Raw genomic sequence first — 72,089 nt, 5'->3', positions numbered from 1 at the left:
CCTCATGAGCATCATGACTACAATGAATGAATAACTGACACTAAAACCCCTCAGTACGCACTTGCTATACCCAAGTGCCACTGAATAGAGTCCTTTCGAGTTTTGCATTTTTTTTCCTTGTAGCATATATTAGGATCTTCCTGTTGTGGTTTCCTGGCAGAAAACAGGTTTGATACATCTATTCACATTAGTCTATTCTCTGAAGTTCTCTTCATATCTACATGACTGCTGCAACTTACATATGTTTCCAAACTGAGAAATCCTCAGTGCTTTGGAATGTGTCCTATTTATTATTATTATTATTTTTTTTTTTACATGAAGTTGTACCACAAATATCTTTTTTCCCCCCATATTGATTCAATTGCTTCCCAGTGTTTATTCAATCCAGCCATCAAATTTTTAGCATTCTATTCTTGTCTGAACTGCTTATCATCCAATTTCACTTCTACACGGCATTACCCCAATTACCTTCAGCAACTATTTCCTAACACTTAAATTTATATTAGATATTAATGAAATCCTTTTTCCAGAAATGCTTTTTGTGCTATAACAGTCCTGCATTTTATGAGGGGCACTCAAATAACGACCTAACACTTACCACAAGTGGACCATGGAACAGTTCCATTCAGAAGTAATCACTGCACATGTTAAGGCATTTACCTCACTGGGTGATAAGATGATCAACTCTTGTTTCGAGGAAGGCAAATGGCTGCTGATGATTCCACAACTGCTATCACTTTAGCACTCCCTCTTCCAACAGAAACTGACATTCATGCATAGCTTTCTTTCTTCAGATAACCAAAGATATGAAAATCACACGGAGAAAGATTTGGGCTGTATGGAGGATGATGCAGCATTTCCCAGCAAAATCAGAGAAGCATACACTTCATCCAATTGGCAGCATGTGGGCAAGCATTATTATGCAACAGGACGATTCCACCTGACAGGATTCCAATAGCCTAAGGTAAAGTGGCAAAGCCAACAGTGGAAACATTGCACGTCTCCCCCACCAAAGCAACCCAAAACTGTTCACACAAGTTCTGTTAAGACCATGATGACCTTAATGCATGAGGATGCCCACCTGCCACATTGTGAATTGTAGAAAGGCTACACTTCAGCGACTTGTAATGTTTCCCAACCAACATCCTCCATAATGCCTCAATCTTTCACTGTGTGATTCTCACATCTTTGGCAGTCTGAAGAAAGACATGCATGGATGTAGGCTTCACCTGGACAAGGAGTGGGGTGCTGTTGTGGATCCATCAGTGGCTGACAGCATTCTACAGAACAGGGATTGACAGTATCATCTCCCAGTGGGATAAATATCTTAATTTGTGTGATGACTGCTTTTGAATGGAACCACTCCATGATTCTGTCATGTCAGGTGTTCAGTTCTCATTTGACTGCTCCTTATATAGTGTGTTACATAAAGAACACAATTTCTAATTGAATAACAAAGCACCTAATTTATTTGAAAATTACTAGTATTACTGTGTGTTTTGTATTAACAAAGATTACAGTTAAACACGAAACAAAATATTGGGCAAATGTCATCCATGGCTTTGTCCACACACATTCATTCTTTGGACAAAATTTTGGAAGACTCTAGAGCAAAGTTCCACATAAATTTGACCCATGACATATCTAATTTCTACTTTGAGGTGTGGTATGGTTCAACTAAATGCAAGATCTGACATGCCTCCACAAAACAGTCATATGGTGTCATATCACATAACACCAGTGGCCAGTTCAGATCGCCATTGCAAAGATGAGACAAGCAGGAAATCTTTCTGTTAGCAACCTAGTTGCTTCAACAAGCATTGTGGCAGGTTGCCCTCATCCTGTTGGATGTCTTTCACATTCAATTCTTGCCCTTGCAATTGCACCCGTAAAAACTGTGTCATCATCTGGCAATAACAATCACCAGTCACTATCACTGCATTTCCAATCTTGCCTTCAAAAAAGTATGGCCCATTGAGTCAGCCAGCCCACAACCTGCACAAAACAGTGACTTGTTCTGGATAAAGACGCTTCTCACTGACTTTGTGAGGATTCTCTGTGCCCCAAACCCGGCAATTTTGCTTATTCACATAACCTTTAAGCTAGAAAGGTGCCTTGTCACAGAAGATTATTTTTTTATGAAATTCTTGTTTTGTGAATACCCAATCAGCAAATACTTGTCCATTGACCTCAGCTCATGTGTTGTTTGGATCATAAAAGAATGCAAATGCAGATCTTTTGTTAAAACTCAATGCAAATTCCTTCTCAGAAGGACTCACCATTGTGGATGGTGGTGAATTCACTTCACTGCACTTGTAGCAGTGGGACACCGATGACCGAGACATTCCCTACCAGTTGACAAGAATGAGGACATCCATGTGATTTTATGTTTCCTGTCAATCCTGTATCTTCAAATTTCCTTACCAGTCTCTGCAATGTTGACACATTAGGCACATTTCAGGTACCATACATTACACGTCTTCAAATGGTCTCTGCATGGCATTCAATGTACTTGAAATGCCCTTTCAAAATCTGGATTGTTGATCCATCACGTATCATTCTATTTTAGCTGATAACAATACACACAAATGCCAGTTGACAATGACAGTCAGTAATCGCAATATCATCAGGTAACAGTAGCCTAAATTTCATGTCTGGCAACCTAACAAACTGAAAAAGGTGCTCAATTTAAAAACTGCATTCCTCATGGGACACCCCTTATATACTCTCTACTACAGCCATTGTCAGCTACTTTACTGCTCATTTACTACTTTTTGTGTCTCATTTCCTAACCTACTACATTTTAGAACAACATTAATTGATGCTTTTCTTATAAACTATTTCCAAGATATTACAAATCCCATTCAGCTGCCCTTCATCCCTAGTCTTCACTGTCATAATACATTTCTTTTATTTCTTCTTTCCTGACCTGTAAGTCCCTCTCCAAATTTGTCTTTGGTTTCCTTTACTGCCTGCTCAGTGTAGAGACTGAATAACATTTGGGATAGGCTGCAGCCCTGTCTCTCCTCCTTCTCAGTTACCACTTCCCTTTCATGTCCTTTGACTCTTGTAATGGCAACGCCCTTTGTGCACAACCTGTACACTGCCTTTTGCTCCCTGTATTTTATCCCCATAGCTTCAGAATTTTAAATCTGTGTTCTTGTCATCAGTGTGAAAAGCTTAGGTTCTTCGTATGACCATTAATTTTGAAGACTGCATAATTTTCATTGAGTGTACAACTGTTATAAATCTACAGAATCTTAAACTTTTCTGTTTTTCAGAAATTCCATGCCTAATTTATGCTACAGACAGCTTGTTAACAGAAAGAAAATTGAGAACTTTTCCACTTGTGTCCTGACAGGAACAGTACTTGAATAAAAAATAAGACATTCTTGCAACTTGATAACAAGTTATGTCAAATACCTCCTAATTCACATTTCTGCTACAAACATGCAGATTTGGCACATTAATATGAGAATGTGTGTGGCCTAATTACATGTGGGAGATTGAACAAAGAAATTCTTCAATAAACCATGACAATTGGCAATTATAAAGAAGTGATTTGCTCTAAGTAAGCAAGTATGCAAACTTTCTACTACCTAAAATTTTATTTCTTTTGAGTCAACCTTCACATGTTGTAATGCACACGTAGCAAAATGATTTTAAAAGTTCTGCTAATTGTACTTTACTTTCATATTCCTTGCTATGATCCTCCTTTCTCCCAAAGCTCTTCAATCTATAATTCCAACCGACTGCTGTAGCATTAAGAGTTAAATGTATCTCCTTATCTTGACCTCTTTTCTGTTTAATTTCATCATAAACATGCAGATCTCTAATACTGTGGTAAACATTCACACTGGCGTTACTTCCAACTGCTTCATTCTTCTTCGTCAACACTGTATAGTAATACAACAGTCTGCACATGAAGCATATTATTATCCACATTCATTGCTTCTTGTAAAAGTGTATCATACAATTTTTAATGCCCAATGAAGCATATTTACAGTCTATATGTTTAGCAACATGTCATAAATCCACACATCAAAATATTATATGCAATTTGCAGCTAACACAAGCCGATTACAATGCATGTTGTGTCATGATGATTTAGTTAGTGTAAGGTTGAGAAATACTAGGAATTAGGCCCAATCCAACAGATTCATGTGTAGTATCTTGCAAATAAATGATTTTAAAGAACAATTTAACACCCTAGTACTGGGTGATTATAATTAAAATGCAGCTGCTCACAGAGGTCCAGTGTGTGCTGTACTTATCATGTGGCAGCAAAACTTGGTAGATATTATAATGCGTAAATACAGAAGTGATTTACTCTGGAAAAAAATAAGTTCCGATTTTGGCTGCCAAGTGCAAATCTGGCACTGTGAATGCAAGATAGATGTATAGACATGTTTGCATATGAAGTGGATTAGGAACAAGACATGAGTAGAAAAGTTCAAACAAGACAGAAGGGAATAATTGTCATTTTATTACTAAGCACTTCTTACACAATTTGTTCAATACGAGCACTGGAGATGTCTACAAAATGCTGTATGGCATTAGATTTGCACCTGGTGGCCAAAATTGAAATTAATTTTTTCCCAATCTAAGTTCGTTCAGCATTATCCCATTAGTGTATCTACCAAGATTCACCACCATAAGGTAATTACAGCCCACACTGGATCTCCCTGACAGCTGCACTTCAGTTGTAACAACCCAGCATTTTACTCGAGTGCAGAATCAGACATCCCCAGCTACAATAATAAATAAGTTATAATGCAAAGTAAAAAATAATAATTCAGTACTTAACTACAGTATTTTGATGATGTGATGATTTGTAAGTAATTCTTTGAAAATCATGATAAAACACAGTTTCATGTTTCTATTCTTTATTGAAACCACACAATTTCAATTTTACAACAGACTGTTCGCAGGTGTCTACTGACAAAGTTAACAGAAACAATATAAATAAGGGAAATGGCCTTGTCATTGGATGTGACCGGAGTGTCACATTATAAATGAGGAACGTGTTGTAGAAGAGCACAAACTGAGTCATTCAGCAAACAGAATATGAGTATTAGATGATAACATTTTTCATTTATACTTTATTGGAGGGCTTTGTAGTTTAGTGATTAAGTGCATGCATGGAAATCTTTTTGTGACTGTACAAGGTAATATATTCATGAAATCTCAATAAAAAAAACAAAGATTAACTTCTCATAGTTGAGACCTACATTCATGAAAGGGTTTGTAAATGACAATATGTTCACCTTTTGACTGTAAAACTGTTGATTTGTTAATCCCAATATTACAATTTTGATCATGTGGCCATTATCATGTAAGAATAACTGCATGTTAGCACATGTCAAAATCCAACAAGCATCTGACATGACAAAGAGAGATGGTTTCATCACACTGTGTTCCTGATTACAACTTTTTGTATGTACTGCACTGTTCCATAACATTTTGTGGGGTAAATGATTCAATATTTGTTTTTGTTTCATATAAAATAGAAGCTGGTTTCACCACTTGCTTTTCTGTGGGCTCACATATATTTGTTCCTGCGTACAAATCTGCATGTGAAATACTTGATTTAAACGCGTTATAATATGTTGCGCATTTTCTACTTTATGTTCACACCATTCTTCTGTACTTTCTCACATTTAATGGAGAACTTCATGCTAGCAAGCTTTTGACAAAATTGGTATTTAACTTTTTTACATCTTGTCATTGAATGACTATGCAATTCTGCTTTGAATACTATTGCTTTTTGCCACAGACTATGTTTTGTAGTCTCAGTGACTAGAGAACTCTTCCTCGCAAATACTAAAAAATTCAACAGCAGCTACAAATATTTTTTCACACATTACTGACAAGTACTAAAAACAATACATTTTAGCAAAAGTTGGTGCACTAGAATCATGCTCCCACTCCAATGAGTTCTACATTAAATGCAAGAAAGTATGGAAATGAACACAAACAAAAATAAGGTAGAATATGAGTAATATACTTACAATTTAGCAGTTCATACATGGATTTGTAAGCAGAAACAAATATGTATGAGCCCGCAGAAAATCATGTGATTAAAGTAGCTTCTATTTTATCAAAACACAAACACAATATGAACAATATTATGAAAAAGATGGACTGCTATTCACCTCAGTGAGCTGCAGACAGGTATAATGAAAAGAGTATTAAACATTTAAGCTTTTGACTGAAAGGCCGTGTTCAGAGACAGAAAGCACTTATATATTCACACACTTGTGGCCACTGCCACCTAATGTGGAATCATTTACCCCTGCAATATTACTGGTATTAGCAAAAATCAGACAGAGTAGGAGTAACATATTTACAATACGATTTATGGGAACAGGATACGAGTAGCGGTGTATGGAATAAACTGTCCCCAGTAATATATGCACACAGTACAAGGTATAAGAACGGACTGAATTAAAATGGCGGCTCGGATGAGCGACCTGAGTCCCAGAGATTAATGTTGTCTATCATCGATATGACCTATCAACGCCACACAGCCCCACCCCACCCCCTGGCAGTAAGGAGTACTGCATATGAGTCTTGAGGGAAGACCATGTGGTCATCGATGTTGCAGGTAGCCACACAACCAGGACCTACACCCCTACCGGGGCGGAATGTGGAGGCAAAGCAATGGGAGGCAGGTCCACCTTGAAGTCGTTGAGCCAGCGTGGGTGGATGATGTGGCGGCCAGCCTGAGAGCAGGTGGGTTGAACGGCGGATGGTGGGGTGTGGCAGGCCCAGATGCTGATCAAGCTGTCCGGTGAGATGAAGGCGCGAATTGTCATCAGGTCACACTCACAAGGGAGGGTGAGGCTATGCACAACACTGATGTTTAACTGGTTGTTGGGTGGCGGGGCTGTGGTGTCTGTGAGTAGAATGAGAACTCGAACATCGAGAGTGATGACTGAAATGTCGTCCACGTGGTGTGGGGGTACATTGCAGAGCAGGATGACTATGGGAGAGGGTGTCTCCATAGTCGATGAGGTAGCAGCAAAACCTGCACACGAGGTGGAGGGTGACGTGTCTGAGAAACCCGCAAAAGGTCACAGGGAGGTGTCAGGTGAATAAAACAGTGTAGTGGCCCAAGGAGATACATTGTTGGACTGCACAGCAGGAGGGAGACTGGCAAGAGGGTCACTAGGAGGATCAGACTGAGCCAGCAGAGGGACATCGTGGTACATGAATGCTGGTTTGAGTTGGTGTAACAAAACAGTTTGAGGACTGGCTTTGACGTTGATGTCGAAAGTTGTATCGCCCTGCTGGAGGACTTTAAAGGGGCCGAGATGAGATGGTTGCAGAGGTTGTCAGACCGAATTGTCTCTCAGCATTACATGGGAGTAAGTGTCTGGTGGGAGTGGCTGGTAGGTGGGTGCAGACATGCATGTTTGAAGTGGGTGTGCATGCAACTTATAACATCAGGGGAGGGGATATGTCTTCAGGTACTTGAGGCTGAATGAATTCCCCTGGTAGGATGGGGTTCTCCACAGAAACGAATTCTGAGATAGTTCCCTGTAAGTTGGGCTTGAAAGTTGAATGGAGGCTGAGCAGTACTCATGGAAGTGCTTCAGACCAGAGGCAGTTGTGGCACCTGAGCGCTGTTTTTAGAGCGCGGTGCCACCATTCCACTAGCCCATTGCTTTGTGGGTGGTAGGCTGTGGTGTGAATTTTCTTTATGCCGCAGATGTTACATAAAATGGTGAACAGGGAAGACTCAAACTGCCGACCTTGGTCAGTGGTGGTGGTGGTGGTGGTGGTGGTTGGACAACCGAACCTAGCAATCCGTGAGGAGATAAAACCCTTGGCCACAGTCTCAGCAGTGATGTTAGGTAAAGGGACTGCCTCTACTCGGCGGGATGTGTGGTCAATTGTGGATAGAATGTATCTGTGGCCCTCCATGACGGTGGAAGAGGATCGATATGTACATGACGAAATCATCCTGGAGGGATGTTGAACTTGCCCAGTGGTGGGGCAGTATGGCGGCTGACTTTGTTTCATTGGCAGGGGATACAGCTGTGTGCCCAGGTCTGACAGTCCCATTTTATATTTTTCCAAATGAAACGCTCAGAGATGAGCCACGTACTGGAGCAGACACCAGGGTGAGCGAGGTTATGCAGAGTTCGAAGGCCTGCTGGCTCAGGGAGGGGAGTAACGGGCTTAAGGTACTGGTAGAAGAGCCGCACCACACTTTGGGGAATTTAGCTTTAGTAAACACAAGGGGTGTTTGAGGGTCCATGAGGAGAGTTTGAGATTCCTCGTCAGAGGCTTGTAGATTGGCCAGGTTGGATAAGTCAATGATGCGTGAAATAGTATAGATCTGCGGCAACATTTGATATAGTGAACGTCGGTTATCAATTGGGAGACTAGATCAAAGCGACAGGGTAGGTCCTCGGGGTGGGCGGGGGGCAGGGGGATTGCAGAAAGCATCTGTGAGTGGTTTGTGATCTGTGAGGATGAAGAACAGCCTTGTAGACCACAAGGAGATCTCTATCAAAAGTGGAGAATTTCTTCTGAGCTGTTACAGCTTTTTAGAGAAGAAATGAAGAGGGGAAATCATGTGTATCTCGTGTTGCTGTAGTACCGCTCCCACTCCAATGTCACTGGCGTCCGTAGTGATGAACAGATGAGCCAAGAGGTCAGGGTGGGCGAGTGTCACGGCATGAACTAAAGAAGTCTTTAATGCATTGAAAGCATCCAGCGTGGGTGCAGTCCAGTGAACGGGTTTGAGTCCTGAAGTCTGTTTACCCAACAGCGAGACTGTCAGCGGGGCCTCCATGGCAGCGGCAGAAGGCAGGTGACGACGGCAGTAACTTATTGTGCCCAGGAAACATCGTAGTTCTTTGTAAGTACCCGGGGGCGGCAGTGAAGTGACGGCTTGCACACGAGATTTGGGAGGCTGTATTATGTCAGTGGAGATGATGTGACCCAAGAAAGTAATGTTACTTAAAATCCGTCTTGATTGCAATTTTTTTTTTTTTTTTTTTATATTCATATGACCGGTTTCGGTTCATTCAGAACCATCTTCAGATCTGATATTTCAGCTACAGGAGTAACCCGTCCAAATCCAACAACTTTCACATGCTACGTCATATGAACAAAAAAAATTTTTGCAATCAAGACGGATTTTAAGTAACATTATAAAATCACTGATTGCTGTTATCCCATAAGACATTATGTCTGTTTTTGCAAAACCCAAGAAAGTGACGGAAGGCTGACACAGCTGTAATTTTTCTTTGTTGACCTCAATGCCATTGGATAAATGATTTTCATGTTCCTCAGCTGACTTGCTGAAAGTTAGTGTACCGTCCAGGTGTGCGGAGCAAAACTCTAACTGTTGTAGGATGGAGTCAATGAAACACCGCTGCATTTCTTAGGCCAAATGGCATGAAGTGGTATTGGAACAATCCAAGCGGCATGATAATAGCTGTTTTAAGGATGTCATCCGATGCTACGGGAATCTGATGGTAGGCATGGTTACAGTCGATAGCACTGAAGATTATAGCACCCAGTAACATGTGAGTGAAATAATTTATGTTAGGCGTGGGGTAATTGTACGTGTCAGTACAAATAGCGGTATAAGGAATAAACTGTTCCCACTAATATCTGCACATATGTACATTTCGATAATTATCATACACATGCACACAGTACAAGAAATAAGAACAGACTCAATTAACATGGTGGCTCAAATGAGTGACCTGAGTTCCAAAGATTACTGTTATCTATGGTCAATATGACCTACCGACACCACAGATTCAAAGAGTGCAATACAAACAAGAAGTAATAACCAGGAACGCAATGGAATGAAACCAGCTTCTGTTTACTATGAAACAAAAACAATATTGAATACTTTAAATTACTTAACAAGAAAATGATGTGTGCTTCACATGGTTTGGCAGCAAACCAAGGTGATGTTACTCAAAGTCCCTACTTAAGTTTCATCCCCCTGGTAGCACCAATCGAATAAAATGACAAAACTTGTGTAACATTACAACAAACATAAGGCTGTAAGTGAACCTGTCCATCACAGCTTCTCATATCATTATATCATATGAAAGTAAATGCATAAATAATAAAATTCCTACAACCTACATCAAATTGTTATGCTACTTTAGAATCAAGTTGCCTAGTCATTTGGATATACCATTTGGTACTTGAAAGATATATTGGTCCACCAGAAGAAAAACGAACTGACAGTCAATGTCAAGAGTTCTTTATCATTCAGGAAAGAATGAAATAAAGTAATGTAATTAAGAAAAAACAAGAGAAAAAGGAAATACATTTGATATTAAACTACAGCCACTCATTTCAGTTTATAACATTGGTGAGTAGGTTGTTTAATGACTAAAGAAAATTCACCATTCCTCTGTTGCATAAATATATTGACAAAATTATTACTGTACTGAAAATGCCGATTAACAACAATTGTGAATCAGACCTACTGCAGCTGTTGACTATGGCTGATGGTGACAGAGTGCATATCTGTTCCACGAACAGTGCTGAACTATTTGAAGAGTTAAAACAAGAACTATTGCACATAAAGCAATAAAACAGCTGTAAGAATGACCATGCATGTAAAAGCATTATAATGTAACCAGGCATTCATTAGTACAATTAAATGCTGTGATGCAGTCAGTGCTATGAATATAATTGCATGGAACAACTAGAATTAGCATTGTTTCATACCTTGTACAAGAATGATTGGTTTTAAAAATCTACTAGTCAACTTTGACAGCCAATTTACATATATCATAGCTGGAAAGGAGAAAAAATGAAGCACCTGTATTATGTACTAGCTACACAAAAGCTTGTGCTAAACAGGAAGTTTTAGCTGAAATGAAAGTTTCTATCCTCTAGAAGACAGAAATGAGTATTAACAACTTTCGTTTATTAACAGTTATGAAAAGGGTAGATTGCTACTCACTGTAAAGATGACACATTGAGTTGCAGGCAGCCACATGAAATAGATTGTTTTACACTGAGTTTTTGGCCAAAGCCTTCCCCAAAAAATAAAAGAAATCACACATGCGTATGCAACACTCTCACACAGACAGGTTAAAATATCCCATTGTCAGGCCTCTCTACAAAAAGGGGGACACCTCAAATGTCAATAATCATCAGCCAGTATCCTTGCTTACAGCATTTTCAGAAATCCTTGAGAAAGTAAGGTACTCAATAATCGTTAGCCATCTCAACAGTAATGGGATACTTAGTAAATCACAGTTCGGATTTCAAAAACGCTGTTCCACTTAGACAGCAATATACAATTTCACTGTCCACATTATAGAGTCTTTAAATAGTAAAACGTCACCAATAGGAATTTTCTGTGACTTGTCCAAAGCATTATGTTATAGGAATTACAATTCTATGGTATAAATGGAATAGCATATGAGTGGTTTAAGTCACCTACAGAACAGGAACCAAAAAGTTTCCTTATATGGGTCAAGTAATTGAAATAAGTTTACCACTTCATCTAACTAGTGTTAAATTACATTAGGTGTTCAACAGGATTCAATCATCAGTCCCCTTCTGTTCTTGATATATGTGAACAACCTCCCTTCTTATCTGAAACAGGAAGCTGAACTGACACTGTTTGCTGATGGTACAAGCATCATTATTAATCCAGTACAAAAAGTCCAATTGAAAATGATACAAATAAGGTCTTTGGAAAAGTCATTAATTGGTTTTCTGCAAATTAGCTTGCTCTAAACTTGGAAGAAACACAGTAAATCCAATTTTCTGCTGCAAAAAGTACAGTTCCTTCAATAAATATAACACATCAGCAGAAGTCAGTAGACAGGGTAGAGCATACTAACATTTTGGGTGCACATATAGATGAGAATCTTAATTGGAAAATTCATATTTCGGATCTTCTAAAGTGACTAGGTTTAGCAACTTTTGCACTAAGAATAATTGCCAATTTTGAGGATATAGAAATTATTAAGTTAAACAAATACTAACAAAGAGAGAGAGGGGCTGGCCAGTACTTACCTCAGCTCAGTACAGCCGATAGATACACAAAAAAAACAACCGAAAATTTACGTTCCTAGCTTTCGGAATAAATGTTCCTTCATCAGGGAGGAGAGAGGGGAAAGAAAGGGAAAGTGGATTTAGTTACTCACAACCCAGGTTATGAAGCAACAGGGAGGGTAGCAAGGAAGGATGCATGGGAATGCTAAGTGGAGACTTTTCTATGACTGTCCATACATAATCCACGGGATACCGCATCCAGGAGTGTACTTACTAAAGAACAGGAGAAATGACAAGATTATAGGATTATGTCCAAATAAAGACATTAAAAAGTGCAACACAGAATAACTACATGTAAATAGTAGTTTTAAGGGAATGCACTGAATAATGACAGGCAGAGGATACTAATATTACTTAATTAATATTTATGTGCCTGACTGAAGAAGGTAAGTATTATTATTTGTTATTAAATATATATGATTGTGCAAGGCACATGTATTAAATAAGTTTGCAGCACGACATGTAGATTGTGACACCAATTTACACGCATGCCTGCGGAACAAATAGAAATTCTTGAGCACAGCGATTTGAGACAAAAACACATGACACAGTGGCCGATTAATTGCATGGTAACCTTAGGTTATGATTTACTGAATAAATTTCCTTTTCGATATGCAGTCACATTTGAGTTTAATAAGCGCCTCAGGGTCCAGTGCTCTAGTTATGATGTATTTTGTCTTATATTCTCTATTTTCAGGTGAATTTAAACTTGTATATATTTGTTGAATTTTTGATTTGCAAACAATTCTTTCTATACCTAGTCGACAAAGGATACTTATTTCATTATGTTATTTAGTTGTGAAAACTAGATCAAAACAGGAGAAATGTGAATAATATTGTACATGTCTAACATGAAACCCTCACATGAATGACTGAGAAATATAGTTGTAATTGTATTCTTAATTTTATTTCCATGTCAATGTATTGATCTATACCTGTCAATAAGGACAAGAGTGTAGAAAAGGACCGGAATATATAAATGTCCACAAATTGAAACTTTTGTCAAACACAATGTGATCAGTGTGGCTACGTGTGAAGTTATTCGCATGTATGAACCAGTGCGTTGTTAGGTCTTGTGTGTGAATGCGAACAATGACAACGATGTGATAAGGTAAAATTTGCAGTCCAAACGTCTCTGAACAAAGACATTATGCCAATTATGTTTGACAACGAGTGCAAGCTGTCGTACACAATTATCGTCAGAGTGCACCCGCACTCACTAACAACATGAGAAACTAACTATGTAATGCCATGCAAGCGACCGGAGGAGCCACTTATGGAACACTTCAAAATGCTAATAATTCAACGGATGACAAACACTAACCTTTATTTAGAACATTGGATAACCAAATCAGTAAACTGTGATGTCGGAAGTGATTTCCATGCCTTCTCTGGGACAAAACACTTGTGGCACACCTGACATTACGTACTTCAATTTTTACATACGACCGGATCTGTGAACAACGACAAAAACGAACCCTTTCCTTCATTAAAATCGAGGAAAAGGTGCACTGTAATGAACTTTAATGGACAATACAAACCTGTATCACATCTGCAATAACACCAACAAATGGACTTGATGGCACGAGAACCTAATGGATGCAAGAAATGAATAAATTATAAACTATACCAGTACAATGAACATTGAAAGCCAATGGAAAATATTTTCTTTTCAAAGTGATGAAGTACTTACCTGCAAGGAACTTTGGTAAGAATGTTATTGCGAAGAGATACATCCGAGAATATACGCATGGCAACAGAGACTGAAACTGGCAACTCTGTGAGACAGAATATCTAGCAACGATCGCGATGTGGCAGCAACCAACCTACAGTGAACCGCGTGCGCTTGAACTACAATAACAGACTACGGTCAACAAAGGGACATAATCCGGCAACTTAAAGACCGGCTAAGAACTTTATTTGTCAAAATGTAAATAAATGCAATCATAATGTATCTGTATATGATGTTATGTGTAAGTAATTGGAGGAGTATTTATTATTTATAATTTTTCTTATTTTTGCCATCCCACTTGGGAAAGTTGCTTGTCTAAAGATTTGATCTTTTGCCTCACAACTTTGGGGGCGGTTTAAAGGCACATTCTTAGCCACAGCATGTAAATCTATTTTTTTTTTAAATCAGAGAACCCTGTTTAATAAAGCATGAAAGCCAATGCAAGTTATCTTGAGTGCGGTCGCATGTGATCGCTGGTGAGACACAGAAAGGATGTCTAGTCTTTTGTTAATTACTTCTTCTGTTATCTGTTATGGAATGGAGTCAAGGGAGAGCCTCGTGCATTAGACTGGTCACTCTAATTTAAACTCTTTAATGTTATAAAATGTCACTGCGTACTGCAGGGCGCATACTCACACATACCAGTAATTATATAAGGAAATTTCCACTGTGCACAGACGCGATACCGACGTGCGGCTAATCAACATATCACTAGTGATTAATATTGTATTCCCAATGTAAGTAGCATAGTGCACTTCAGTAATTATATTTATAATTAATGCTATTGCGATTTCATTATTTGTTTAATCCATGATCCTAAAGTTTCAACATTATATGTAAACTGTATTTTCAGTATTGATCTCATTTTAGCTCAGAAATAACGTGGCCCACGAACCACCTCCTTACAGAGATGACATTCTCAGAGCATATGTCTGATGACACCTTATCATGGTTTGAATACACTCACTAATTTTTAAATATTTCCATCCATCTGAATTCGTTCAACAAAAATTATAAAAAAAAACTAGAATAATATAAATAATCATATGTATAAATTAATAGAGGGAAACATTCCACATGTATATATATATATATATATATATGTATGTATATAATGGAAGGAAACATTCCACGTGGGAAAAATTATATATAAAAACAAAGATGAGGTGACTTACCGAACAAAAGCGCTGGCAGGTCGATAGACACACAAACAAACACAAACATACACACAAAATTCAAGCTTTCGCAACAAACTGTTGCCTCATCAGGAAAGAGGGAAGGAGAGGGGAAGACGAAAGGAAGTGGGTTTTAAGGGTGTGTCTGTATGTGTGGATGGATATGTGCGTGTGTGCGAGTGTATACCTGTCCTTTTTTCCCCCTAAGGTAAGTCTTTCCGCTCCCAGGATTGGAATGACTCCTTACCCTCTCCCTTAAAACCCACTTCCTTTCGTCTTCCCCTCTCCTTCCCTCTTTCCTGATGAGGCAACAGTTTGTTGCGAAAGCTTGAATTTTGTGTGTATGTTTGTGTTTGTTTGTGTGTCTATCGACCTGCCAGCGCTTTCGTTCGGTAAGTCACCTCATCTTTGTTTTTATATATAATTTTTCCCACGTGGAATGTTTCCTTCTATTATATTGATATCATTAAATTTTTTTTTAAATTTAATTAATTACACTCTCCATCTCCACTATATGGGGAGTAGCAACCATCCTTTTCATAATATTGTTACATTCCATCCAGGGTTTTCCATTGTTTCATTTTGCCTGGTACTGCTGATTACTCCAAAAAACAACTAAGGAGTACACCTCTTGTCACTCGGTACTATCCTTGTCTTGAATGTATTAATCAGTTACTTTGACAAGGCTATAACTTGCTAAAATCATGCCCTAAAATGAAGACCATTCTGTCTGACATTTTAATCACCACACCTAGAATACCTTTTTGTTGCATCCACAACGTCTGCAATATCCTGCTCAGACTCAGTGTGCCTGCTGCACCCATTCCTTTACCCTATGACTCCTACCCGTCTGACTGTCCCCACTGTAAGGCTTGCTCTACACACCCTCATACCATCACGTATGCCAGCACTGTAACTGTCACAACAATATAATATTGAAGGGAGAGCCACTTTTGAAATGACACATCATGTACCTGCTCTTATGAAAGCACTGTTTGGCCTTCTGTATTGGCAGGACTACCACCAAGTTACCAGTTATGATGAATGTGCATAAACAGTGTGTGTATATGCGCAACACACATATCCTGTTGCGGAACATGCTCTACAACTTGACAGTGAGGACTTTGGTGCCTGTTTCACCATAAATGCCATCTGGATTCTCCCTCCTCTTAGAATTCCTCAGGTGAGAGCTAGTGTTACAATATGTGCTTGGTTCCTACCACCTACCTAATCTAAATTTACGTTAATGTCAATGGTATAATGGAAGATGTTCTAATGTAATCTTTTTACCAATAAATGAAATATGCGATACCCTTCAAATTTGGCAATATCCGAACTAGTTTTCATTTTTAAACTATATAAACCATTTTGGTGGATATTTATGAACATATTTCTCTCAACATTTTCTATATTTACAAATTTTATTTATACATCAATATTTTCTACCACTCTAAGAAACGTTATGAAAATTAGTTTCTGCAAATTCGTCAGAAATTCTAGTGCAACAAACTGTAATATTTGTTGTTAATTTTAACACTCATTCCTAGTATCAATCGCAACCTATGTTAAACAATACTTTTTGTTTTGCAAAACAATAGCAAAACCAATATTACATTTCAACAGGAATAACAAATTGCACATATTGTAACACTTTACCCTTAACCATCTGTCTTAAAAAGCATTAACTAAACAAACGATGTCAAAAAACAATCACTAAATCATATATAAATTGTATTTTTAAATAGGAAATCAAGTTAGACCTTTTTTTCAACTAACAGTTGTTCTAGAAGCATCAAGAGATATGACCCTTCTAAAATATCATTTGCATAACGCAGGTCTTGGCAGCTGTAACTCAGTTAGATTTGTGACATCCTATGAAGCTCTTTCTGAGACATTTATTAAAGTTGTGCAATAACAAGTTTTTCAAAATGCCAATTCTGATGCATAGATGTAATGTTGTGGATGAAGAGATTATGGAGGATGGCTCCATTAATAAACTTAATGATTTAATAATAATAAATGTCGTGTGACTTGGGCCTCCTATTGGGTAGACCATTCGCTGGGTGCAAGTCTTTCAAAAACCGAAAAGATCCCAACAAGATGAACATGGAACCACTCAGCATAAGACATGATGGTAACATTATAAAAAACCCAGATAATATATGTAATATTTTTAATAACTAATACATTTCTGGTGAACAATCAATGCATATTACAGATTCTCAGATAGAGATCCGGTGCCATCTCACCCAGTGTACCGAATTTGAATTAGTGAAAGTGAATGAGCAGGAGGTTCGCAGGACAACATACATGCTAAAGAAAAATTTTTCATCCGAATGGGGTGGTGTATCCAGTGCTATTACTAAAGCATGCTTAAAAGAAATTTCTAAACCTCTTACTCACCTGATTAATTGCAGCATTCGAGAAAACATGTATCCAACGGTTCTAAAAATGAGTGTAGTGAAACCAGTGTATAAAAAGGGAAGTAAGGAAGAAGTCTCCAACTATAGACCAATATCATTATTTCCCACTTTTAGTAAGATATTTGAAAGCATTATCCTTTCTCAGCTAAGTGCCTTTCCCACAAAACATAAACTGCTTGTAGATTCGCAGCATGGCTTCAGAAAAGAGCTAAGTACAACCACAGCAGTTACACAGTTCATCCATGAAGTTTACTGTCTGTTGGACCAGAAGATGCAGACTGCAGGTATATTTTTGGACCTGACAAGAGCATTTGATATAGTAAACCATAGGGTACTTCTTAAAAAGCTAAAATTTTATAGTATTGGGAATCAAACCATGAATCTTCTAATCACGTACCTGTTGCATTGTAAGCAAAGCACTAAATTGTCACACAAACTAGATAATAAAATCATGAACTCCCAGTCCACCAGTGAACCTGTATTACAAGGTGTACCACAGGGCTCAATCCTTGGACCCTTTCACTTCCTTATATATATATTAAAGACATTGCACAACCCATTAACTACCATATTGTAAGCTATGCAGATGACACGTCAATATTATTCTATGGGAGTGAATCCAAAGAGCTAGAATCTCTTGCTACTAGTGGTGTAACAGAAGTAACAAAATACTTCAATGATCAGGGACTCAAGGTGAATGTCACCGAATCTCAACTACTGACATTTAAAACTGGCAGTTCTAATCATGACAATATCGATTGGGTGTGTAACATCTCTGCAACAGAAAATGGTAACTGTAAATTCCTGGGTGTATATGTTGATGAAAATTTGCGGTGGACATACCACATTAATTTCGTATGTGCAAAAGTCAGTAGTGCCATATATCTCTTCAGGCAGCTCGCAGAGATAGTTCCTAGCCAAGCACTGAAATTAATATATTATGGAACACATTACCCCTTTCTCAATTACGGAATTGAACTATGGGGCTGTGCAGCAGATGCACATTTAAAAAGAATACTACGACTGCTACTACAGAAAAGAGCAATAAGACTTATACATGGGATGGGACATAGAGATTCATCTCATGAAGTGTTTGTGCAGCACGAATATCTGACAATATATTCTCTGTACATCTTCAAAATACTTGTATTTTTTGTAAGTCAACCAACAGAAGCTATCAAGGGCAGTGATGTACACGATCACAACACTAGAACAAAGTGTAACTATTTCATTAACAGAACAACATTAAAACTGACTGATAGAAGTCCATATATCAGTGGTTTGATTTGGTATAACAAGCTACCAAACTCTCTAAGAACGTACATGGGAAATGTTTTTAAAACAAAATTAAAATCTTTTCTAATGGAAAAATGTTTATATTCTTTCAATGAATTTTAAGATAGTGATTGTAACATGAGGCATTAGCATATCAGTTGTAATGTGATAAATGTAAAAAATTGACATAAGTAGCAACAGCTACAGAATATATAATATAAATATAACCATAGTATTAAGTCTGACGTTTGCAAAAGCCGTCATTATGACGGCTCCACGCAAAGAAAATGTAAATAAATAAATAAACAAACCTGACCACTCAGCTGCTGTGGGAAGACAATGATTTAATAGAAACAAGCAGACTCCAAACTGACTTATTCAACAACATTGGACACTGGACACCAAAGCCAACAATCAGTCTACTTTATTTATTACTTTTGGACATATAAATACATAGTATGGGATCCATTTGATTTGTTTACTGAATCAACGAGAAATATCAGCTTAAAAAAGTAAAATAGCATCATAGTGTTCTCAGAATATATTCTCAGTAACTATTCCTTTTCATTGCTCCCCTTTCATTTTGCAGGCTGTCTATCCCCCCCACACCTCTCCACTATCTTCCCCCTCCCATATATGCCTATCATGTACGATGCACTTAGCTTTCAGCTCATATTGACTCAGCATGATTTTTTTCTTTTTTTTCAGTAAATTGTGTCTTGCTGATTACCATATATTCCATCATTAAGCTCCCAGGTTTTCAAATCTCATGCAGTGCAGGCACCAAGGATCAGTCTTTCCTTCTCATCCTGTCTGGTAAGTCTCCTCTGACCTAGGGTTTTGGGCAACTTTTCCATAAATCTATCCATTTCAGTTCTCTTTCTTTCCCTTCAAATCTTCTGCTAGAAGGAGGAGCCAATGGCTCTGAAAGCTTCCACATTTCTATATCCTTTATACATAGTTTCTGCTGCCACCAGCTTGGTGAGTAGATCATCTTATCTATCCAATTATATTGCAGCCATCTTAATGATATTGCTGGCAACATGGCTGTGGATGAGGTCGCAGATGGTATGAGAGTCAGTTACCATCTGACATCGGTTTATGAGTACTCAGCAAAAAGCTTGTGAGAATTCAATTCCATACAGCTGGAAAAAAAGAAAGAAAAGAAAAGAAAATGTTAGTTCATACCACCACAAGACCATAAATGAAAAAGTTGTTGTTATTAATAATCTGTGTCCCTAACATTCTATCTACAAGTATGTTAAGTAAGTCTCAATATACCATTTCACACTTATCACTTAGTCTGCTATTTACACTATTTTACTCAACTCCAGTTGCTTGTGACAAATGCACTGATGCATCAAACAAGCTACAGTACATTTTCATACATTATTATTTTTTTGCAGGTTTAGGAAAATGGTGTACACTGACACTTGATATGTCTGTCAGGGAGCCTCATCCGAGATGTCGTGGCTTTGCCTGTAGCTATCGAGCTTGCAGGGTGCAGTCATCTGCAAAGAGTGGCATCAGTTCTGACAATGCCTTTTTCAAGGGTTCTGAGGTCATCCTCAGTTCATACAGATGACTGGTGGAGGCTGCTGGCCTCACATATGGAGTGCAAGCACAGCTCATGATTTGCACCATAGTTTCCAGAGTTGACTGGGGTCCTACGGTCTGGAGCTGAGTGGACAATCTCGGCCAGAGGCTTTGTTGAGTCTGACAGTCCTGGCTGGATCTGCATTATTGGGTGGATAATTGTAGGACTCTCCTTGACAGGTCAGGGTACACTACACAAAGGGAGCAGCTACTCAGTGAGGTAAGTACTTGCGGGGTGCACATGGTGGTTTTTAGGCTAGATGGTAGTCTGAGATACTCTGATGAACACTCATCAGTTGATATGCAGATAACAAAATCAGACCGCATTCAGAGTGAAGACACTTTGACAAATTTTATCAGTTAATTGTTGAAGTATTTGCAACAAAATTCCCAAATATATTTATTTATGGTTTATTTAGCCTGACTAGATTAGATGCTTAAGGCACTAACTTACATATGACCAGGAACAACACATACAAACAATATTACACAGAACCCACAATAATAATAATTTGCATTATTAATCAAAATAATAACTGAAAGTAACATTGATAATGATGATAAAATAATGTATTATAATAATAAGTTAAGACACAACAAACTCAATGCTAATAATTTGGATTATTAATAAAAAGTAATAATAATAATAATAATGCCTGAAGTGATAATTTTGCAACATGAAGTCACCCAAGCAATTAATTCTACTCACAATTGAAAAGCCCCTGGAAAAGATAAAATGGCAAATTTCTGGCTAAAGAAGTTCATCTCAACACATTAACATCTAACTAAATTATTTAACAGTTACATTGCAGACCCATACACATTCCCCGATACACTTACACATGGAATAACTTATCTGAAACCTAAAGATCAAGCAAACCTAGCAAAATATCACCCCATAACATGCCTACCAACAATATACAAAATATTAACTTCAGTCATTACACAGAAATTAATGACACATACAACACAGAACAAAATTATAAATGAAGAACAAAAAGCCTGTTGCAAAGGAACATGAGGATGTAAAGAGCAACTGATAATAGATGCAGAGGTGACATATCAAGCTAAAACTAAACAAAGATCGCTACACTACGCATACATTGATTACCAAAAAGCTTTTGATAGTGTACCCCACTCATGGTTACTACAGATATTGGAAATATACAAAGTAGATCCTGAATTGATACAGTTCCTAAACATAGTAATGAAAAACTGGAAAACCACACTTAATATCCAAACAAATCCAGATAATATCACACCACAGTCAATACAGATTAAGCGTGGAATATACCAAGGAGACTCATTAAGTCCATTCTGGCTCTGTCTTGCTCTGAACCCAGTATCCAACATGCTAAATAATACAAATTATGGATACAATATTACTGGAACATACCCACACAAAATCACACATTTGCTATACATGGATGATCTAAAACTACTGGCAGCAACAACTCAACCAATTACTAAAGATAACAGAAATATTCAGCAATGATATAAATATGGCTTTTGGAACAGACAGATGTAAGAAAAATAGCACTGTCAAGGGAAAACATGCTAAACAAGAAGATTACATATTGGATAACCACAGCGACTGCATAGAAGCGATGGAAAAAACAGATGCCTATAAATATCTAGGATACAGACAAAAAATAGGAATAGATAATACAAATATTAGAGAAGAACTAAAAGAAAAATATAGTCAAAGACTAAAAAAAAATTACAGCAAGAAACAAGACAAAAGCTATAAATACTTACGCTGTACCAATATTGACCTACTCATTTGGAGTAGTGAATTGGAGTACCACAGACCTAGAAGCACTCAATACACTTACATGATCACAATGCCACAAATATACAATACATCACATACATTCAGCAACTGAAAGATTTACATTAAGCAGAAAGGAAGGAGGAAGGGGATTTATCGACATAAAAAACCTACATTATGGACAGGTAGACAATTTAAGAAAATTCTTTCTAGAACGTGCAGAAACTAACAATCACTCATATAAATACATCAGCTACACCACTGCAATTTCATAACCACTTCTACAACCCTTTAGATCACATAACATCAACAGATACGAAGAAAGTAAATTGGAAAAAGAAAACACTACATGGCAAGCACCCGTATCATCTAACACAGCCACACATCGATCAAGACGCATCCAACACATGGCCAAGAAAAGGCAATATATACAGTGAGATGGATGGATTCATGATTGCAATACACGATCAAACAATAAACACCAGATATTATAGCAAGCATATTATTAAAGATCCCAATACCACAACAGATAAATGCAGACTTTGCAAACAACAAATAGAAACAGTAGATCACATCACAAGTGGGTGTACAATACTAGCAAATACAGAATACGCCAGAAGACATGACAATGTAGCAAAAATAATACATCAACAGCTTGCCTTACAACATAAACTTATAAAACAACATGTTCCCACATACAAGTATGCACCACAAAATGTACTGGAGAATGATGAATACAAATTATACTTGAACAGAACAATTGTAACAGATAAAACAACACCAAATAACAAACCTGACATCATACTCACCAATAAAAAGAAGAAATTAACACAACTAATCAAAATATCCATACCCAATACAACAAATATACAGAAGAAAACAGGAGAAAAAATTGAAAAATACATCCAACTGGCTGAGGAAGTCAAGGACATGTGGCATCAGGATAAAGCTGACATTATACCAATTATACTATCAACTACAGGAGTCATACCACACAATATCCACCAGTACATCAATGCAATACAGCTACATCCAAACTTATATATATATATATATATATATATATATATATATATATATATATATATATATATATATATATATATATATAATAGAAGGAAACATTCCACGTGGGAAAAATTATATATAAAATCAAAGATGAGGTGACTTACCGAACGAAAGCGCTGGCAGGTCGATAGACACACAAACAAACACAAACATACACACAAAATTCAAGCTTTCGCAATGTCTGCTTGTGTCTGTATGTGTGGATGGATATGTGCATGTGTGCGAGTGTATACCTGTCCTTTTTTCCCCCTAAGGTAAGTCTTTCCGCTCCCGAGATTGGAATGACTCCTTACCCTCTCCCTTAAAACCCACTTCCTTTTGTCTTCCACTCTCCTTCCCTCTTTCCTGATGAGGCAACAGTTTGTTGCGAAAGCTTGAATTTTGTGTGTATGTTTGTGTTTGTTTGTGTGTCTATCGACCTGCCAGCGCTTTCGTTCGGTAAGTCACCTCATCTTTGTTTTTATATATAATTTTTCCCACGTGGAATGTTTCCTTCTATTATATTGATATCATTAAATTATATATAAAAACAAAGATGAGGTGACTTACCGAACAAAAGCGCTGGCAGGTCGATAGACACACAAACAAACACAAACATACACACAAAATTCAAGCTTTCGCAACAAACTGTTGCCTCATCAGGAAAGAGGGAAGGAGAGGGGAAGACGAAAGGAAGTGGGTTTTAAGGGTGTGTCTGTATGTGTGGATGGATATGTGCGTGTGTGCGAGTGTATACCTGTCCTTTTTTCCCCCTAAGGTAAGTCTTTCCGCTCCCAGGATTGGAATGACTCCTTACCCTCTCCCTTAAAACCCACTTCCTTTCGTCTTCCCCTCTCCTTCCCTCTTTCCTGATGAGGCAACAGTTTGTTGCGAAAGCTTGAATTTTGTGTGTATGTTTGTGTTTGTTTGTGTGTCTATCGACCTGCCAGCGCTTTCGTTTGGTAAGTCACCTCATCTTTTATATATATATATATATATATATATATATATATATATATATATATATATAGGGAAACATTCCACGCAGGAAAAATATATTTAAAAACCAAAGGTGATGTGACTTACCATACGAAAGCGCTGGCAGGTCGATAGAAACACAGACAGACACATACATACACACAAAATTCAAGCTTTCGCAACAAACTGTTGCCTCATCAGGAAAGAGGGAAGGAGAGGGAAAGACGAAAGGAAGTGGGTTTTAAGGGAGAGGGTAAGGAGTCATTCCAATCCCGGGAGCGGAAAGACTTACCTTAGGGGTATACACTTGCACACACACACACACACACACACACACACACACACACACACACACACATATCCATCCACACATATACAGACACAAGCAGACATATTTAAAGACAAAGAGTTTGGGCAGAGATGTCAGTCAAGGCAGAAGTGCAGAGGTAAAGATGATGTTGAATGACAGGTGAGGTATGAGTGGCGGCAACTTGAAATTAGTGGAGATTGAGGCCTGGTGGGTAACGGGAAGAGAGGATATATTGAAGAGCAAGTTTCCGTCTCCGGAGTTCGGATAGGTTGGTGTTGGCGGGAAGTATCCAGATAACCCGGACAGTGTAACACTGTGCCAAGATGTGCTGGCCGTGCACCAAGGCATGTTTAGCCACAGGGTGATCCTCATTACCAACAAACACTGTCTGCCTGTGTCCATTCATGCGAATGGACAGTTTGTTGCTGGTCATTCCCACATAGAATGCATCACAGTGTAGGCAGGTCAGTTGGTAAATCACGTGGGTGCTTTCACATGTGGCTCTGCCTTTGATCGTGTACACCTTCCGGGTTACAGGACTGGAGTAGGTGGTGGTGGGAGGGTGCATGGGACAGGTTTTACACCGGGGGCGGTTACAAGGATAGGAGCCAGAGGGTAGGGAAGGTTGTTTGGGGATTTCATAGGGATGAACTAACAGGTTACGAAGGTTAGGTGGACGGTGGAAAGACACTCTTGGTGGAGTGGGGAGGATTTCATGAAGGATGGATCTCATTTCAGGGCAGGATTTGAGGAAGTCGTATCCCTGCTGGAGAGCCACATTCAGAGTCTGGTCCAGTCCCAGAAAGTATCCTGTCACAAGTGGGGCACTTTTGTGGTTCTTCTGTGGGGGATTCTGGGTTTGAGGGGATGAGGAAGTGGCTCTGGTTATTTGCTTCTGTACCAGGTCAGGAGGGTAGTTGCGGGATGCGAAAGCTGTCGTCAGGTTGTTGGTGTAATGGTTCAGGGATTCCGGACTGGAGCAGATTCGTTTGCCACGAAGACCTTGGCTGTAGGGAAGGGACCGTTTGATGTGGAATGGGTGGCAGCTGTCATAATGGAGGTACTGTTGCTTGTTGGTGGGTTTGATGTGGATGGACGTGTGAAGCTGGACATTGGACAGGTGGAGGTCAACATCAAGGAAAGTGGCATGGGATTTGGAGTAGGACCAGGTGAAACTGATGGAACCAAAGGAGTTGAAGTTGGAGAGGAAATTCTGGAGTTCTTCTTCACTGAGAGTCCAGATCATGAAGATGTCATCAATAAATCTGTACCAAACTTTGGGTTGGCAGGCCTGGGTAATCAAGAAGGCTTCCTCTAAGCGACCCATGAATAGGTTGGCGTACGAGGGGGCCATCCTGGTACCCATGGCTGTTCCCTTTAATTGTTGGTATGTCTGGCCTTCAAAAGTGAAGAAGTTGTGGGTCAGGATGAAGCTGGCTAAGGTGATGAGGAAAGAGGTTTTAGGTAGGGTGGCAGGTGATCGGCGTGAAAGGAAATGCTCCATCGCAGCGAGGCCCTGGACGTGCCGAATATTTGTGTATAAGGAAGTGGCATCAATGGTTACAAGTTATATATAACTACAATCTGTAATTATTGATACATGTTCAATTACCCGAAAGTTCCTAAATGCAATGTAACATATACCGTACAGTTAAAAGGAAGCCACACTTGATGAAGGTCCATATCACTTTCCATTTTTAACCAGACATAACATCTGAGAAAGGAAAAACGTAATAATAATGTTATAGTGATAAGAATAATAAAATAACAGAGGCATTATGAATGATATTGATTAGTTTGGAGCTTTTGAAGCCTTCCTTGGTATTAGAAGAAGTGGAAGGGATAATGGAGGAGGACAGCGTTGAAATTAAAGTGACAATGGCTTATAGAAAAGAAGGTAATATCAACAGAGAACTCTGTAGACATGAGAAGGGAAAAGTAAAGGGGGAGGGAGGGTTGACGAGAGTGAGTTGCAAGAAGAGATACTTTACTGTTGTGATAGGAAGTGAGTCATTAGCTCTCTTCTGAAGTTTGAAATGATTTTATTTCTCCAGTCTTTTGAGGAAGATTGTTCCAAAGTCAGGATCCTCATACAGAAAATAATTTAGAGAAAATGGCAGTGCTGTGTAGTGACACAGAGAGGATTTTACTTTATTGAGAATGAGTATATCTGCTGTGCTGTTCAGACAGCAGTGTAAGACTTGAAGATAAATAGGCAGGAGTGCAATGATTGAGAAGATGATGCAGCAAGCCGCGTGAAGTGGCCACACAGTTTGAGGCGCCGTGTCACGGATGGCATGGCCCCTCCCACCGGAGGTTCGAGTCCTCCCTTGGGCGTGGGTGTGTGTGTTGTTAGTTTAAGTAGTGTGTAACTCTAAGGACCGATGACCTCAAAGGTTTGGTCCCTTAGGAATTCACACACATTTGAACATCTGAACGATGCAGCAAACACAGTGTATGATGATCTCTATGTCTATAGGCACATAGCCATGATAATTGTTCATAGGAGTGATATGGTAGAAATAGTGTAAGTCACAAATGTATCTCAGAAGCATTTTTCATCAGTTCCAGCTGACATGAGCTCTCACACAAAAATCCTCGGAAAATAGGATCACCATAACCAACTAGGGGAGTATTAGTGATTCTACAGGTTTCTTTTTAAGTTCGAGAGGAAATATCTTTCTATATTTCTGTAGTGAATGAAGTGTTCTGCATCCATTGTGATAAGGCAAGTAGGTCAGCATTTACTTTCTGGATGGCTGAGTGAAGATTTGTTGGGCTTGCACTTACGTATAACTGCAGGTCATGAGCATATAAAACATATTCACAGTGGGAGACAACACTCGACACATCATTAACATATAATGAGGAAAGTAATGGGCTCAATACAGATCCTTGTGGGTCCCTTGATACTAAATTCTCTCTCTGTGACTTCTCTGTCTCAATCATTACACATCACTGATGGCATGTAAGATATGAGTGGAACCACTGTACAGCATGATGTGTGCATTATGAAACCGATTCTAAAAAGTACTGGATGGATCATTTCTAGCCTGTACGTGCCTTATGTGTGAAACCAGAAGCCTTAGAATTCTCCAGTGAAGAAGAATTTTTAAAATGGAAAGACGAAATGGAATGTGCTACACATTCCAAATTCATTAAAAGCTGTGGCACTAAATTTTACAATGATGGCACCAAATGTTGTCATGTTTGCCATCGCTCAGGTCATTTTATCTCCAAAGGTGATGGGAGCAGACATCTAAAATTGACAAGGAGTAACAAAATCAATGGAAAGTGCCCAGCAGACATTAAAATCTAATACAAGGAAGGAAAATGCCATGTTACTTTTGTGTCCACTCATGTTGGTCAGGATCTGGACCTAAGTCATCTGCCTCTGACAGAAAAAGAATGGATGAAGATAGCTGAAGACATTGCTACATGAATCTCATTTCCTACTGTCCTCCAAACAATTGAAGAAATGGTGCACAATTCAAATTTTGAGAAAGTGCATCTTACAATGATGCAGAATTTGCAGCTGCATATAAACTGTCTTCAAAGTCAGTCAGACATACAAATGGTGTGATCAGCGTTGAAGCTTGGGTGCAAGAAGTGCAGCAAAGTGACAATTAATGTATACTGTTCTATAAGCCTCAAGAAACAATTAATGATCTACACCCTGCGCTAAGAAGTGAAGACTTTGTGTTAATTATAATGAACGACGTACAAGCCAAAATATAAGCAAAATACGGAAGTGATTGGATTTGTGTTGATGGAACTCATGGCCTAAATGGCTATTATTTTGAAGTTACAACATTACTTGTATTGGGTGATATGAGGCAAGGATTTCTGTGTGCTTTCCTCATATCTAACAGGTATGACTCTCATGTTTTGAGTATATTTTTCAATTGTGTTAAGTTTCAGGTTGAACAGATTTCCCCAAAAGTATTCTGGACAGTTTTGGCAGAATCATATAGTACTGCTTGGAACAAATCAATGGGACCTCCTGAAATGAAACTTTTCTGTACCTGGCATGTCGACAGAGCCTGGAGGACCAATATTAACAGCAAAATTGAAATTTGGACAAGAGAAATGAGGTGTACAAACTCCTTAAGACATTAATGCAGGTAAGAGACGTTGCCGTGTTTCAGGAATCGTTGATAAAAGCACTTCAGAAACTCAACAGCGATTCAGAGACATCAGAATTTGGTCACTATTTCCAGATGTATTATGAAAAAGATGTGAAGTGTTGGGCATATTGTCATAGGATGCGAACCGGCTCAACACAGACATGCACCTGGAGAGTATGCATAAGGCACTGAAATACATACATGGTAACACAAAACAGGTAAAACTTTTTGATAAAGGTATACCTGCATTCATGTTGCTTGTAACAGCAAAGCTGTTTGACAGTCTCTTTTAATTTCTTTATATTTCTCTTCTTTCTGGTACTTACCCCTCTTCACCTTCTCTCCTGTCCTCTGTCTAAACTCCAACACTTCACTGTCTGCCACTCCCACCATACTATCCCACCCCCTCCTTGCCCCAGCCTCCTCCTTAGCACCACCCAGTTGCCACTGGAGCTGCTGCTCGCAATGTGGTTTCAGTTTTCTGAGACTGCAGGCGTGTGTGCAAGTTGCGTTTGCACGCATATGTATGTGTATCTGTTGCTGATAAAGGCCTTATTGGCCAAAAGCTATAATTGTGTGAATCTTTTTGTTGTGTCAGCATATTGAGTGAATGCTTGGAGAATCGAGTGCTTTCTAAGTATGGCAGATTAAGTATTTGCAGGTTCCAGCAGAACTGATAGAATTACTGGATGAAAACTCAGTGGCATACATGGCAGTGAGATATGCAACATTTATCACCTGGTATGTGAATGTAATTTATCTTTTATTTCACACATACACAGTGCCATGTTTCTGTTCTATGTATGGAGCATGATTTAAAAACCTATAAGTGTCAGTACATGTGTGCAACAAACTTTGAGTCAACGAAGGCATCAACAGCTCCAACACACCACACCAGGTACGAGATTAAATCTGTCTTACGTACTACACTAAAATGTCTTGAGAGCCATCCCTAAATTCACATATGCTCGAAGTTACTTTTGTGTTCTGATGCAGTATGCCTGCATGCTGTTTTAATCTTTAATTACAGCATCTGTCAGTGAATCTCAAGAAAGAGTTTGTGACTTACCATGGCAGTAGACCAGGTATGAGATTAATTCTGTGTTACACACAATACTGAAATGCCTTGTGAGACCTCCGTAAATTGAAATATGCTCAACGTTACCTTTCTGGTCGAACGCACAATGCCTGCACTCTGATTTAATGTTTAATTGTTTACTTAAAGGGCCTGTCACTGAGCGTAATGGGGTAAGCTTTTGTCATACAATGCCAGTAAGAGCATCCACACACCGCACCAGGTAAGAGATTAATTCTGTGATAAGCAGAATTGTGTAATACCTTGTGAGACATCTATAAATCCAAATATGCTCATTGTTACTTTTGTGTTCATATGGGCAATGATCACATAAAACAAATAGTGGGAAAAGCAGGCGCCAGGTTGAGATTCATAGGAAGAATTCTAAGAAAATGTGACTCATCGACGAAAGAAGTAGCTTACAAAACGCTTGTTCGTCCGATTCTTGAGTATTGCTCATCAGTATGGGACCCTTACCAGGTTGGATTAATAGAAGAGATAGACATGATCCAGCGAAAAGCAGCGCGATTCGTCATGGGGACATTTAGTCAGCGCGAGAGCGTTACGGAGATGCTGAACAAGCTCCAGTGGCGGACACTTCAAGAAAGGCGTTACGCAATACGGAGAGGTTTATTATCGAAATTACGAGAGAGCACATTCCGGGAAGAGATGGGCAACATATTACTACCGCCCACATATATCTCGCGTAATGATCACAACGAAAAGATCCGAGAAATTAGAGCAAATACGGAGACTTACAAGCAGTCGTTCTTCCCACGCACAATTCGTGAATGGAACAGGGAAGGGGGGATCAGATAGTGGTACAATAAGTACCCTCCGCCACACACCGTAAGGTGGCTCGCGGAGTATAGATGTAGATGTAATAAAATTACTTAATGTCTTCCTAAGAAAGGCTCCCCATTCCTTCCAAGCTAATTATGTAAGGGTAGACCAGACAGGGCTCAAATTCAAAGATACAGTATCGACAGCAATAGATAGATTCATACCACATAAGTTAATAAGAGACGGGACTGATCCACTGTAGTAGACAAAACACGTCAGAACACTGTTGCAGAAGCAATGAATAAAACATTCCAAATTCAGAAGAAAGCAAAATCCCCAAGACTGGCTAAGTTTCACAGAAGCTCGAATTTTAGTGTGGACGTCATTGTGAGATGCTTTTGATAGTTTCCACAATGAAACATTGTCTCAAAATATGGTAGCAAACCCAAAGAGATTCTGGTTGTATGTAAAGTACACCAGTGGCAAAAAACAGACAATACTGTCACTGCATGATAGCCATGGAAATGTTACCAATGATGGTGCCATTAAAACGGGTTACTAAATACAGTTTTCAGTTATTCCTTAATGAAAGAATACAAAGTAAATACTCCAGAATTTGAAAACAGAGCAGCTGTTAGTATGAGTGACATAAAAGTAAATATTTTAGGTGTTGCAAAACAACTCAAATCAATGGCAGCAACAGCTTCCACTCAGCACACCAGGTATGCGCTTATTTCTGTCTTATGCACAGTAGTGAAACTCCTTGTGAGACATCTATGAATACAAAAACGGTCAATATTACTTTTCTGTGCCAATGCCCAATGCCAGTATCATGTTTAAATGTTTACTCACAGTGCTTGTCACTAAGTAAGAGGGGCAAGTGTTTGGCATTCCATGGCACCAAGAGCTTCCACACAGCCCACTAGGTATGAGATTAATTCTGTGTTATGCACAAAACTGAAATTCCTTGTGATACATCTACGAATTCTAATATCCTCAGTGTCACTTTTCTGTTCCAATTCACATTGACTGCATTTTGATTTAAGTTTAATTGAATGCTATTTTGTGTTTATATTTTCTTGGTGAATGCAACTTAAGTCTTGCTCTTGTTCCATCGTCATGGACAGAAAGGTTTGTACAGTAATTACCAATGTTATTTTTGATATGTACAACTGACTGGTAAAGGTGTTCACATGGTGCAGTTAGAATCCACAGTGTTTATAACAGATCTTTACAATGATCTCAACTACTATTTTTGGTTATCATTCTTATGGCTCTTTTCTGAAGTTCAAAAATTGTGTTCATATTTTGTGCATTTTTTACTCAAAACAGAATGCCATAGCTAATAACTGACTGTACATATGAATAGTATGTAACTAGAAGTCTCGGCATGTTATACACTGATGATGGGATTCTAAGGGTATGACATTTTGTTTGCAAGTATCTTTATGTGTTCTCATCACTTCAACTGAGAATCAATATTCATTCCTAGAAATTTTGCATTTGTTAGACTGTCTATAGAGGTGAAATCTACATTTAATTTAACATTGTCATTTTCCCTCTTCAAACTGAAATTCATGGCATTAATTTTTGTTATGTTAAATGTCACTTTGTCGCATATTGACCAATTGTAAACTTCCTTGAGAGTTTCATTTGCTTTCTCTGAGAGGAGTTCTCTTGTTTTCTCAGTGACTATAATATTGCTGTCATCAGCGAAGAGAATTTTTTCACCATGAGAAACACTACTGGGAAAGTCATTGGTATATATCAGGAATAGTATTGGTCCTAATTTGATACCTTGTGGAAACCCCATATTAATGCATTTTTGGCTGGCCGTGGTGGCCGAGCGGGTCTAGGCACTTCAGTCCAGAACCGTGAGACTGCTAAGGTTGCAGGTTCAAATCCTGCCTTGGGTATGGATGTATGTGATGTCCTTAGGTTTGTCTGATAAGTGTTTTACTAAATGTTTACATCTATTTGAAGTATGTGTTATCACTATTCTTTGTACCCTATCTGCTAGGTATGATCAAAACCAGTCCTTAGCTACAACTCTTATTCCTAATGCTTCTAATTTATTTAACAGAATCTTGTGGTTGACTGTATCAGAGGAATTAGAAAGATCATGAAGGAACCTTCTGACAGACTCTTCTTTATCAAGAGCATCAAGTACAACTTTTGTGCATTCTACCACAGCTGACTCTGTATTTTTGCCACATCAGAAACGAAACTGTGATTCACTTAAAAGATTGTATTTATTCAGGTAATTCATTAATCTATCTTCCATAATTGCTTCTATTATTTTTGAGAATGGTGACAGCAGGAAAATAAGCTGGTAATTTTCTGCATCTTCTACATTACCTTTCTTAACCAAAGACACAACTCTTGCCTGTCTGGAAATGTCCCTGATGTAAAGGATTCATTTATTATGTGTGGTAAGGGACTTGTGTAACCTCTATGCATTGTTCTAGTACACACATTGGTACTTCATCTAAGCCTTCTGACTTTTTATTTTTCAGTTTTTGAACAGTGTTACAGGCTTCATTTTCTGTGATTTGAAGTAACATCATTGTATTTAGTGCAACATTATTTACAGGGGTTATATTTGTTTTGGGGAATTTTTGTTGTTACTTCCCTGCCGTACTTCAAAAATGCTCATTTACGTAGTTTGATAAGTTTTGTTGCTTATTTATTACCTTATCCCCCTCCCTTAGCAGTATGTTTTTCAGTCTTTCTTTGCCTCTCCCCGTTCCCATTTTTATAACATCCCAGAGTGCTTTGCTTTTATTCCCTGCATTATATATTACTGTCATTAAACGACTTTTTTGCAGCTATCAGCTCCTTCCTATAGATCTTTTTGTATCTATGATAGAAATTTAAGAATTCTGGATCATTGTGACTCTTTTTCATGGAAGTGAGGTATTTAAGTGTTTGGGAGCACTTCTTAATACCTGCTGTTATCCATCAACTTTTGTGTGATGTTGATATGACATGCATACCTTTGAAAATGCCTTTTCAAAGTTCAATTTAAATAATGTGGATTCTTATTCACATTGGTTTCCTTATACACTTCATCCCAGCGTTGTTTTGCTAGTTCCTTTTCAAAAAATCTTTTATTTTCATTTCTGATGGATGTCGTTTGTTGGCTTGTAGTTTAGGGAATGATTTGATGTCTCATTTTACTGTTGTTATTGGACAGAGATGGTCTGATAATCCGAGATCTTTTACAGCTACATCGCATTTTTCCCTGTCCATATTTGTGGCCACATGGTCAATTACTGATGAAGTCATTATAGTAACCCTTGTTGCACTATTGACCAATAGGGACAGGCCAAAACTTTGAAGTATATTTATGAGGATGTTGCTGGATTCATTTATGATATTCGTGTTGATTTTAATGTCCCCACACAGAATTGTGCTGAGCTGTGTACTTGAGACTTTATTTAGAAATTCTATTAATTTATTAAATAACAGTGTCCATACTATCACTGGGAGATCTATACACACACAAAATTATTAATATCTTGGTGATATCAAGCCCTGTTAATTCAAACTGCTGGAGATACTCTTTAGGCAGGGGAACCTGTTGTCTGGATTTATCCTAAAAAGACCTACCTCTCATACTGATGACAACGGGTATTTGACCATGTGTGGCCCGAGATCCACCCCCTATACTTTCACGAATCAGCTGTACCAATCTTCCCTTGTCAGTCCTGTTTAGGTATAGGCCAGGCCTAGTGAAACCCCGTCTGTCGATAGTCCCGACGGGCACCAGAGAAACATGAGCAAAGTTGGCTACCCTCAGAGCCACCCCTAACCCCACACTGATTCGCCTCACATCTCCATCAAGGTGTGGCCAATCGTGACACCGGAACAGCTCAACAAAGTGTACGTTGGTGCCACGAGTCAGGGAAGCTATCTTGCCCAGGTCACCACCTATGTCATATGCCCCATCCCTGTACAAACTGTTTCCCACCCCACCCGCTATCACTACATGGTCTTCTTTTGTAAAGTCCTTACGTAAAGACCCTAAGTCCTCTATCACATGAGCCCTGCATTTGGCTGGAAGATATTGGTGGCCTGGTATGCTGCCCCTAAGATTTCCTGTAACTCAGAGCCTACACCTCACCCCTGGCTACTACCTAGCAGCAGCACTTTCTTCTTATTATTATTCTTCTTCCTAACATTTTGTATATTTCTAAGCTTCTTGGCCTTGGTTGAAGTGTGCTGCACATTTCTTGCTCCTCTTTCTACCAGAGGCTCTTCTCCACTTAACTCTGCCAGTTCACAACCACCCTCCTCCTCCCTATCTCTCTTGATCCTTATCAGTTCCTTCCTTGCTTCCTTCAACTGTGCCTGAAGGGCACAGATTTTCCTTTCCTGTACCCCAATCAAAATGTTCCTTGCATACTTTGCAGTTCCAGGGGAGAGCCTCTCCTGTTCTCCCAACATTCTCCCCACCCCCTCCCCCAGTGAAAATATTTCCTACAAGATTAGCAACAAATCCCTCTACTCACTACGCTATAACAGCTTCCACATTTCTCACTCGTGGTCACTTTCAAAAGAGTAATTGAGTTTTAAATTTGTCAAGGACACAAGATTGGCTATATGTAAACAAAAACAACACAAAAGTCTTACTTGCCATAGTTGTTTTTGTACTGATTTAGAGATACAACGATAGAAGAATGTATTAGTAATTACTTTGCTTTTAGAGAATTTACTTTAGTGTTTGGTCAGGTTTTAAATGTTTATAACTCCAAAAATTTATGACTAGATCACCTCTAACTAGTAAACAATATGAAATGTGTTAGTTAAATAGAATTGAAAAACTTTATAATTATACTTTTATTGTGACAATAGACACTGATGAAACTAGTAGCTGTCTTTCTTAAACGAATTTTGCACTATCAAGAAAACTCGAATAGAATTTTTTGTGTTTTGGCATGCAAAATTTCGCGTTATGTTGCAATTATCAGGACTTCAGATTACACAATTTTTTTTTTTTTCAAGCATAATCTCTTTGGGACGCAAATATTCTGTTGTGGGACAAGAATAGTCACTACAGCAAATTTACGAAACAAAGGAAATTTAAATTTGTCACTATTTCCTCCCAAATAAGTTATTTTAGTGGACAAAGAAAACACCAGTGATTCACTCGCCGGACATCTTGTCTTCCTGTCTATTTTAATGTATGTTTACTTACAAGGCCTGTCACTGAGTGTGAAGGGTAAGCTTTTGGCATACAAAGGTAGCAGGAGCTTCCACACAGCACACCAGGTATGAGATTAATTATGTATTATGCACTATACTGAAATGCCTTGTGAGACGTCTATAAATTCAAATATGCCCAATGTTGCTTTCCTGTTCCAATACACAATGCCTTACAGGACTGTCAGTGAATGAGTGTGTCGGAGGCTAGCTCTGTCCATCGCTGTGGCTGTTGGTTAGAGAGACCGACAGCTATGCAGGGGCCCAGGTGCAATTCCTGGCCGATTTGGAGAATTTATCCTCTCAGAGGTTCGAGGTTGGGGGTTGTGTTGCGCTTATCACCATTTTAACTTTTCTTTAGATGCAAAAAAGTAGTATCAACTGATATAGATTTGCAGTAGGCGGGCGATTGCTCCTGCATACGATCTCCTGGCCAGAAATGCCATACTGTCACTTCATTTCATGCTAGGTATGAAACTGATTCTCTGTTATGCACATTATTGAAATGCATTGAGAGTCATCTCTGAATTAGTATATGCTCAGTCAGTTTAATATTAATTTACAGGGCTCTAGAGTAAGCAGTGTGTAGTTGTGTGCACTATGGTGCATTGTCGTGACACCTAGCATGGCAATACAGCATGCGACTGTAACGGTGTCAACAGCACTGGGTAGTGTTGTCTACTTCACTGGATGGTGGTGCATGAGAAATAGAGTTGTCACGATGGCCAGTCTGACCTCAGTACTGCAGGTTTGCATGTTGGCCAGTGGGTATTTAGAGCAAATCCAGTAATACTCAGATATGAAAATTTTTTTTCTTTAACATCACGGAATCATGTTTCTATATCTGCTCCATCCCCACTCCCCAGTGGGAGGGGGTCACAATTACTTTGTGAGTTTGTGCATGGAGCACATGAGGCTCCTAGTAATTGGATCCTTTCTACTTTTCAAATCTGCATTAACTTTCCCGTGCTTGTTCATCCCCGTCGCTCAATCCTTCCCCTCTTCCCCTTCTTTACAACTCTATTCCTTGCTTACATGGGCCTGGCTACCCTTTTTTTTTTTGTTGCTATCCCTTACAGTATTATTCTTCTTGCTTTACACTTCCCTCTTTGGAGTTTTTGGTCCCTCTTTGGGGATTTAACTCCTCTAAATTTTGTCTCCATGGTGTGAGCCAGCTGGGGAACAACACCATACATGAAGTCTTTGGCATGTGGCCTTACCACCTCTTCCATTTTTTACCTGAAGCCATTGTCCTTTTGGTGCTATACAGCTAGCACAGTAGTTATTTCGTGTGCTTGGGGTGTTATGTACTCTTTTGATGGAGTCCTCTGAAAACACAGGGATGACAGTTCTGATACATGAGCTGCTACCTCTCTGTGTATGCCTAGGAGTAGTGGCTTGCCATTATGGAGCATTGGGACTCCCATCAATAGCCCCTATGCCATGTGGCCCTTGGTGTGGCTGAGTAGTGCACAAAGGGAGAGCCCCTGATTGGTTTTGGTGCTATCAGGGTGTACACTTTGTGTATCAAACGCATCAGACTTAAAACAACCGACCATTCTGTGGCTGCCCCTTTAGTCAGGAATGACTTTTCATGGTACCTCTTTTCAACCTACAACTTTCCCCTCCTTGGATATCCCCTCATGGGAAAAGGGTCAGACTCGCTGTCTTGGGGTGAAATCTTTTCCCCACTACCTGGTCTGCATCAAGACTGACAAGGACACCTTCCCACCACGAACCAATTATTTTTGGTAGAAACTATCAAAGACAAGTTTGGCAAAGTGGACACTCTGAGTCAGATGTGATCAGGTTTAGCTATTGATCAGATTTTCTGCTGCTGAACAGTCTGTGGGACTCTGTGCCTGTGATCATCTTCACAACATTCTGATGTCCATTACTCCTCACTAGCCTTTGAATGAACGTCAGGGTGTCATTTTTCATAGAGACCTCATCGTCCAAACTGGTGAAGTGTGGGCCAGTCTGGAATGGCAAGGTATTCATTTTGTTCATCATATTCAGAAAGGCACTAAGGACAACCACATTAATAATGACCACTTTATTCTGGTCTTTGAAGGGGATACCCCCCCCCCCCCCCCAGACAATGTCAAGGTTATGACTTACACTGTGATGTATGTCCTGCCACTGCTGAAGTGTTTTTGGTGTTTATGATTTGTACACATGTATTAAAGCTGTACAGCAGACCATGTATGCAGTGAATGAGGATACCCAGGAGTGACTTTATTCTACCGACCATGTGTATTCATTGTCGTAACAGAACATTCTGGAATATGAGTTATTTGGTTACAGATAACTTTTGAAATAGGGGGATTTAAAAAAAAAAAAAGTAAAATTATACTGCAAAGTGGAACCAACAAGGCTTTCAGCTGAGTTATATTGCTACATTCAGAATTACTCATCCACTCATTCCTAATTCCAACTGCATGTGTTTATACTGATACTGAAATTAATATTTATTTACGAAATTTATTTTTTGGTAAATGAGTTACATTATCAGGAAAATTGATTGTGAACAATCAGATGTTAATACATTCCCTGCTAGAATATGAAAATATTTAATCTGTTTAACAGTTGTACTAGTGTTACTCATCTAGCTAGATCAAAAATAAATATATATTACAAGTTGATCATTGCAACTCACTCTCTTGCAATTTTGGGATGGTTGTCAAATGTGTGGTCATCACCAGCAGTGCACTGAGCTTCAATCACAGCCATCACTGCCCAGAACGGCTCGGGAGGGGATTGACCCAGCGATGCTAGCATTCTAGGCTGGTGGCACAGGCCACATCAGTTTCTGGTGATCCCAAGTGTCAGCAGAACTGCCACACCAGAGGCCAGTGAAGAAGGAAGGAATATCGATGTTTAACATTCTGTCAACAGTGAGGTCATCAGAGACAGAGCATAAGCTCTGATGGTTTCAAGGATGGGGAAGAAAATCGGTCTTGGCCTTTCAAAGGAACCATCCCAGCATTTTCCTTCATTGATTTAGGGAAATAATGGAAAACCTAAATTTGGATGGCAGGACACGGAATAAAGCCATCATGTTCCCGAATATGAGATCAATGCACTAGCTAATGTCGTGTAAACCTTCATCCAGAAGTGTTCTCAGTGACTTTGTTTCTTCTGTATCCAGGAACTGCTATGGGTATGCAGCTTGAGGAATTTGTTTTCTTTGCTGAAAACAGTCTCCTCTGTGGGCCAATGAAAGAGATACCACTACTGGCATGAACAACACCTACACTAGCCTTCAATGAAGTTACCATTTTGTTGGCCAGCTGAACCTCAGTAGCTGACATACCACAAACAATTTCTGCCAGTACCTCTGTGTCACAGGAACTGACTAGCTTCAGAATTTTCTTCTCTCTCATTAATGAAATAAATGCCTCCAACATTTGTAACTAGTACATCTGGTAATTCAGAAATTTCAAATGGATTTTCTTCTGCACTCTCTACTTGGCAAACATTATGTATATGCTTGCACATATTTAACTTAATGCTATCATCAATACATGTGTAGGAATATCTATGAATGCTTACTTTACAGTCAGTGCACACTAATTTGGAGTTACAGTGGATAATGTTTTCTTCCACAAGGCAAACTTCAAATGATTTTGTGGCTGGTATTTCCCAACCTTTGATAAATAAGGACTCAATTGGGAAGGTAGGCAAAGTACTGGATTTGTGCTTACGGCAAATGTTTTTCATTTTACTTGTTAGTTTTTCTTTGACAGGCTCATTGTCATTGTGAAACAGATTTGCTGTTACAAGCAATGTGAATGCAGATATACCTTTATCCAAATGTTTCACCGGCTTTGCATTACCTTGTAGAGGAAGTGGTGGTAATATGGCCCCTGCAACAAATATGCCCCCCCCTTAATATCTTAATAACATTTAACTGAACTTTAGTGGTGATAGCTGGAACTAGTGTACTAGTATGCTCACTGGCCTGTAGGAGCACTGGAAGCAGGTCAGTCCAGTGGCTGAGTGACAGTGAGGTTATATTTTTCAAACTCTTGTTCTAAACTTTGAGAGGTATGTGAATTTCACTTTATTAACGTACCATTATTGGTTAATACTTAGACGCAAGCACCATGCATACAACCTAGTAAATATTGGCAACAGTTTAAAATAGATTGAAAGGTGTGGTATTATTGCATTTTTAAGCTGTTTACACTAGTTTACAAGGTGGAAGTGATTGTAATATGGCCCCCATTGGTGCTTGTAATGTGGACCCCAGGGTTCATATTATAAGCAGTCTGTGAAATCCAGAATGAGATTTTCACTCCGCAGCGGAGTGTGCGCCGATATGAAACTTCCTGGCAGATTAAAACTGTGTGCCCGACCGAGACTCGAACTCGGGACCTTTGCCTTTCGCGGGCAAGTGCTCTACCATCTGAGCTACCGAAGCACGACTCACGCCCGGTACTCACAGTTTTACTTCTGCCAGTGCCTCGTCTCCTACCTTCCAAACTCTACAGAAGCTCTCCTGCGGACCTAGCAGAACTAGCACTCCTGAAAGAAAGGATATTGCGGAGACATGGCTTAGCCACAGCCTGGGGGATGTTTCCAGAATGAGATTTTCACTCCGCAGCGGAGTGTACACTGATATGAAACTTCCTGGCAGATTAAAACTGTGTGCCCGACCGAGACTCGAACTCGGGACCTTTGCCTTTCGCGGGCAAGTTTCATATCAGCGCACACTCCGCTGCGGAGTGAAAATCTCATTCTGGAAACATCCCCCAGGCTGTGGCTAAGCCATGTCTCCGCAATATCCTTTCTTTCAGGAGTGCTAGTTCTGCTAGGTCCGCAGGAGAGCTTCTGTAGAGTTTGGAAGGTAGGAGACGAGGTACTGGCAGAAGTAAAACTGTGAGTACCGGGCGTGAGTCGTGCTTCGGTAGCTCAGATGGTAGAGCACTTGCCCGCGAAAGGCAAAGGTCCCGAGTTCGAGTCTCGGTCGGGCACACAGTTTTAATCTGCCAGGAAGTTTCATATCAGCGCACACTCCGCTGCGGAGTGAAAATCTCATTCTGGAAACATCCCCCAGGCTGTGGCTAAGCCATGTCTCCGCAATATCCTTTCTTTCAGGAGTGCTAGTTCTGCTAGGTCCGCAGGAGAGCTTCTGTAGAGTTTGGAAGGTAGGAGACGAGGTACTGGCAGAAGTAAAACTGTGAGTACCGGGCGTGAGTCGTGCTTCGGTAGCTCAGATGGTAGAGCACTTGCCCGCGAAAGGCAAAGGTCCCGAGTTCGAGTCTCGGTCGGGCACACAGTTTTAATCTGCCGGGAAGTTTCACAGTCTGTGAAATGTTTTTATTTCTGTTTTCAGATGCCTAGGACAAATCTGGCACCTAAATGAACCCAAAAAAGGTAGGTGTGGGATAAAAACAATATGCAAGAGGCAGTGTCTGCTGTCACAGGAAAAATGATGGGAGTTAAAAAAGCAAGCATCAAAACATTTTGCTGTCCCAAAAACAACTCTACATCAGTATGTGTATGAGGCTAATACCTCACAGATGGCAGATTCTGAAACTAAAAAGCTTGGAAGAAAACCAGCCCTAGAAAGTGAACTAGTGGATTACTTACAGTATATGGAGGCCAAATTCTATGCTTTTACTAGTATGGATGTTAGAAAAATGGCCTACCAACTTGCATTTAGGAATGGAATTGCAACAAACTTCAGAAATGAAATTGCTGGAAGGGCTCGTCTTGACCATTTTCTACGATGTCATCAAGATAAGCTTTCGGTTAGAAAGCCAACTGGAACATCATATGCTTGAGCAAAAGGCTTTTCCTGTGAGAGAGTTAACTCATTCTACAACTTGCTATAAGCTGAATACTGGAAACATAAATATCCAGAAGATCGTGTATGGAACACAGACGAAACAGGCCTTAGTGTAGTTCAGACTAAGGTACCACAAGTAATTGCAAGCAGAGGTAAACACCAAATTTGTTCTCTGACTGCTGCCAAGTGTGGGTCTCTAGTAACGGTCATCTGTTTGCTGAGTGCAGGAGGTTCTTATGTTCATATTCCCGAGGACGGATATGGCAGACGTTCAGAAAGGTGCTCTTCCTGGGTCAATTGGGAGAGCTTACCCATCTGGTTGGGTTTAAGCAAACCTATTCACAGAGCGGTTGAAACATTTTGTTGAAGAAACAAACCTAACAGGGAGTTCACCTATTCTACTCATCCTGGATGGTCACTTCTCCCATGAAAGGAATATTGATGTGATTGATGTCGCAAAAAAAACTTCATCACCATTTTGTTATTGCCTTCACACACAACACACAAACTGCAACCTCTGGATCGTACTTTTATGGGTGCACTTAAGACTCACTACAGCAAGAATATTTGGCAGTGGATGCTCCATGAAAGCAAACCTGTTGGACCCTATGATATAGTGTGTCTCTTTGGCAAGGCCTGCTTCTGGAGTACAACTGGCATTAATGCAGTAAATGGGTTTATGGTAACAGGAATTTCTTTAGAAAGAAATATATTTCAAGATGATGAATTCATCACTGGGGAAGGAGTCCCGATGCCTGTGCCTGCCAACCAACCGAAACAACAAGAATCCGAAAAGAGAGTCCAGAGCCTATTAAAATTGCATTTAGTATGTCTCCAAGGCATATCCATCCCATACCTTAGAAGATGTAAACATTGTCTTCTGGGCGAAAACCATGTGTTGCTAGTCTTGTGACAGGCTCTCGATGTAAAAACGAGTTAGAAGCTTACATAGAAGAGAAAAAAGCTGCAGCTAATCTTTGTAGCCGTGGACGCAGACAAGGGAAATTAACAGCTACCAAAAGGAACTTGACTTATGATATTGTTCTGGAATCCTAACCCAAACTCGTAATAGAGGGCGTGGTGCATCTGGTTGTGGAAGAGGCATTAGTTGACAATTAAAGAAAACCTTGATTAATCAAGAAGAAATGGACAGTGATGACTCAGATTGTGTTAACGATGGCATCATGGGGCTCTCAACTGGTTCTGGTGAATCTCCATGTGACCCTCTGGTTGGTGAACTCCAGCCAGATAAACATGATGCTCTTTGCTTATTCTGTGATGGGAAGTTTTCAAATGATGTTCGTGGCAAATTATGTGTGCAATGCCTAATGTGCTCTTTATGGGCTCACAACGAATGTGCTGAGGCGGAAAAAGAAGACTATGTTTGTGACTTATGTCGCTAGTACTGTGGTACTTTTATGGTTTTATATTCATAATAAATATGTATTTTAATTAAAAAGCAATTCTTCATTTTTCTTGCAGCCAGAAATCCTTAAAATGTACTGGGGTCCATATTACAAACACCATGGGGGCCATAATAACTGCACATCTTGTTCGCAGTCAAATTTATCTTGGGAAACAAAATAATAACAAATATATTCTGAAATTTTAAGGAATTTAATCAACATAATGTCTTAGTTAACTGTCAGTAGAGTATAACCATATCAATTAAGGTAGCACTATTATGGTATCAATGTACAACATTATATTGAAAAACAAACTGGGGGTTCATATTACCACCACTTCCTCCATGTATTTCAGTGTCTTATGCATACTCTCCAGGTGCATGTTTGTGTTGAGTCTGGCTTGTATCCTATGACAATATGCCCAACACTTTCACATCCTTTTGATAATACATCTCGAAATAGTGACCAAATTCTGGAGTCTCTGAATTGCTGTTGTTTCTGCAGTGCTTTTATCAATGATTCCTAAAACACAGCAACATCTCTTACCAGCATTAACGACCTTACAAGTTTGTACACCTCGTTTCTCTTGTCCAAATTTTGAATTTTGCTCTTAATATTGATCCTCCAGGCTCTATCAACATGCCAGGTACAGAAAAGTCTCATTTCAGGAGCTCCCATTGATTTGTTCCAAGCGATACTATACGATTCTGCCAGAACTCTCATGAATACTTTTGGGGACATCTGTGCAACCTGAAAATTAACACAATTGAAAAATATACTCAAAACATCAGAGTCATTCATATTAGATATAAGGAAAGCACACAGAAATCCTTGCCTCATATCATCCAGTACAAGTAATGTTGTAACTTCAAAATCATAGCAGTTTAGGCTGATCGCATCATTTGGATATCTGACTGATTTTGAAGACAGGGTATTTGCAGCTGCAATGTTGTGCAAATCCTGCATCGATGTAAGTTGCACTCTCTCCAAATTTGAATTCTGCACTGTTTCCTGAATTTTTTGGAGGATGATAGGACACAAGATTCCTGCAGCAATGTCTTTAGCTATCATCATCTGTTCTTTTCCTGTCAGTTGTAGTACTTCTGGTTTCACACGTAATGCATGTGCATACTGGAAAGATCCATCCAGCAAGTTTTAGAATCTGTTTCAAATGCAGACATCGTACACTTAAAACTTTTCTGTTGTGGTTTGCCATGAATATTTTGTTCATGACGTTTTAAACTACCTTTACAAGTAAAATCCTTGTCACATAAGTAGCACTGGTAGGTACATGAACATTAGTTATTTGTAACAGGAGGCATCACTTCACTCAGTCTCTGTAGGTTGACTGTGGAAGTATGCCTCTTCAGGGTCTTGCGGTAACTGTACTCATTTCCTCAAACTTCACATTTAAAAGCTCTCATTTTAAAATGCTATTAAGACAACCAGCTAAAAGTGTAAAAACTGCCACAATGTACAGTATCTATTGAAATCAACAGCTTAGTTCATGGTTGAATACTAGAAATAAGATAAATCTATGGTAAAGATGTAAATGTAGTTACTTTGGTGTAGGTGTTGTTCATTGTTCAAGAACACACCAGTTCAATAACTTGTCTCTTCAAAATGTGTAACTCATACTACATTTAAATTTAACAAGAGGTTAAATAGTTAATTGGTGGCCAACTTCCTCTACTCCATTCACAAATTTATTTGTTGAACTAACTGATGTACCAAGAATAACAAAGAACATAAATTTTATGGAAAATTTGACCTCTGTGTATGTTTCAATGACTAATATGTTCTTTGTAAATAAGTGTGTTACACTGATTTTCTGTTTGATAGTGTGTGGCTACGACAGGTTATTATATTTTTTGTACTCCAGTAGAAGAACCCAGGGTAGAATGGGTACAAAGTTGAAAACATTGATTAAAAGTACAAAAGTGTTAAATAAGAGAGTTACCAATTTTTATATGAACATATTATGAAGTATTAATCACAAAAATACAAGATCATTGCCATAAAATAAAAGAACAAAATTTTTTTCACTCAAAAATAGAAATGTATGTCATTTGCCCCATTCTGCCCCGTGCAAGCGGCAGAATGGGGTGGTAAGTACAAGTGATTACAAAAACGTATAAAATTATCGGAAATGCAGAAAATATTGGCTTCCTCAGTATTTATTTAGTTTAAAGTGAATATTAATGTCAAACTACAGTTTTCATGTATTGTATCCTTTTCTTAAGGCTGTTTACAAAATTCACACATGAGGAGACACTCATAATCTTAGCTATCTATTCCTGCACAAGAATCGTGTGTCCATTTTTTGCGCATGGAAGAAGCGACCCAACCTTCAACTGATTTTGAATAAAACTCACCACAATATAAACATTCACAATCAGAACTTTCCTCACAATCACTCTCGTTAGTATTGGATGCTCTCCTTCTTTTTTCCATTTATCTTCAGGCCCCTCCATGAACCATAGACCTTTTCATTGGTGGGGAGGCTTGTGTGCCTCAGCGATACAGATAGCCGTATCGCAGGTGCAACCACAACGGAAGGGTATCTGTTGAGAGGCCAGACAAACGTGTGGTTCTTAAAGAGGGGCAGCAACCTTTTCAGTAATTGCAAGGGCAACAGTCTGGATCATTGACTGATCTGACCTTGTAAAACTAACCAAAACGACCTTGCTGTGCTGGTACTGTGAACAGCTGAAAGCAAGGGGAAACTACAGCTGTAATTTTTCCCGAGGGCATGCAGCTTTACTGTATAGTTTAATGATGATGGCGTCCTCTTGCGTAAAATATTCCGGAGGTAAAATAGTCCCCCCATTCGGATCTCTGGGCAGGGACTACTCAAGAGGACGTTGTTATCAGGAGAAAGAAAACTGGCGTTCTAGGGATCGAAGTGTGGAATGTCACATCCCTTAATCGGGCAGGTAGGTTAGAAAATTTAAAAAGGGAAATGTATAGGTTAAAGTTAGATGTAGTGGGAATTAGTGAAGTTCGGCAACAGGAGGAACAAGACTTTTGGTCAGGTGAATACAGGGTTATAAAGACAAAATCAAATAGGGGTAATGTAGGAGTAGGTTTAATACTGAGTAAAAAAATGGGAGTGTGGGTAAGCTACTACAAACTGGATAATGAATGCATTATTGTGGCCAAGATAGACACAAAGCCCACGCCTGTCACACTAGTACAAGTTTATATGCCAACTAGCTCTGCAGGTGATGAAAAGATTGATGAAATGTATAATGAGATAAAAGAAATTATTAAGATACTGAAGGGAGGCGAAAATTTAATAGTCATGGGTGACTGGAATTCGATAGTAAGAAAAGGAAGAGAAGGTAACGTAGTAGGTGAATAGGGAATGGGGGTAAGAAATGAAAGAGGAAGCCGCCTGGTAGAATTTTGCGCAGAGCATAACTTAATCATAGCTAACACTTGTTTCAAGAATCATGAAAGAAGGTTGTATACATGGAAGAGGCCTGGAGATACCAACAGGTTTCAGATAGATTGTATAATGGTAAGACAGAGATTCAGGAACCAGGTTTTAAATTGTAAGACATTTCCAGGGGCAGATGTGGACTCTAACCACAATCTATTGGTTATGAACTGTAGATTAAAACTAATGAAACTGCAAAAAGGTGGGAACTTAAGGAGATGGGACCTGGATAAATTGACTAAACCAGAGGTTGTACAGAGTTTCAGGGAGAGCATAAGGGGACAGTTGACAAGAATGGGGGAAAGAATTCCAGTAGAAGAAGAATGGGTAGCTTTGAGGGACGAAGTAGTGAAGGCAGCAGAGGATGCAATAGGTGAGAAGACGAGGGCAATTATAAATCCTTGGGTAACAGAAGAGCTATTGAATTTAGCTGATAAAAGAAGAAAATATAAAAATGCAGTAAATGAAGCAGGCGAAAAGGAACACAAACGTCTCAAAAGTGAGATCGACAGGGAGTGCAAAATGGGTAAGCAGGCGTGGCTAGAGGACAAATGTAAGAATGTAGAGGCTTATCTCACTAGGGGGTCTTTGGCAAAGTTCTTTTTCCTTAATAATGGCTTCTAACTCTTTCTTTGTACAGCAGATCAGTTAAAACAATGGTCTTTCCCCTCTTCCGTTTTGCCCTTTTCATGCTTTCATTAACTTTTGGCTAGGGCATCAGAATTTCAGGTGAAGTATGAAATGAGGAGGCCTTGTTGTCAGTTGTCATCCAAGAGCACCCAGGACTAGAACAATTAGCCTCAATAACTTTGTCATTCTTAGGCGGCAGTTCATTGTTACAATTCGCTGAAACCTGCCAGCTTGATCATCCAACCTGTTGGCGTCGTCTTTTTTAGCTGGTGTGCTATGGGAAGGCAATTCCAATCGTTCAGCTCCAGATATAATAACCTCTTTATCTGATGGCCTATCAAGTCCGATGTCGGTTTTGTCTGCCAGGAAGAAATCTAAATCTGTGGATACGGACGGGTCCGTGGGCCATATTCCACTAGCTTCGAAACCTTTAATAGCGGTTTTCATTGTTGCACTTTTGATGAAAGCTGAACCAAAATCCTTTGAAATTTGGAAGACCACCGCGGCCTGCACATCCCTCGGTCCATACGCGGAGTCAGTGGAGGGGAGAGGCGACACACCACCCGCCAGCCTAGGACGTCAGTCAACAGGAGCAACCTGATCATGATGGCACGTTACGGCGTCAAAAATTCGTTCTACGACGACCAGTCAACCCGCCTGCATGCCTGAGAGACCTTCAAGCACATTCATATTACATTAATATCCAGAAAAAACTTGAATTTCTTATCATTACTGAATTTCTAGATTGGACGTGGTGATTTGATCTTAGTCAAGAATGTCTTTGAGGAGACAAAGACGCCATTATGATCATCTTACTGAGTTTAAACGAGGTCGTGTAATAGGGCCATGAGAAGCTGTATATTCCTTCATCGATGTCGCAGGAAGACTTGGCAGAAATGCAGCACTGTACACAATTACTGGCAGCGGTGACCACGAGAACGTACGGTTGCAAAAAAAGGCCGGTCACGTGGCGCTACCGAGAGGGAAGGCGTATGGCTCTGGCGCATCATATTTCTTCTGCAGCAGCAATTTGAACAGCAGCTGGCGATATAACGAAATGTTAAAAATCGATTACTTCAGGGACAGCCCCGAGCCAGGCGCCCAGTAGCATGCATTTCACTGACCCCCAAACCACCGCCATTTGCGACACAAACTGACATCGCACACCTTTACAACACAATGCGTGCCCGTTTCAATACTTGCATTCAACATTCTGATCATTACATCTGTTACTAATTTACCGGCATGTCACTTTTGCAATGGCTTATTTCGTGCTTACATTGCCCTGTTATGCCGCAAAGTTAATCACTTAGATATGCTACATAGACAGACGTATTCCTGAAATTTCATTACTCTACATGATTTTGTTATTGTTGTTGTTGTTGTTGTTGTTGTTGTTGTTACTGTGATTTTTTTTTACCGCCAGTTCATTTGTCCAGTTGCGGAAGCCTTCAGTCGCTGACGCCACCCTGCAACACACCTCCGCCAGGCATGCTGCATCAAGCACAGCCCCTGTAAATCGTTAACTGCACAGCCCAGCGAGCTAATAAATTTGCAGCTCAGTCCGCAGAGGTCCTTCGTGTACACGAGACACTAGAACAAGTGGTGCACACAACCGCGACCGGGTCACTCCTGCTACGGACCTTCTGCTGCATTCACTGTGACACGTGCGGCCACTCGAATGTAAGTGTGCCTCCCAGGCAGTTCCATCGTAGCCGATAATTGATGCCCACCGATACGAACCCATAACTATACAGACGGCGCTTCTATGAAATCGGCAAAAAATTAGATGCACCATTTAAAGCATATTATGTTTTTGAAGAAAACTACACTGTCTAAAATTCCCTTTAACTAACAGCTAAAATTAAAAACTTTTCCATTCCTGATTATGGTAATTTCGTATCCTTTAACGTAGTTAATTTACTTACTAACATTCACATTTATGAGACTATTAAAATTACTGAAGACAATCTTCTCCAACACAAAAACCTAGTGTACAAGAAATTAAAGATGTCATTAGGTTATTACTTTTGATACTCTCCTATAACTATTTCCAGTTTAACGCTGAAATTTTTTTATGACCGGAAGCCTTTACCGTGCCCATTTGTATAACAAGTACGCTTGCTAACAGTTTTGTTAAACATCACAAAAGGCAGTACTTTTAGAAATTCCCGATCAGAGCTAATAAAATTTAATATTATAGTATGTACATGGACATAATCTTTGTGTCATTTAGAAGATCACTCAGTGACACTGTCACTACATTGACATAACTGAATAGTATATACACTAGCATTAATTTTCACCATGGAGTTAGAACAACAACAGCCAACCGACTGTGAAATGTCCCCTTTGAAAAATTATACAACACTGTGCTTAACCTGACACACAATGTTTTTAGCGCAATGCAATCTGACTTTCAATAATCCCTACAAAAGAATGGCCCTGACTGACATTAACCTATACCTTTCACAAATCACTTACCTCACAAAAATCTTCGTTACGTGAACTACTGCAATATAGCGAGCGCCACTACTGCCAGCTAAATAAAAGATTCAAACTACCGAAGGCACTAACTACTGATAGGCATAGTTAGTGAAAGATTTTAGTAGAGAACAAACAATGTATTTACCTTAATAGTGTTGAAAAATCATAATATACATAACAGATCATGACATCCAGTCTTATAAATTTCCAAACTCCGCCATCTCTCTCCCCACATCCACCACTGCTGGCGGCTCACCTCCAACTGCGCAACGCTACGCACTGTTCACATCCAGCTGCCCAACACTACAATGGCAGGCAACAATGCAAACTAGCCACAGACTGCACACAGTACAGCCAGTTATTTTCATACAGAGCGCTACGTAATGTTCCCAATAAGAAAACATAAACAGCCTACTTACATAGCCCCCATGCTCCCCACAAAAAATTTTACAAATAGTTTTGGGCCATGACCAATACAGATTTGAAAAATTTTTTCGTAATTACAATAACACAGATACCAAATGCACCCACTTATTGATACAATGTTGGTCAAAAGCTAAAATTTTCTCACAGTCCATAAAGACAGTCCTGATCATTCATCACAGTAACATTGCAGTGTTTTTCTCGAAGCCTGAGCAGTAAAAGAAAGTGCACATGGAAGTAGTGGATTTCCATGCAATCTTGAAGAAGTAGTGTTGTCCTTCCAATGGAAAGACAGTGCTGACACTTGACATGCAGACAGGTATTGATCCACAACAGAGCAAACCCACAGCAGAGTCAGTCGAAATTTTGAAGAGTATTGGTAGGTAGGTCATCACAGAGCAGACCCACTGTAGTCCTGGTAGAGATTACGGTATTGGTGGGCCACCAGAGGTGCAGACCCACTGCAGCCCTTGTAGAAATAATGGTACTGGTGAGTCAGCAAAGGTGTAGACCCACTGTAGTCCTTGTAGAAATAATGGTATTGGTGGGTCATCAAAGATGCAGACCCACTGTAGTCCTTGTAGAGATGGCCAGCAGCCATCTGTTGTGACTGTGCAGGTGCACAATCACCATTGAAGAGTCTTGCGGATAATATAGCAAGTCCATGAACCACCACTTGTCCACTCACAAAAAATTTTTTTGAAATGTCCTTAGAACCAGCAATGCTGTTATCCAGTCCCTTGCTGAATTATTAACACACGTGCAAACACTAGCAGTCCACCTTTTTGTCACATATTGTGCATATACTACGACCAACAGAAACGTGTGCAGTGAAATGTAACCTACAAGTTACTTAATTTGATGGGCTGGTGTCAATTACAATTTTATAACATAAGAATACAATTACAAAGGTACAAAATACATCATTAAAGAACATAACAATACAGATAACATTTTTAGTAAAACAGGCTTTACAAAAGAATAGAAACAAACATGTACATCAGTGTTACAGGAATTATGGCATAAGTAAATACATAAAACATCAGAATAATTATTGAAACATCAACTTCACACATGAGCATTAAAACAGAACAGAATTAATAATGTCTAGCATCTTTACAAAGTAAATAACATATTATTAATGCAAATTATATTTGAGGATGGCAGTATTCCTCATCATAGTTCCTGTAGCTGAGTATTAGAAAAATTCTACAACATAAGTCTTATCAGATAAACATATAAAGACAGGAAGAACATAAATACACAAGGGTACACAAACACATAGTGGGATAACACAAGGAAAGGACAGGATTTGTCTTACTGCAGTATTTTACAAACAAAACTTTCTTTACTTCTCGGAGATCTCCCTTCGTTCTTCGTTATTTCCAAAAAGTCCTATCTATACCTGCTATCTGTACTTTTCTCGTATAGCCTCTCAGTGCATTTCTTCAAATTCATCGCAACTCATTCTCTTATAGGCTACCCCCTCTTAAGCTAACTCAAATCTACTGAGCTCAGATGCTAAACTAAGGGACGAGGCAATGCAGCAGCACAAAACAATTAACACAAACAGCAATGACAAAAAGATGGAAAATTGCAGAGCAAGCTACAGTAAATCTAAATTACCAAGCAATGCAACATTACAAGTAATATGAGCCAATGTGCAGCAACAAGAAAAATAAATCAGTAGTAAAACTAGCTTAACAGAGTAATACAAAGTGAAATTTAGTAGCACTATGCCTGGCAAACAGCAGCAGCAAATGCAATAACTTATATCTAAACATGACAAAGCTCAAGCAGAAAAAAATATTACACTAAAGACAACAATGCAGACAAGGGAAATGTATATTCATATCTTAATGTCTATGTAATTAAAGTGGTGCATCACAACTTATTCTACAAAATAAATTACCAAGTACTTGAAAAGAAAATTATGAATGCAGTTCCTGTGAAGGTAAATGTCGTTTTGTGCTCCCTCATTTTTTTGAAAAAATTGTTATTTACTCAATCTGTAGACAGAAAATATTTATATTAGTACATCTATAAAATTTTATTTTAACCAATGCTGAAGTGCAGCTAGAAACTAGATATTAAACAAAATGAGTTAATAAATACATAAAGCAAGCCATATGGCATTTCTCTCAACTAGCAAGACAATAGCCGTGAAATGTTTCTCATCGATTCATTAGGCATTTTAGTAAATATCATAAATTAAGAGCTCCACAGTATAATCATATGTTTTCAAGTTTGAGCGTGTCGTATTTGTGATGCTTTCTACAAAGGAATGTCAATAGTAAGGATAATGGCCTCCCTTTTTTTTTTCTACCTGTGCCTCTGAAAAGGCACACACTAATGGCTTTTTCTCCAGGCGTCTGACACAGCTGGGTGTCCACGACGCATTACATGCAGGTGGTCACTTAACTTTCTTACGGAAATATTTACGACAGCAGTTTCCACTACAGTGACAGTATCATATAAAAATATTTAACAGTTCAAGAATTTGCGTTACAAATCTGTAGACACAAAATCCTGTAAATATAACAGTGTCCAAAAAATTTTCGCCAGCATAGTGATACATTCTCGCATATACACACATTTCATAACTCTTAAAGTACGATTCTCGGTTTCCAACATCCTTTTCCACAAATCAGAGTCCCTAACCACTACTCATTATTCCTTACCTTATTCGTCGACACTTCTTCAATATTTCATCATAACAGATACGTAGCATACTCAAATAACTCATATAGCATCAGCTTATTGATCATAAACATACCTCAACAGCATAATACACATCATCATCGTAATAATAACATCATAACACATCAGTCATCTCTCAAAATCGTCTTAGCTTCCTCCAATAATTTCAAAACCTAAAAAATTCTCTGCTCATTTAAATAGTGTAATCTACCTCAAACGTACTTTAAAATCATGATCCCACACCAAATACATCATTCAAAGCTCTCATAGTATCACAATGGTTCCGAAAAAATATGAAGAGTTCACAAAGTACTGACAAAATACAATTTCATAAATGTGAAGTTATCCAACTGTGTAATTACGTAAACATCTGTCACTGATGTAGTAAAATAAATATTTGTCTCTCTCAGTTAAATGATCAGATAGCTGTGTAATTCTGTGTTACAGAAATATGGTACCGATGTGTAAAGCTGTATAAGCAAATACCATATTAGCTAGGGCTCCTTGCGCTTGCCACACACATGGTACACAAAGTAAGCGTGTACCCCCCTAAGGATTAATGTAATTATACCCTCAGGTGTTACAAATTACAGCAGTGGAATGAAATGTATCACTGAAAACCTTTGTATCATTGTACTTCAAATATCTTTAAAAATAAATGATTTAAGTGCAAAATTAATCACTCAAATACGTGTCCTGTAGCGCTAAATGTGCGTCTTGTTGCAACATAATCTCTGTGGAAGTGTCGTAGTTATCGTCCTCCGAAAGCTAAGTTCTGCAGAAGTCAATGTACTTACCTCATGATAAACAAAAGTGAAATGCTTTGCATATAGATATCTTAGTTATTACGCTTATTGCTGCGATGAAGAAAGGACTGTGCTGTAACGTATTGTTGTGCTACGGAAAAGGCTGTCTCATTGTAGCTATACCACAAAAGTTACTACTAAAACATGTTTTACTTTCCAGAATAATTCAGAAAAAACTGTGCAGATATAAAACAGATACACCGCAAAAGCAACATTGTAAATTGTCACTCATTAGTAGCGTCGTGATAAAATCGTGTAGCTGTCACAGAAACCAAATACTAAGTCATCTTTAATCTCACACAAACTACTTCAAATAAGGAATGTCTTTTCAAGTAAACCAAAATGTTGCATTAAAATCTCATTAGCAGTATATGTTCTAAGTATGTAAGCCTTATAGTCGTTACGTAATCGAGCAACTTTGAAAAATTATACAACACTGTGCTTAACCTGACACACAATGTTTTTAGCGCAACGCAATCTGACTTTCAATAATCCCTACAAAAGAATGGCCCTGACTGACATTAACCTATACCTTTCACAAATCACTTACCTCACAAAAATCTTCGTTACGCGAACTACTGCAATATAGCGAGCGCCACTACTGCCAGCTAAATAAAAGATTCAAACTACCGAAGGCACTAACTACTGATAGGCATAGTTAGTGAATGATTTTAGTAGAGAACAAACAATGTATTTACCTTAATAGTGTTGAAAAATCATAATATACATAACAGATCATGACATCCAGTCTTATAAATTTCCAAACTCCGCCATCTCTCTCCCCACATCCACCACTGCTGGCGGCTCACCTCCAACTGCGCAACGCTACGCACTGTTCACATCCAGCTGCCCAACACTACAATGGCAGGCAACAATGCAAACTAGCCACAGACTGCACACAGCACAGTCAGTGATTTTCATACAGAGCGCTACGTAACGTTGCCAATAAGAAAACATAAACAGCCTACTTACAACTGTCTGAATCTGACTATAAAGAGTGATAATGGTATTTGGCATTTATCGTAATCCCACTTGCACAGATAATGATATCTACAATAATTTCTGCCTCCCACGAACCCAGAAGAACGCATTTTTCCTTTCTATGATTCACACATTAGTCAGCTTTCCCCTAGAGCAGAACGAAATTGCAATGAACTAGGTATCCTTAGACATGTAGCACTGAACGACTTTTTCATTGCACAAATAACTGGTAAAACGTTCGCTGCAAAATTACTCAGTCGCAATACTACTGGTGAGATTACATTGCAGACAGACGAAGAAGCTAAAACTATTTGTCCCTACCATAACGTGGACCAGTTTCTGGCTGAATAGGTGAACAGTTTCGTAACAGCGAAGTAAGAACAGGCTTCCGTACCGACGACACGTTCGGCGTGACCGTACCTCACAGCCTACAACACAATAAACCTTCCACACACTCTGGGTTCCATAGGGCCTGTAGCGTAGTAAAGTCGGCATGTTACATATTTATAAGAAGTGCGCACATTTACAGTTATGTGATATTAATTTTCATTTCTTTCACTTTCATTATAGATTTATTTCGGCTAAACTGCCATTATCGATTATATAACGTCTAGATGGACTAACATCCAAATAACATCTTTGGTAACAGTATTTTGACTGTCGTTCTCTATTTGTTGAATTAAGGCAGTATTAAAAAGTTATGACAGTAATTTCACAGTTTTGGAGCTACGAGGTAAACATATGAGATTGTGGCTCCAAAGCTGTTACTGTCGTAATGAATTAATTACTATTTTAAATCAACAATGTACGTCAGTTTATCTAGGCAATACATACGTCGTTCGATAATGACGATTTAGCCGAAACAGATCGGTAGTGAAAGTGAAAGAAATAAAAATTAATGTCATAAAGCAGCGAGTCTGGACGTTCCTTATAAAATCATAGTCTCGGCTTTATAAAATTAACCGTAGGAATAAACTAAGTTTAATACAGGACAAAATATTCGTTCTAGAGAACAGTACACCAGTGACAGTTTTAGATCGCTGTCTGCGAACCATATTCGGACGACTAAACGCAAGTTAGGTAATATGGAAAGCTCTTTAGAAATTCTTCACAAAATTGGAAAAGTAAGACAGCTTGATTATTTAGAAGAGACTGAAATTTATACGGCTTTTATAGACCAACCAGAGCACGTTTTGAATGAAACCTATCTTAAAAGTAGGAGGTTGTACAATATAGTGTTTTTTTTTCATATGACTAGCTTTAAGCGTGTCCTACATAATTACTCTTCAATTCACATTTAAGAGCTTGGCAGAGGGTTCATCGAACCACAATCATACTATCTCCCTACCATTCCACTCCCGAACAGCGCGCGGGAAAAACTAACACCTAAACCTTTCTGTTCGAGCTCTGATTTCTCTTATTTTATTTTGATGATCATTCCTAACTATGTAGGTTGGGCTCAATAAAATATTTTTGCATTCGGAAGAGAAAGTTGGTGACTGAAATTTCGTAAATAGATCTCGCCGCGACGAAAAACGTCTTTGCTTTAATGACTTCCATCCCAACTCGCGTATCATATCTGCCACACTCTCTCCCCTATTACGTGATAATACAAAACGAGCTGCCCTTTTTTGCACCCTTTCTATGTCCTCCGTCAATCCCACCTTGTAAGGATCCCACACCGCGCAGCAATGTTCTAACAGAGGACGAACGAGTGTAGTGTAAGCTGTCTCTTTAGTGGACTTGTTGCATCTTCTAAGTGTTCTGCCAATGAAACGCCACCTTTGGCTCGCCTTCCCCACAATATTGTCTATGTGGTTTTTCCAACTGAAGTTGTTCGTAATTTTTACACCCAGGTACTTAGTTGAATTGACAGCCTTGAGAATTGTACTATTTATCGAGTAATCGAATTCCAACGATTTTCTTTTGGAACTCATGTGGCTCAACTCACACTTTTCGTTATATATCGTCAACTGCCACACCATACAGCAATCTTTTCTAAATCGCTTTGCAACTGATACTGGTCTTTGGATGACCTTACTAGACGGTAAATTACAGCATCATCTGCGAACAACCTAAGAGAACTGCTTAGATTGTCACCCAGGTCATTTATATAGATCAGGAACAGCAGAGGTCCCAGGACGCTTCCCTGGGGAACACCTGATATCACTTCAGTTTTACTCGATGATTTGCCGTCTATTACTGCGACATTCCTGACAGGAAATCACGAATCCAGTCGCACAACTGAGACGATACCCCATAGGCCCGCAGCTTGATTAGAAGTCGCTTTTGAGGAACAGTGTCAAAAGCTTTCCAGAAATCTAGAAATACGGGATCAACTTGAGATCCCCTGTCGATAGCGGACATTACTTCATGTGAATAAAGAGCTAGCTGCGTTGAACAAGAACGATGTTTTCTGAAACCATGCTGGTTACGTATCAATACGTAGATCGTTCCCTTCGAATTGATTCATAATGTTTGAATACAGTATATGCTCCAAAACCCTACTGAAAACCGATGTCAATGATATAGGTCTATAGTTCGATGGATTACTCCTACTACCCTTCTTAAACACTGGTGCGACCTGCGCAATTTTCCAATCTGTAGGTACAGATCTATCGGTGAGCGAGCGGTTGTATATGATTGCTAAGTAGGGAGCTATTGCTTCGCAACCCCTAAGGTATCTACTTCTAAGAAACTCATGCTAGCAGCTGTTCGTGTTTCAAACTCTGGAATATTCCATTCGTCTTCCCTGGTGAAGGAATTTCGGAAAACTGCGTTCAATAACTCCGCTTTAGCGGCACAGTCGTCGGTAACAGTACCATCGGCACTGCACAGAGAAGGTATTGGCGCTTGTAGTCTTTACATACGACCAGAATTTCTTCGGATTTTCTACCAAATTTCGAGACAATGTTTCATTGAGGAACCTATTAAAGGCATCTCGCATTGAAGTCCATGCCAAATTTCGCGCGTCTGTAAATTTTAGCCAATCTTCGGGACTTTGCGTTCTTCTGAACTTCGCATGCTTTTTCCGTTTCCTCTGCAACAGCGTTCGGACCTGTTTTGTGTACCATGGGGGATGAGTTCCATCTCTTGCCAATTTATGAGGTATGAATCTCTTAATTGCTGTTGCTTCTATATCTTTGAATTTGAGCCACATCTCGTCTACATTTGCATAGTCAGTTCGGAAGGAATGGAGATTGTCTCTTAGGAAGGCTTCTAGTGACACTTTATCCGCTTTTTTAAATAAAATGAAGTCCATGCCAAATTTCGCGCGTCTGTAAATTTTAGCCAATCTTCGGGACTTTGCGTTCTTCTGAACTTCGCATGCTTTTTCCGTTTCCTCTGCAACAGCGTTCGGACCTGTTTTGTGTACCATGGGGGATGAGTTCCATCTCTTGCCAATTTATGAGGTATGAATCTCTTAATTGCTGTTGCTTCTATATCTTTGAATTTGAGCCACATCTCGTCTACATTTGCATAGTCAGTTCGGAAGGAATGGAGATTGTCTCTTAGGAAGGCTTCTAGTGACACTTTATCCGCTTTTTTAAATAAAATTATTTTGCCTTTGTTTCTGGTGGATCTGGAAGAAACGGTATTGAGCCTAGCTACAACGACCTTGTGGTCACTAATCCCTGTATCAGTCATGTTGCTCTCTATTAGCTCTGGATTGTTTGTGGCTAAGAGGTCAAGTGTGTTTTCGCAACCACTTACAAATCGCGTGGGTTCGTGGACTAACTGCTCGAAATAATTTTCGGAGAAAGCATTTAGGACAATCTCGAAAGATGTTTTCTGCCTACCACCGATTTTGAACAAGTATTTTTGCCAACATATCGTGGGAAGGTTGAAGTCCCCACCAACTATAACCGTATGACTTGGGTATTTGTTTGTTACGAGACTCAAATTTTCTCTGAACTGTTCAGCAATTATATCATCGGAGCCTGGGGGTCGGCAGAAGGAGCCAATTATTAACTTAGTTCGGCTGTTAAGTATAACCTCCACCCATACCAATTTGCACGGAGTATCTACTTCGACTTCACTACAAGATAAACCACTACTGACAGACACAAACACTCCACCACCAATTCTGCCTAATCTATCTTTCCTGAACAACGTCTGAGACTTCGTAAAAATTTCTGCAGAACTTATTTCCGGCTTTAGCCACTTTCTGTACCTATAACGATTTCAGCTTCTGTGCTTTCTATTAGCGCTTGAAGCTCAGGGGCTTTCCCTGCAGAACTACAATTTACAACTACAATTCCGACTGTTCCTTGATCGAAGCACGTCCTGTATTTGCCATGCACCCTTTGAGCTTGCAACCCACCCCGTACTTTCCCAAGGCCTTCTAACCTAAAAAACTGCCCAGTCCACGCCACACAGCCTCCGCTACCCGTGTAGCCGCCAGCTGAGTGTAGTGAACTCCTGACCCGAAACCCCACTACCCTATGGCGCAAGTTAATTCTGCCAAATATTCTTGACCATGCTACGCTTATTACTACTTAACATCCTTTTTTCCTACATTTGTGTGTTACTTGCATTTCAGCACACTCTGATTGCTTGCGTCTGTGATCCGCTGCTTTCGTCTATACTTGAGATTTTACACCCTAGTGGGTATTGCTTTGACCTGATAGCCACTTCATATTTTTAGCTACTTTTAATTTACACACTCGGTATCATTTGGCACATATTTCTGTCACTTCCTTCATTTCTCCGCACACACTTTTTACAAACGTATCGGCCTTGTATATTAGACCCTAGCGTCTTTGCGCTGTATGGCTCATGAGCTTTGTATGTTTGCATCTTTGCTGCTATTGTCAGACGTCTACCATGCCTGCTACACGAGATATTGACTTAAGTCTTTATCATATCAGGTATTATTTCACCAGCGTTCTAACGTGGGCTTGCACGGTGAATGGAACATGTGTTAGTTTGCTTTTACACTGATGACAACTATGTTCCAGCATGTCGTAGCTTTATTTTATTAAGTGGTTTACAACGTCCCACGTAAGTAGCCTTGGAATTTTCATTTTCCAAAGTTTGTCTGTTTTGTGATTGCGTCTATTTTATTTGGTGACTGACGGCTTTCAGGATGCTTAAAAGTGACCAAGTGTCGAAACTGCAGTCACAATAAGTAATGCTTTGACATACTAAAGTGGAATTACTTCATTCAAAAAAAATTCTACCTCACCTTGCTGACTGCAAGGGCCATTTCAGATGATTCCCACCTATGTGATCTTCCTGTACTAGTTTAGCCAACAAAGCTTTCGTTGCTCCTCGTCTCCATTAATATTAAACTCACCAGTTGACATCTGTAACTAAAGGCATAAAATAACGAATTATCGAATAGAAGTTATCGAGTGCAACTCATAAATAAGTAACTGTAAATTAACTCTTGTGGTACAGCGTTATTTTACCTTTACGTCGTAAAGAAACAATTAGGGAGTCAAATAAATCCTGTATTCTAATGGAGGGGGGAGGGGAGGCGGAGGGTAGGAGGTTTATTACTACAGGGTTTTCCACAATGCTTTGACGATTTGTAAAGTTTGCTTACGAAATGGTACATCGGACAACTGACGACCGCCGGCCGCTGTGGCCGAGCGGTTCTAGGCACTTCAGTCCGGAACCGCGCTGCTGTAACGGTCGCAGGTTCGAATCCTGCCTCGGGCATGGATGTGTGTGATGTCCTTAGGTTAGTTAGGTTTAAGTAGTTCTAAGTCTAGGGGACTGATGACCTCAGATGTCAAATCCCATAGTGCTTAGAGCCGTTTGAACAATTAACTATAATTTGCGGCGCGTTTCACCCACTTTTTGAACACACTTTTCCTAGCTGCTGAAGGAATTCTGGGAATTTCATCGTGAATTCGACCTTTTAACTGTTGCAAACTTCTCGTGCGGTCGGAGTAAACTCTCGTCTTTGAATAACCCCGAGATAATAATCTGGTACGGTTAAATCAGATGAGCGAGGTGCTATTCGAAGCAAGCGCGTTTGGAAATTATGGCATTATCAAACTCTTCGCGTAGAACTGGGCAAGGGTTTGTTGCATGTGCCGCACGCCGCGCCTTCTTGTCGGAACCAAGTTTTCGTAACTAACAACTGGCACTTGACTGTAACAAAATGTTGGATGTCCCCAGGAGTTCGGATTCTTTTCCGAGGACCGGTTGACTTTCGATTTGATGCACTGGCAATTGTACGGACGTTTCTTACCCAATTAAAATATTTATCAAAATATCCACGGTTGTGCTGCCAGTCTATAGTGTCCAACGGGCACTATAGACCGGCAGCACACCCGTGGATATTTTGATTATCAAATACGCCGGGAGAAACTCAAGAATCACAATTAGAATATTGTTCCGTGAGCAGGAATTGGATATCGCGACTGAATACTGAAACTCTTTTGAAAGGCACGTCGCACGCGCACGACAGATCTGCCGTAGCGGAAATAGCACTCCGCTGCGAACGCACGGTGTTGCCTCGACCAATGCGACGTGGTTACTGATCTATATACGGAATGAAAATTGACACTCCGCGCTACTAACAGACGAGCCACCGTCGCTGTGTCTTATTTTTAGCGCGCGCTATTCAAATTTGATATCGTCAAAATACTGTGAAACGCCCTGTATTTGGCCACAATTCGTTTCGAGAGCCTTCATCTCTCTATACGCGATATAAACGATAGTTGTGTTCAGCATGAAGCAGCGGTGTAGAGGAAGTCGAGACGAACAATTTCAGATACGGGATTTGTGGTCCGTCAAGTCGGGAAACAATCTCAAATTGTTCCAAGCTACAGCGCAAGGGCACTGCTCAAGGATTACAGTATTCTCTCGCTCTGCGCGCCAACTATTAGCCTTAAAGAAAAAAATTAACTGGACCTTCATTGAGGGAAACTTAAAGCAGTTTAATTTTGTACTGGAATACGTTTTCGCTGCAGGCAGCGGCTTTCGAGCTATTCCAGAGAAACGTACAAAAGTGACCTAGTGACCTTCAGACCCATCTGCACCCTGAAATGGGCATCAGATACTTGAAGTCCTGGTATAACAAAGACGGGCCAGGTGGCTAATAATGCCCACATTAATCGTTCCATGCATTATTTTGAGTTGCAACATTGTTAATTTCTGTCCTGAATTCAATCCAGCGATAAGACAAGCCATGGTACAACTGTACTAAGTTGGCACAGTATGTGCCTTTAAGAATCGATTTCATAATCTGAAGACAGGTCGACACAGAGGCCACCTCGGAAATTTGAGCAAAACTAGGCGCACAATTTTTGCTACAATGACAAGAAATACAATAAATATTTACAGATGTCTGAACAGCAAATGACATTGTATGAATCGAAAAATAAAATATGACTCTCGTTACAAACCAGTCTCATTCACAATGAAAATAGATATGTAAATATAGCAATACATATTTACATTTTAGTGACTTATTCGTAAAATATCGTAGATAACTTCTTCCTAGCTTTAATAAAAATGTTCATATCGATGATGATGATAATAATAACAGTCTATCGAAAATGAGCTGGCACACAGGATAATGTCTTGCAGTTTCATGGTAAGATTCACATTTTTTTTATTATTTTCTCTAGTTTCAAAGAATATCATATTTAAAGTATGTGTCATATACAACGATCGAAACTGTATTTTAGTGATTTTAAGAAAATTGTATGATTTCAAAGATTCCTACCAATTACAGTGTCTACTTGAGATATAAGGAATACATTGTACAGGTTTATTTCATCATAATAGATCCAAAACTATAGCGCTACTTACACTGCCCATATTTGGCTATGATTAGGGTTGCCGTTGACGTGTTGGTAGCTTTATGATTAATTAATGTGAGAAAGAATCTGTTAGCAACAAATTTTAAATAAGTGGAAAGGTCCTAGATGTTATGTCTCAACCCTCTCACCGACAAGGATTTTTAACATGTTTTCCATGAAACTCCTTCCACTGCTGCACAAAAAAATTACGGTTATACATATTATTTCCCACATTCGACCTCTCTTGGTCTTCATTGACCGAGCTATTACGCCACCGGCTTAGTCGACTGTTTCGTTAACATTGCTGATTCGAATTCTCATGAGCCTAATGAAAGGGGAAAAAAAAGTTTACTGCAAACGAAATGCAGAAACTAATTAAGCTTAGAATTTGATCAAAACATAGCCCTTACATCAATAGTAATTTGGTAGTAAGAAGGCCAGACAAACAAAACGATTTTATGCTGTTAAAATTCACAAAATTGTGAAGTAAAATTTAGATAAACATAAATTTCAAAGTTTGTAAGCACACGACTAAGCCGGTGGCGTAAGAGTGAAGACAATAAAAAGAGTTGAATATGGGAAAGAATTGAAATAATCACAAATTTTTGTACAGTGGTAGAAGAAAGTGCCACGAACAGTCTCCTAAAAATCCTGACCGGTAGTCACTTTTGTACGTTTTTCTTGAGTAACTCTCAAGTTGCGGCATCTAACGAAAACGAATCCCACTACAAAATTAAACCACATTAAATTTCCCACAACAATTCCAATTCATTTTTTAAATAGGGCTAATTGGAGGGGCGTTCTTCGAGTACTGCAATACTTTGGTTTTACACAGGGTTCCAAACCGTAAAATGCGACCGCATTGCGCCGCCTCAGAGGGAGTGCCTGTACACCCGCGTGCTACCACTCTACTGATCAACGTCATCTCAGCCGAACTCTTGCCGCATCAACAGTCTCCCCACCATCCACGTAGTTTTCCCCGCGGAGTGCATTCTTTATTGGGCCTCGTAACCCTCAAGTAATTCCGCACAAATGGTCCTCCGTCGTCTTTATGGGCTCCTGTTAGGCCGAGAGAAGCCCAGCGGGCAGACATTCCTCGAGTACCCCAACTGGTGGACGAGAGTGTCAGCACCCCCGACAGAGATGTCCAGTTGCGCAGTGAGGTGTGTGTGTGTGTGTGTTTGTGAGCCGTCGGTCACCTCGACTGAGAGTGTCCGCACGTTCCAACACTGCAGGAGTCGCGGCTGTAAGCCGCCGTCCGGCACGTGCGAGATCGTGCAGATCGCCTTGCTTTTGTCCGTTGCCAGGTCTCCGTAGACGTTCTAAAGACGCCTACGAATGTCTGCGGTGCTCTGGTGTTCCATCCAAAGAAACTCAGCTCACTGCTTCAAACCCACCTCCACTACAGACACCATTTTGGGGGCTTCGTATAGAGCCGCCCTCAGTCGGAAATTCAGGAACTGAAGAGGGAATATTCTACGATGTCCCACAACAAATTCCTCATTTCTTTATCCGAAACTGGCCGATAAAAAAGGTGAGTTATTTAATGCTCCTCGTAGTTTGTGCGAAGAGAGCGAGAGAGGTAGGAAAATCTCGCGCACCGTGCCTGCGCTGTAGCTTCCATGGTTTCTGTAGGCCAATTCGGTTTTCCCGCAGTTGGTGAACTACAAGTGTCCTGTACCGACTTGCCCTGTGTCACTGTGGTACATCGTAAGTACAATGAAATGAACACCCTTAGTTGCACGTCAACGGGGACAGATGAAAATGTGCGCCCCGACCGGGACTCGAACCCGGGATCTCCTGCTTACATGGCAGACGCTCTATCCATCTGAACCACCGAGGGCACAGAGGATAGCGGGACTGCAGGGATTTATCCCTGGCACGCCTCCCGCGAAACCCACATTCTCGACGTATTGTCCCGCACTACATTCGTAGTGCCCCCGCCCATTATACTCTTTACTCGCGGCGCGTTGCCGATTCCCGCAAGAGTTCGGGCACTGTTTGTGCATTCGCACAGAAGAAGAAGGTGGTCAAGTGGCCGGTGAGCCTTAACTATATATATGCTAAGATGGTATCTGTTCTTTCGGACATGTCCGAAAAAATAGATACCAGCTTAGTATATATATCGTAAGTAGTTATCGTTTACACGCTTTATAGTGTCACTGTGGACCGACGTTCGTACTTCGTTCTAAGAACCACGTGTCTCATGTCCTCGATGTATGTCTCGAATCTTCACGATTCTCTCTCTTAGATGTGGATGGATACTTAGCGATATCAGCGATCGGTGTGGTAACTGCATCTGGAAAGCCACGACGATTATTAAACTTTTCGGCTATTACTGATTACTATGTTATTCACAGTGTTCAACTATTGACACTTACACTTCTGAAGGCAGCAAAGTGGGAGAGGTCTTCGCTCTCCCATTTATGCTCTTTCACAAACTTTGAAGCCCTAATCTCTCCGGTAACAGTTATGTATCGAATATAAACAATATGCTTCGAAATACTGGCTGGAGACTTGTACATAATGTAGTACAGGTTTTCTGAATTTACTTTGCAGTTTTTGTTTTTCTGACTAAGGGTGCATCAAATATGCCAAAATACATTAAGAACTACGCTAAAGGTCAGTGTGTTGCCACAAATTACTTGGCATTCATAAACGGTGGCTTCGCCCTCTCACAAGCAAATTATCACCTTCGAACCTAACCTAGAACTCCCGCTATCCTACAGGTCAGTGTCATCACATCCAAAGAGCTAAGGGAGGCATTTACTTCACATCAACAGCCACCACGCTATAGTTCCTTCCCCAAAACCATCAATGTAATGAAACAAGAAAATATCCTATTTCGCTTAGCCCATGCCATAATGGTCCTACATATTACGGTACTTGACAGTTCTAGTTTTCGTAACGAGGTTGTCTTAGCAAAGCAAAGAACAGAAAATTTAAATTTATCGGAAGAAACTGAGTATAATTATGTTCTGAAGTACTCACCTTAATTGGTTGGCAAAACCTATTTCAGCTAGTGTAAAGTAATAAGCTATTTGAAAATTACATTTAAAAAGTTAACTTCATAGAGTCACCTTTATTTTATATGTTTTAAGCGCCTAAATTTTATGACCTGCTTTAATTCGTCAACTGAACTGAAAATAGGTTATAAATTCCATAAAAAGGACACTGGAGGAGAAAGAAATATGCTGATTTTTCTGCTTCAAATTACTGTAGTGATCTGGAGTATCAATTTGATTAGTTCTAGAAACACTGGTCGTACAACTGAAAAATGCTCCACATATCAGAAGCCCTTTCCAAAAATAATTTTTTTGTTGATTCCTCCCATTCTGAGTTAACGACACAAGGCTAAATTTCAGTATAGACAAGTTCTTCCAACGTCACATCTTAGTGAAGGAATCTGCCAAGAACCCGTGAAAGTTCTCGTCCTACATAAAATTACTTAGCGGGTCGAAGTGTTCTAGTCAGTCACTCGTCCAACAGCCAGGTCCAACAATAGGAGACACCAAAAGGAAAGCTGGAGTTTTAAATTTCACATTTAAAAAATCACTAATGAAGAATGTAATGCGGGCGCGTTTTCTAGAACTGAGAACAACTGTGTAAGTTGAAATGACAAGTTTGATGTCGCAAATGTTAGCACAAAAATTACAGATTTTACAGTTTTCAACTCGACGACATAAAAATAGAGTAATGGTTAACGCATCTCGCCAATATAAAAAAGTGAAATAATCCTATACACAACAGTATTAAATATTAACTCTCTGAAAGAACATTAGTCCTAAGCACAATAATATGAAAGTTTAATTGGAAGTTTCTTAACAGAATTGATCCTACACATACGTTATGATGTTGGTCAGTACTACGAAAATCGTTCTATTCCGGTTCAAAGTTCGGTACTATTTAGGGTGACAACCAAATCTACGGTGGATGGTTAGTTATGTGACAAATTTGTGATGGGTAGAGAGGAAGTGGTAAGGACGGTAGAGATATTTCCAGAGAAACAGGGGTCAAGAGAGTGTATTTCCGATACTTAGCTCATTGTCGAATGCCAATCAATTGAGACCGCGATCGTAACATTTAAATGTAAGTATAATGACATCAACGACTTCGGTATTCGAGAGTGCGAATATCATTTTTTGGTCTGTTTCTAGTTACTCAGTGGTTTTCAGGATGCTGTACTTCGAAAAATTTTGGTGTGTTCTTGTAGTCTATGAGTCTGGAGACGTTTGTATAAAAAAAAGCGAGAAGAAGGGAAAGTAACGCATTTGTGTTGAGGGGAAGCGATCGCCGGAATTGTGGAACAATTATGAGAGGGACTTTTGTCCGTTGATGTAGAAGCCCTGATTACCACTTAGTGTCACGTGTGTAGAAAGAAAGAGCAGGTTCACAGCGCTTCCTTAGGAATGGAGAGCATTGGGGCATTTAGTCAGTATTGTAAAGTTACTGTGGCTTACATTGTGTAGGGTTTGTATATAATGGATTGTAAAGTTACTATTGCTTATGTTATGTGATGAGTAGAGAGGATGACGGTGTGTGTGTGTGTGTGTGTGTGTGTGTGTGTGTGTGTGTGTGTGTGTGTGTGTGTAAATTGAGGGGGTTGTGGAGGTAATTTAGCGATCTCCGTAAAAGTAAGCACAGAAAGCCTCAGAAAGAAAATCAGGATGGTACTTCGATAACGGGTCCTTAGGAAACTAGGCCTGTAAATTCGATAAGAAGGAATAGGAATGATTAATCGGGTGTTCTGGGATATAGGAGGGTTGAGAACATTTGCGTATGTTGAGAGCTGGAAAGGTAGGAGGTTAGGAGCGCATTCAATATTATTTTCGTGAACAAGTTCTGTTAGGGTAAGAATTTGAATTTACAAATAAGCTGAGAAAACACGAAAGCGAGCGTTAACTATTTCTGGGGGCACTTAACAATTTCGGAGAGGTTGACTGGGCTCTTATTTTTTTGTTTTACATAGTATGATGATCGTTTTAGATTGTGAGGGGAGAGAAGCGCTGGGATGTTTGTGGACGGTGTGTGTGTGTGTGAACTCGCTCTCGGCTATTCTGACAACAGACGTGAAGGTGTAGATGTGTCGCAAATAGGCCGGCAAGCAATGGAATGCGGCCTTAACATGTGTTTTGGACCGCACTGAGTTAGGACGGTGCGGTTCATTGAGTTCCGTGTGCGCAATGTTGTCCAAGTACTGGAAACCAGGTGTGAGGGGAGGGACAGATGTGTCAGTCCGATTGCGGACATCTGGGAAGAGGGAGTAATCGAACTGGGGATCGTCGGGGATGGAGAAGACATCGGAAAGGTAGGAGGCAAAGTGATTGGCCTTACTAAGGGTGTCAGGAAAAGGGTGATCATCATGGAGAAGAGGGTAGTAGGGGGAGGGTTCAGTACCGGTAAGGCGACGGAAGGCCGACCAGTAGTTGGAAGAGTTTATAGGTAGGGTAGCATTAAGGTGGGTGCATGTCTGTCGCCAGTCCTGGCATTTCTTAGCCGCGAGCAAGTTTCGGATGTTTCGCTGGAGTTGCCGCTGGAGTCGTAGTGTGTCCGGGTCATGCATGTGGAGGAAGGCACGGTAGAGAAGGCAGGATTCACCGAGGAGGTGGACGGCCTGTGGGGGTAAGGTAGGGCGGTGGGGGTGGGTGGCGACAGTAGGGACGTGGGTCTCCATGGCCTCAGACAAGGTCTGCTGGAGAAAGGAGGCGGCATGGGTAACATCATCAGGGTGGTGGTAGGTGAAGGGGAGGCCTTCGACCCGGGTGGAGAGGGCATCCTGGTAGGCATTCCAGTCGGCATGGGAATAGCCATGGACGTACTTCAGGGGAGGATCATTACGAGGGTTGGGGTGGGGGCGAAGACCGTCTGAAAAGGTGAGGAGGACAGGGAGATGGTCGCTACCAATGGGGTCCAGGACATCCACCGCTATGCAGCCAAGGAGGTTAGGGGAGGAGAGGATGACATCGGGAGTGGAGTTGGATTCGGGACAGGTGTGCTGGGGAATGGGGACGAGATCGCCTTGTAGGGTGGAGAGAAACCGATGCCATCGCTGTAGCTGGGTGGGGGAGCGACTATGGATGTTGAGGTCGGCAGCGATCGTGTAGGAGGAGAAAGTACAATCAATGTGGGAGAGGAAATCGAAAGGAATAGGGGCGTTAGGGCGGAAATAGACGGTGGCGCAGGTGACGGTAAGGCCGGGGAAGAAGAGACTGAGGATCAGGTGTTCGGTGGGGTCGGGAAGGAGAGGTTGGAGCCGAACCTGAATCTGGCGGTGGTGGCCAATGTCAACTCCGCCGAGCACAATCGGGAGGGGATTATCGGAGTGGTGGAGAAGGTAGGACGAACTGTGGACGGTGTGGTAGGGTTGGAGGAAGGTTTCATTGAGGAGGAAGGCATCCACACAGTGGGTGGCAAGGGTGTGCATGAAGACATTCTTGTTGGCGGGAAGGGAACGGGTGTTGTTGAACGGGATACGGTGCTGTCGCGCCGTGACAGGGATTTAGACGAGGGTGTCGAGACGGGAGAAGGTGAAATGGGCCTGGTTGTCGGAGTAGGTGGCATACATTTTTAGGTGGAAGACGGAATGGGCGGCGAGGGAGACCTGTTGGAGGGTGTGAGGGCGCTGGAAAGGGTGGACGTTTTGCAGGACAATGGTGAGGAACCCGATGATGTCCTCAGCGGTGGGGGGGGGGGGGGGGACGAAGGGAATTGCCAGCATGGGTGGGGGCATCCAGAGGACGGACAGGGACGGTGAGTTCAGGAGTGGTTGGCGGGAGTCGGGCTTTACACTTTTGGGAGTACGTGGGATGGGGGAGATTGCAGGTATTACAGGAGGGAGGGGATTGAAGGTTAGGGCACTGCCGGAGGAAGTGCACTTACCGACAATGCGGGCAGGTGGGGGCCTCGCGGCACTTGGCTGTTGGGTGCGCGTTATAGCGCAGACACCTCTGGCAGCGCAGGGACTGAGGAGGGGAATGGGAGGGGTCGACCTTGTACCGCTGGTTGAAGAGGAGGGCACCCTCCTTCAGGAGACGGTCAATGGAGGGGGCGTCCTCGGAGAAAACCCGCATAAGGCGGGTGGGGCCAGCCGAGTTAAAAATGTGGCGGACCACCTGCACCTCCAGCGAGGGATGCGCCTTGAGCTCCGCCAACACCTCCTCCTCCGTGATCGTTGGACTCAGCCGAGTGATCACGGCGGTGAGGGTCGGCGGGCGACGCGGAGGTTTGGGTTGGCGGGTAGGAGATGGAGAAGGAGCAGGGGTGAGGGAGGCTTTGGGGCCAAACCGGGTGATGGGGAGGCGAGAGAGGATGCCAGTATGGAGGGTGGGGCTGGGGGAGGAGATGAGAACTGAATCCCGTCTGGGAGCGAGGAGTGAGATGGGGGCACCAGAGAACTGTTGGCGGAGTGGAAGGGAGAGGTTACGGGCCTCGAGAAGGGAAGGATCGAGATGGGAAAGTTGGTATTTGTATAAAGAGGGGGGCAGAGGGGGGGGAGGAGGAGGAGGAGGAGGAGAGGAGGAGGAGGAGGAGGAGGAGGGAGCAGGGCCAGGTGGGAGACATCCATTGCATCCTGGGGGGGAAGGAGGATGGGGTGGGGCCTTTTTGGGAGCGGAGGAGGTGGTGGTGCCACTAGGCCGTTTAACGGCGGCAGAAGGGTGGGTGGTGACATGAGGAACGGGAGCTATAGGGAGGTGGCGGGAAGTGGCAGGTCCTGGCGTGGATGTCGCAGATGGTGACGGTGAAGGCGAAGGCGAGGGTGAAGGGAGAGTGAGAAGAGGAGGGGTGGAAAGAGGGGGGAGACTGGGCATACCATGTAATGGTGGTGGTGGCGGCGGAGGGCGACGTATACGCAATGGCAGTCGTGGTGGGGGCTTGTAACGACAACTGTACATATAATAATTTTTTTCTTTATGAATTTAGATAAATTAATGTAAACAATGTTTTGAACTTTTTTTTTTTGGTTCGTATTGTTAGGTTAAAGAGACTGTGAGCAACTTTTGAAACGAATATTATTATTTATGTTAGATTTCAAATAATGTGGTAATCAAAGGGAAGTGTATTTAATGTTAAAACTATTGTAAGATGTGAAAATCGTAATTTATACACTTGGTCCATACGTAGGTAATGCATTAGGATATGTGTAGTAGAAAACCTGTGGTGAATACCCTACCTGTAGGGGAGCGGGAAAAGGTGGAGGCAGGCGAGGCGGGAAAACGCGCACTGGCGCGGTTCGGCACAACGGGCACAGCATTACAGTCGGAGGCGAGCAACAGTCGGAAGTACACGTACAGTACCGAGGAGGCTACTCAGGAAAAGTGGATTCCATTGAGCCTCGGATGAACCGATTCCGACGACTACTTGGCATGGCTATATTCTGAGGCACAAAGTTGGAAAGATTACGACGCTAAGAAGATGGAAAGTGCCGATGTATTGTGAGCCTTAGCCGTGCTTGTATGTGTGCCGTGCTGCCCGCTATCTCGCTGCCCGCCAACCGCCGCACTGACTTGCACAGGTCAAACATTTATTTCATCTTTAGAAGTGTATCTGTGTGGACCAGTGTCGAAACTGTTTCTAACTGTTCAATAATAACGTGACTTTTACCAGAATTGCCTTAGCCATTACTGATCCTGATCACTGAGCTAGACAGGATCCTTACCTCGTATTGTGCAATCTGAGTATCCTGAACTGAAAGTTTAATGTTAGTGTTAATGAAAATTATCAGCAGATTAATCTATGCCATAAAGGAGCCTAAAATTTCTATGTGTTATTTCAAATGTTGAGAAAGAGCAAAAGCGTGACTAAATTGGAAGAGAGTTTTTGTTTAATTGAGTTAGCGATGTTATTTAATTAATTTGAGACAGAAATAATGACACTTAAATTATTCAGAAGTAAGACAAAAGAGTAGTTATCCAGAGATTGATAATTTTGAGTGTTAATTTGCCTTCAGTACTTAATAGTTTCAGTATAACGACCATCACAGTTTCAGGGCCCCCCCCCCCCCCCCCCCTTCTCTTGTCCATTCTTTCAAACCCTTTCCGCCACACACCGTAAGGTGGCTCGCGGAGTATAGATGTAGATAGATGTAGATGAAAGGTGTTGATCAGATCTGACCAGTAAAGCTAAATTATATATTAATCCTAAGTGTATTAGTGTTTTTTCATCCTTAATAGTGACATAGTGTGTGTACTTTCGAGATTGCTAATGCTAGGGCAATCTACGCCCGATTTCAGTCTGATCAATATACAAAATGCAGTTCGTAGTAATCATTGCTGTGTGGTGTTGTGTAAATTTAGCTCGTCCAAATTAGTACAAAAAGAGAAAACTTTAGTTCAGTGGATCTTTCTGGTTCCAAACTTTGCCATATAACGCATCATTACTACGTGTTACTATGCTTGTACATGCACCCACTTGTACAAGGAAAAACTCACTCATTGCCTAAGTAGGCTGGCGACCGAATTATTAATTATAGGTGACATCTACTGTGTGTACTTCTCGTCCATGCGAAAGAGTAATTATACTTTACATTTGCTTGACTGCATCACTGTGGTTATTGACTGAATATAAGTCCGATCTTGCTTCTATTAGGTACACGCGGTCAACTTGTGTACTAAAATCCTTGTTTATAACGTGAAGCCCGTGAACTTATCGCAGTACAGGCTTTATAGAGATAACGTACGTCCGAGTAGGGTGGCAGCGTTACAAGTGGCGACCGTGACAGGATATCCAGCTGTTGTCGGTTACAAATTAATGTAAATACCGAACAGTGGATGTTCAGTGGCACGAATTGCAATAAAGTTCAGTAAAATAAACTGCAGTGGGAGTCAAGTATAATAGTGTGGTGTAATTGGTATTCAATATGGACAGGAATGTAGGCAGGGTAGATGCGCCAAGCGAAATGGAGAATGCGGCTGGCAGTAGCCGGAGTTTACGCGGCCAGATAACAGATGGCGTTAGCGGAAGACAATTGGCGTACATACAATACCACGAACATGTCAATGAACAGATTGAAAGGTTGAGATCGTCTCGAACACAGCAAGTGACAAAACAGAAAGAAGAGGGTGACTTTGTAGATGATAGTGGGTACGTGAACGAATCCA

The 72,089-nt window shown here is 40.3% G+C and overlaps 1 long non-coding RNA gene and 1 other non-coding gene across 2 annotated transcripts; both read right to left on the bottom strand.

The window, feature by feature from the left end:
* Positions 1–13,444: 13,444 nt before the first annotated feature.
* LOC124621886 lies at positions 13,445–38,286 on the bottom strand. Its single transcript, XR_006980583.1, has 3 exons — positions 38,217–38,286; positions 13,602–13,652; positions 13,445–13,514 (listed from the first exon to the last, which is right to left on the bottom strand). It is a non-coding gene; the product is annotated as an uncharacterized LOC124621886 (long non-coding RNA).
* Positions 38,287–63,761: 25,475 nt separating this feature from the next.
* Positions 63,762–63,836, bottom strand: Trnat-ugu. Its single transcript has one exon. It is a non-coding gene; the product is annotated as a tRNA-Thr (tRNA).
* Between the last annotated feature and the right edge of the window lie 8,253 nt (positions 63,837–72,089).

Source organism: Schistocerca americana, chromosome 7, assembly GCF_021461395.2.
Source record: "Schistocerca americana isolate TAMUIC-IGC-003095 chromosome 7, iqSchAmer2.1, whole genome shotgun sequence".
In the NCBI taxonomy this organism is placed as follows: domain Eukaryota; kingdom Metazoa; phylum Arthropoda; class Insecta; order Orthoptera; family Acrididae; genus Schistocerca; species Schistocerca americana.
The sequence above is the reverse complement of the archived record's forward strand: the minus strand, read 5'-3'. Positions and strand labels throughout refer to the sequence as shown.